This window comes from Thamnophis sirtalis, unplaced genomic scaffold, assembly GCF_051295495.1.
Source record: "Thamnophis sirtalis isolate CommonGarterSnake01/CBP01778 unplaced genomic scaffold, rThaSir2_p1.2 scaffold_6, whole genome shotgun sequence".
NCBI lineage: Eukaryota > Metazoa > Chordata > Lepidosauria > Squamata > Natricidae > Thamnophis > Thamnophis sirtalis.
This window is the reverse complement of record NW_028261386.1, coordinates 49,886,064-49,958,152: the sequence shown is the minus strand read 5'-3', so window position 1 is coordinate 49,958,152 and position 72,089 is coordinate 49,886,064. Positions and strand designations below refer to the sequence as shown.

At 39.3% G+C, this 72,089-nt stretch overlaps 1 protein-coding gene across 1 annotated transcript; it reads right to left on the bottom strand.

The window, feature by feature from the left end:
- Positions 1 to 28,490: 28,490 nt before the first annotated feature.
- On the bottom strand, positions 28,491 to 67,371 carry DISP1 (dispatched RND transporter family member 1). Its single transcript, XM_014053237.2, has 7 exons — positions 66,854 to 67,371; positions 42,545 to 42,574; positions 40,510 to 40,633; positions 38,686 to 38,813; positions 37,855 to 37,952; positions 37,083 to 37,180; positions 28,491 to 32,098 (listed from the first exon to the last, which is right to left on the bottom strand). Exons 1-7 carry the CDS (start codon positions 67,366 to 67,368, stop codon positions 28,493 to 28,495), a joined length of 4,599 nt encoding a protein of 1,532 aa, XP_013908712.2. The 5' UTR covers positions 67,369 to 67,371; the 3' UTR covers positions 28,491 to 28,492.
- Between the last annotated feature and the right edge of the window lie 4,718 nt (positions 67,372 to 72,089).

The window sequence follows — 72,089 nt, the reverse complement described above, 5'->3', positions numbered from 1 at the left end:
TTTGATTAAGGCTTAGTAATACATAAAAATATTGTCGACTTCTTTAAATGGACAGAAGGCTCTAGTCATATCCTGCATACTTATTTTACAGAGAAAAGATCAGCTATCTATTCATAGCAGAGACTAGACATTTTTTCCCTTCCAGGTAAGCAGTTGTTTGCTTTACTACATCTATTAATAATACACTTTGAAAACCAGAAGCAGGAGGAAATGATGTTACTCTTAAAAAATGTATCATGATGGAAAGGAAGGGATAACTTTTTCCTGTTTAGATAGAGCTTTTCTGGCTGCTAAATTCATGTGTAATTCTTGGAGAAAACACTCTGAAATGTGCTGTTTCTATTGTTGATCCTGCCTTGGTTGCCTCTGTTTCAGGTCTCCAGATTTTATTAATTTATGTTTCTTGGTAGCCCCAGCCAACACAGCCAGTGGGAAGAGATGGTGTGCTGTAAATCTTCTGGAGGAATCCTAATCTCACTCCTAGACATAGAAAGCAAGATTTCGGTCCCAGAAATCTAGAACTTTAAATACTAAACTCTGATTCACAGATCATTTAGTGTGTTAAGTCATTCATTCCCTTCTGTATTCAGCTAGTGTCTTAAGGCAGCGTCTTAACAGCTGAGTAAAATTTACCCACTTTTAAAAAATGTTACCTAATTTGAGGATGCATGGTATTATTGTACAAATAAGAAAAAAAATCCACTATAGATAAATGAAAGTTGGACTCACTGAGAATAAGCTGCCATTTATAATAGAAAAAATAAATAAAACTTAAACATGTTATACTGTGGAAGCTACAGCGATGTGGCTTCTCTTAGTATATGTTACTTCTTTCCTATCAAGACTGTAGTGTTTCTAGAGATGCAAGAATCTTTAGATGCAGCCCTTGCAAATGATCCAGTTGCAAAACCTCATACATACCCCATAACTTATCCTTGCAAAAGAAAAAGTGCAGAGAAAGAAAAACCAAGCATCCTGCCTTTTTGTAAAATGAAAATTTAGGGTTTTTTATTCCAGCAAAACCAGAGTCACTACAATAGACAAAAAGAGAGTTTGAACATTGTCTTCAGCTGGTTCTATTAGGTGCCTGGGGGAATAGATCAGGTAGCAGAAATTAGAAGTGTTTGGCATTCTGATAAGCTATTTAAGCTTGATGGATCACAAGGTATGTAGCCTTGGAGAATGTCAGCTACAGTCTCTTGTTTATGTTTTCACCATATAACTACAAGGTGGGAGGAACTGGATTAAAGGAGGCCATCATTGGTGATTTTGCTGAAGCTGACCTAATTTGTCTGAATAGACTGGAACGCTGCATTCCAAGACACATAATTATCATTCTGAATCTGTGGAGTGGCAGGTAGATGGCTCTAGGGTCAGTCCCAGCCATCTCTGGTTGAAGTAATAAGGCGACAGGAGATGCAAAAGTTTTGTTTCTTAGGGCTACTGTATGTTAAACTAAAACAGGTCAGATTAGTCAAGATTTTCAGACTAGATTAGCTCTAGGTTAGTAAAATGAAATAAAGATTGCCTTGTTCAATTCTTGAGATAAGATCACAAAATTTGAACTGAAATGTACCTCAGAAATTATCCAAACGAAACTCCTGTTCAGTGCAGGATTTACTAGGACATTTCTGACAGATCATCATCTAATCTCTGAAGATACAGACAAAAAATATAAAAATTGAGAGTTGATAAAAGTTAGCAGTAACTACACCACCTACTCTATCGTTAACAAGCTGGCTAATCTATGTGAAATAAAATACTTTGTTAAATCCAGTACTGAAATCAAGATACATTAAGTCCATAGCCTTCCCACGATCTATTAAAAAAAATTAGCCAGTCTGCAAATGGCATAGAACTAATCTGACAAAATTTATTCCTAACAAATTCACCCTGATGGTATGGAATGCTATTTCTGGTAATTTCCACATTGTTTTCAAGGCATTTATAAATCTTTCTATTATCTACTCTGTAATTTCCCTAGGGGTTAATGTCATGCTGACTAGTTTGCTGATTGATTATTGCTTTCCTCTTTTTTTTTTACAGATAGAAACAATTGCACTCTTCTAGTTATCTACATTTCACTGATTCTTCAAGATTTCTCAAAGATAATCTGTAAGATTTCAGCCAGATCATCAGCTAGTTCTTCAGTACCGTGTTTTCCCGAAACTACGACATGTCCTGATAATAAGGTCATGCCATATTTTTCCTGTGGACAAAAATATATGCCATCCCCAATAATAAGCCCCATGGACAACCCCGCCCCTTCAGCCAGGCAGAGCACCACTCACCAACCTAGCAATATCCCGAAGGCACCAAGCCACAGGAGCCAGGGGTGAGGGGGGGCAAAGGCGCCCACATTGCTTGCCGCCTTCGGGATAGCCCTAGGTTGGTGAATGGCGCTGGGCCCAGCTGGAGCAGGGGGTTGCCGGGCGGCTGCTCATGAGTAGCCGCCCAACAATCCCCTTTTCCAGCCGAGCAGAATGCCACTCACTGACCCAGTAATATCCCAAAGGTGCTAAGCCACATGGTACTCTGCCCGGGTGGAAAGGGAGGTTGTGTGAGTGCCTGTTCTGCCCCCAGGTCATGTGCCTCCCAGCTTCACTATGCCCTGGCCCAGCTGTCTCTGCAGGGTTAGGGCGCCACTGCCGCGCTCCAAGTATAACCAGTTTCCAAACTCTGGAGATCCGCTGCCACGTTTTCCGGCAGCGGCTGTTCTGGGACTACACTCTATGGTTGTGGGCCAGCTGCTGGAAAACTCTCTGTTCATGGAAGACTTGGTAGCGGGTCTCCGGAGTTTAGAAGCTGGGTATGCTCGGCGGAGCCCTGGTCCTGCAGAGTGAACTTGGCCAGGGCATGGTGAGGCTGGGAGGCACGCGAGCTGGGGGCAGAACAGGCGCTTGTGCAACCTCTCTTTCCAGCCGGGCAGAGCACCACGCGGCATAGCGCCTTTGGGATATTACTGGGTCAGTGAGTGGTGCTCTGCCCGGCTAGAAAGGGGGATTGCTGGGCAGCTGCTCGTGAGGATAGTCACCTCATGGCTGCTGTGTAGTGCTGCTGCGACAGCGCAACACAGCCGTTTGTCCCTGAGGCTGTGCCTGGATCTTCGGGCACCCGCTCCCAAGAGAGCAGCCACCCAGCAACCCCAAACCAATAACTCCCCCAAGGGAGTTAAGGCCCAAGCAACATTGGGGGGGGAGAAAATAAGACACTGTCTTATTTTCAGGAAAACACAGTAGTTTAGAATGTCTTTTAACTGGTCCCTAGAAATTTAAATTCATTCAAAATAAAGATAACCCAACGATATTACTAACAATCCCAAGCTTCAGTCTTGCCCCTCCTGCTATGAGAAACAGAAAAATTACAAAAAGGGCATGAACAAAATACAATCTGATCATATGAGTCCTGTGCTAGAGAAAAGGTCGCGACTTTTTATGAATGCTCGTCTGGATGTATTGTAGAAATTCAGTCTAATTGACTTATTTCCACAGTAACCCTCACCAGTTGATGATACTTACAGAATTTTACATCTGACTGCTAGAACAGATTGTCTCTACAACTCTATCAATGTTCATCAGAATCGCTAGCTTATTTTGCAAGTAGACAAAGCTTTCTACATCGTCTTCTGTCATTTTGAAGACTTGTCTCCAGAAATAAATTCAGTTAAAAATTGTTAGGCTTCATATCCTTGCAGTGCTGTTAATTAAATTAGCTCCTCCATCAACATTTTGAAATTAGATGAAACTATCTGAAAATGGGCAAGTGCAAACATTACTTTGTCAGCACGAGACATGCATGGCATTTTAATAGTATACTTAACTATAATGAAGCAGTAATTTATCCTAATTGGTAAGACGCTGATTATACAGGAAATGTGATTCACTCATTGGTACAGATGGCAATGAGAGAGAGAAAAGGAATGGAAGAAAAAAAATCAGACTGATAAGTAGGTATAGCATCATCGTCCCAGTGTACATGTGCTACCAAGAACCTGTACTAAAATCCAATTTTTGGAAATTAATCTATTAAAATAGTTTATTAATTTAATAAGAGATTAGTTTTTAGCTATTTAAAGCTCAAAATCTATAACTACACAACGTCTTTAAACTAAATCCCATTAAAATCCACAGTTTCAAAGTTTACAACAAATTAGGCTGCAAGAGATTTAAATAATAGTGAAAAAGAGTCAGGACTTAGTTTTTAGCTCATCTTTTTCCAGTCAATTCCCTTCCAGAGACTAGAGATTCGTGGATCATGGACATTCAACCGAAGTTGTGGATGGATTTCCAAAGCAGAATGTTGATACAACATTGCTCAAGTTAAGCCTTTTTCAAGTATAACTTTTCTACAGTTAGTTACTATTTTTATGGCTAATGGGGAAAGTCATGGAACAGGTATTCTACATACTAGTCACCAGTATTAGAATAGAACCTTGACACCTATTGGGGAAAAAAATACTAAATAAAATTCAAGGGTGGTGAATCAATAAGTTCACATTCACTGAAAGGGCATCTTAAAAATGTGCTTTGAAGAACATACAGTATTAGGGTCTGAAAAACATTCTACAGTCATATTGGTCAGAGCCTTAAAATATTATCCAAACCGGCTGTGGGGAAGCCATGCAAACAGAGTTGTGTGTTTTTCTTAATGTACCGAGGAAATGCCTTGTAAATAGAGTTCTTCCACTATTCAAACAGACACAGCACTGAAATCTTTTCTTCTTCTTCTTCTAAAATAGAATATGTGGAGTTACAGAATTAGATGTTCAGTTTGTTCATAGAAAAGTGTCTGGAAGGAATCTGAAGACCACCCAGTCCACACTGATGCTTGAAGACTTACTCCAGATCCATCAATGTCCTTTTCATATATACTCAAAATAACTAAAGGAGGAAATTGCTAGATCTTCAAATACAAGGGGAGTTTTATCATTAGATGGAAGGAGAAAGGTGATTTCAGATATTAGGAAAAGATGAAAAACATGGTTAGGAATGTGAACCAGCTCTGGTGTTATTTGATTATTTATTGTTGTTTTTATCCTGGTTATTTTTTGTAACCTAACCAGAGTTGCATTGTTTGAGTGGTGTAACTGCATAGATTATTTAAATATATATCCCATGGGTTATTATTCTGTGAAATTTGCTATTCTAGGAAGTCAAAATAAATGGATCATTTTGGCACTTATACTTGATGAAGTTGAGATATGAAAATATTTTGGGCCAGACCTTCACATATGTAAATTCATAGTTTGACAGTTGAGATATAAAAAACGTAAGTACCATAAGAAATTGCTATTATATATTGCATTGGACCACTCATTCCACTTGAACTGCCTTGCTAACTATGGCAAGCAGCAACTTTTCATATTCCAGGTGGAGTTTTCACAATCCTATCTAGAAATCCCAGAGTTTGAACCTGAGATCTGGTATATAAAGAACATGTGGCTCAATTACTGAGCAATAGCTTTATTAACAATTTCTAAATAAGATGTTAAATGCGTATTGCATAATGATCCATATCAGTTGTGTCTGCAGACTCTTTCGGTGGTCTGAGGCGATGGTCTAAATCTTGCCATGTGTTTTGGTCCAGTTTCAACCCTTTCTACTTGGACCATGAGGAGAGAGCTGTATCGTGCACACCCCGAATGAACTGTGTGCTTTTTTAGAATATTTGTTCTGATTGTATCAGAATTCTAAAAAAAAACCAAAACTGCAACTAATGCAGATTATTGAGCCAAAAAAAATGGCCTTTGGGGCTGTTTAAAAAAACAAAACAAAATCTCCTGTCATTTAGTGAAATATTATCCCCTGAGACTATTGCATCATAGAATCGGGTTGGAAGCCTCTTCTAAAACTTGTTCAGATTTATTAGCACTTCATATTTGAAAGAAGAAAAAGTGACACAATTTTATTTCTTTGGGATTCTAAGTATGGCATTTTTTTCTTACTTTTAGAGCTAAACCCCCAAATATTCTATTTCTTCCTAATAGGTCATTTTTACATGTAAGTTCAGTTTTCCAGATAAAAATATGCCTGTAAATCTGTTGAGTTGGGGACATTAACTACCATTAGTGCTCAGTTTAGGTCATGTAGACTGTATTTGGTTTGGCTGTGGCTTTTGAATTTCAGTCCCCACTCCCATGCAAGATCAAATTAATGTGGCTGAAAGTCAGAAAAATGGAAATGTTCTTAAGTAGGACTTAAGCAAACACATTCTAAGTGTGAAACTGAGCAGGAACTAAATACTGCTACATCTTCACTGCAGGCCTTGTGATTTCTGAAGAAAAATATTAACTGTGTTAAGTTAAGGAGCCAGGGATCCAACAGAGATAGTATTGGCTAAGTTATCTGTTAAAAAAATGAATGTTTACTTGATGGACACAGTGTTCATAGGTCCTTTCTTGATGGGCATAGTGGCAAAAAGACCTAAGTAGACCAGTGTTTTAACAGTAATGAATATCTGGTGATGTGATAAGATCTCAGTCTTTGATTTTGATTTTGATTTGAAAGCTTATTTATAGGCCGCTCTTTTCCCTGGGGGGACTCAGGGCGGCTTACAACTCATGCGGAAGGGGATACAAACAATGACACATTAAAACAATACATAATTAAAGAGAACACAACATTCATACCATTTGGGTGGGGGTGGGTTAAATCTTTAGCCCCAGGCCTGATGGGATAGCCAGATTTTAAGGGCTGTGCGGAAGGTCTGGAGGGTGGTGAGGGTACGAATCTCCACGGGGAGATCGTTCCAAAGGGTCGGAGCTACTACCGAGAAGGCTCTCCTCCGCGTAGTTGCCAGTCGACACTGACTGGCAGATGGGATTCGGAGGAGGCCTAATCTGTGTGATCTAATTGGTCGCGAGGAGGTAATTGCGAGGAGGTAATTGGCAGTCTCATTTGTCTATCAACTATCTCAGGGTGTCAAACTTGTGGCCCATGGGCCAGTTGCATCACGTTCTGGCCCTGGCACAGCCGGTTTAACAAAGAAGAAAAAAGCCCCGATACCTCACGTGACGCCACTGTGACGACGCGAGTTTGACACCCCTGAATTATCTTTAAAGTTGCTAATATTCTAAAATGGCAACATGCATTAACAAAAGAGTTGCAGTTCCAGCATTTCTGAAGGGAAGTAAGTCTTTCAATGACAGAGGATAGTTCATGGACTTCTTTTGTGCGACACTTCTTCAGATATGTAATGAATGATAAATTTCCTCCCTTAGTCTTTTCTCAAAACATGTACTTCTTACAGTGAATAAAATTGGTTTCCAGAGATCTGATCTCCCTAATTTCTTTGTTGAATAGCACAGATAAAATAAACCTGAATCTCATTCCAATTGATCTGAATGGCTTAAAATGCAGTCTCCAAATCTGGATGTGTACCCAAAATGATCCAAATGCATCAAAAACAGTTCTTATAAGATTGCAATAATATAGGAAAGAAAGAAATAATCTTTTTTTTCTATAAAAGTAGCAAATATGTAATATTTGTTTTTAAGAAAGACAAAAGCAAAAGTTCTATTCTTATAAAGGGACAACAACAGTGCACCCTGGCAACATCCTCTTTGTTATGTCCATAAATAAATGGGCAGATTGTTCAACATGTATTTTGCATATTTGGAGGGAGTTTTTTTGAGGGAAATTGTAGATTGTAGAAGTTTATTTATATGCCGCCCTTTTCCCTGGGGGGACTCAGGGCGGCTCACAACCCAAAGGGGAGGTGGAGACAAACTTTTAACATATAAGACAATACATAATTAAAAAACACAACATTCATACCATTCGGGCAGGTTACAGTCTTAGCCCAGGCCTGACGGGATAGCCAGATTCTGAGGGCTGTGCGGAAGGTCTGGAGGGTGGTGAAGGTACGAATCTCCACGGGGAGATCATTCCATAGGGTAAATTAAGGGCAAAATGTGTATCTTAAGCTCTACAGACACTTAAACCCTTTAAAATCCCTGAATTTCTGAAAGGAAGGACTAGCCCTACTTGTTTGGGAAAGCAAAGCATATACATCTTCCTTATCAGTTCTCACTTGTGGGTTTTTGTTTCCAGCAATACTGGGATTTAATTGAAAGCTCAACTGACCAATCTTTCAATGTTTCTTCCCAACCTACTTTATTCTAATGATCCTCCATCCAGAAAACACAGATTTTGGTTCCAGAAACCAAAGCCCTCATGGGTGATGTTTTTGCAGCCAGTTGTTTCTTGCCAACATTCTGCTTTCCTTTGCCAATATACTTTCATTGACTAGAAAAAAATAGAGCAAAACATACAGCAAACTGCCTTTTTATGATTTGGAGTACAGTCAGGATGACTGGATGAAGCAGAGCATTTACTGGCCATATGCCCTTCCTCACATTTATCTGGAGTCACAGTAAAGATTTTTTTTCTTTGCGCCTAGAAATAAAACATCTGCTACTATCTAGGATTGAACTCTCAACCTTTCAAATAATGGAATCCAAATAGAATAAGCATACAATAGGCTACTTACATATGCACCTATCAAAAAAAACCATAGGTAGCCATTAATGCAGATCATGGAGGAAGAAGACATGACAACAGCATCAGTTAAGAAATAGTGAAATGATAATCAATGAAAGAGTTTTTTTAGGACCATTGAAGATATTAGAAATGAAATTATCATATATTTCAGATTATAAGACGCACTCCCCTCCAAAAAGTGAGCGGAAATGTCTATGCGCCTTATAGAGCGAATATTGCAGTGGAGGAGGGGGGTGCAGCACCGATCAGCTGTTCTAGGCAGTGGGTAACCTGCTGCCACTACTGCCCATTCACTGCCGATTGCTGGTGAATAGGCTACAGCAAATGGGCTGCAGCAGTTGTGAACAGGCTGTGGCGAATGGGTGGCAGCAGCGAATAGGCACAGTGAACTGGCCCTGGCAGGAGTGAACGAGCGGTGGCAAACAGGTGGTGGTGAATGGGCTGCATTGGCAGCGAACAGGCGGCAGCAAATAGGCATCGCAGTGGCGGCAAACAGGCTGTGGCAAACGGGCGGCAGTGATGGCGAATGGGTGATGGCAATCCCCATCACCTAGAACAGCTGATTGGAGGTATTTGGAGAGGCAATACCAATCACAAATCCGGTGTTTGGCAGCGAAGGCTCCAGTGTCCCCTAGTGGAGGCGGCAGTTCAGCTCAATTGACCAGTGGCGAATGCAACGGATCAGAGCCCTGACGAGCCACGTGCTGGGGCTGCGATAATTTGCTGAAGCTGTTTGCTGCAAGGATGCTAGCCAGATGAATGCAAGATGGATGCTGGGAGGCAGAGGCAGATTTTTTTTCTTGTTTTCCTTCCCAAAAGCTAATGTGCATATTATAGTCCGGAACATCTTATAGTCCGAAAATTTCGGTAGATTAGTTCTGATTTTGCTTTTATTTCAGAAAGCCCTTAAACCTACCTCACCCCCCCCCAAAAAAAAGCATTGGAATCGGAAACTTAGTGAGATATTATGAGAGGTTTTTCCTTGACTACCATGCTTTTTCATTTTCTTGTTATGTTTATATTTCTATTTCTTAAAATTATTATACTGATGTTTTTAAACATGTTTGACACCCAGAACTGCCTCTGTGATATGGGCAGCCATATAAACTGAATTAAATAAATAAGAAACTGATGCTACTATTGCCTATCAAACTGTTAAAATCATGGCGGCTGTAGAAAAGGTATGCAGACACATTTTTATAAGTATACATTACTTTTTGCAAAAAAGAGATAAATAGCCCCAAGGGCTTCTCGAAGTTTAATATAAAGCTTCTGGAATGATTTCAGTGACAGCAATTAGAGAATGGTAGAGTTGAAAGATATTATGGACAATCTCCTTCAATCATCTGGATGTTAACAGCTGGATTTTCTTCAGTGAAAGTACTCAGCATGTGCTCATCTATTCTTTTTTTTTAGCCCTTCAGGAAATGAAATTCCAGAACATATTATTCACCCACCTATCCATTTTTACTCTAGGAAGGGTTGTCTGATAACATACATAAATCTGTTGTACTTGGTGAACCTGTTTCTTCTTGTTCTTTCTTTAAGGGCCCCCAAGTAATTTTTGTTACCTCCCAAATAATTGCTGTAGTTCAGATATTGATGAATTGCTTTACAATGCTTTTCCTTAAATTTGTCTACATGTGCATGTTCAGAATAGTGAATGTAAAATGCACTATACATTATATGTTTTAATAGTATGAGAACTAACCTATTTCTCATAATTCACAAAGGCTCTCTTACCATATACTCTACCCAAATTTTTTAAAAAAATCATTTAAATTGGACTATGTTCTTCACATTCAACCATGAGGAATGTTTGTAATGCTTCTGGAATCAAAAGGTGGTCTAGTTGGTTTGTTTGTTTGTCTTTTTTGAAGTAATGTTACACTATATTTTCTGCCTGATTTCTTCACGCAGTTACAGCATTTTCTTTCCACCTGAAATAGGGTGGCATCTATAATCCAACTCTACCACTATCATTCTAAAGATTTAATAACATTTTCATGGTGCTTCCAATGTTCCAAAGATTGTATATGTATTTATATTTAGTTTTTATTATTACATTTCTTTGCTGTAAATCTCACACAAGGTGACTCTTTATATCCTTTGAATGAAGATTTCCCAAGATCATTCCACCTTGGAAAAGTATTGGGATAAAGATTTTTTGCTATATTACCATGAAAACATTTTATTAAGCAACATTTTATTACATCAAAATTTTCTTTTTCTACTACCACTTCCCATCCTCGAAGAAGTGATATTATCACTACATTATTATTATTATATACTTTATTCATTAAACATGAAACTCAGCCAACTGAACATTAAAAATGAATTACAAATACCAGTGACTGGTGCTAATGGTTGATACGGTTTGCTGCCAGAGTCCTAGTATCAGCCAAGTACCTTCTTAAAATATAAGATGTTCCGAGTAGCACAGTTTTTTGCAGTTCCACTGGCATTATTGCAAGAAGCTGCAATTTGTTGATGTATCTTGTAAAATTCTTGGACATGGTGCCAAGTGCCCCAATGACAATGGATATCACTGTTACATGCTTCATCCATAGCCGTGTAGTTTCGATGGCCAGGTTGTTGTTGTTGTTGTTGTTGTTGTTGTTGTTGTTGTTGTTGTTAGCAACAACAAAATTGTATCACAGCGGCCAGTTATTTCGCCGGATTTGGCATTGATTACTAGTCGGGCCCCAACCAGGGGCATAGGACGTCGTAACGTGTTTTCATAATATGCGTGCAGATCCAAGCAGTGCGGCTTTTTGCATTTGACTGATGGTGATTTTGTCGATTTTTAACTGTTTTAAATGTAATTCCAGTGCTTTTGGAATAACACCCAGTGTGCCAATTACCACTGGAATTACCACTGCTGGTTTGTGCCATAATCGTTGAATTTCTATTTTTAAGTCATGGTATTTCACGATTTTTTCATATTCCTTCTCATCGACCCTGCTGTCACCTGGTATTGCGATGTCTATGTTTGTAACCTTATTTTTCTCAACCAGTGTGATGTGTGGTGTATTATGCACCAGTACTTTGTCTGTTTGTATGTGAAAATCCCACAAGAACTTGACCATCTGATTTTTGGTTATTTTTTCAGGCTTATGTTCCCACCAGTTTGTTGCTGTTTTAATATTATAATTTTTGCATAAATTCCAATGGATCATTTGTGCTACTGAATTGTGCCGCAATTTATAATCAGTCTGTGCAATTTTTTTACATTAGCTGAGTATGTGATCAACAGTTTCATCAGCTTCTTTGCAAAGTCTGCATTTGGCATCATCAGAGGATTTTTCGATTTTGGCCTTAATGTTGTGGGCCAAGTGCCTGTCAATCTGGATTCTGAAATCCCACAAGATCTTGACTTTTTCATTCTCTAGAATCTTCTCAACCTGATGATCCCAGTGGTTTTTGCTGTACTCAAATCCAAACGTTTGGCACAATTTCCAGTGAATGATCTTAGCAACGCAGTCATGGCTTTGTCGGTAGTCAGTTTGTGAAATTTTGCTGCACCCGCTGATCAAGTGGTCGACTGTCTCATCTTTCTCATTACAGAGGAGACATTTGCTGTTAGTGGTAACATGTTGAATTTTTGCCTTCATGTAGTTTGTGGCTAAGGCTTGTTCTTGAGCTGCCAAAATAAAGCCTTCTGTTTCTTTTTTCAGTACTCGTGATCTTAACAAGTTCCAAGTTAGCTTTTGCTCAGCTTTACCTTCAATACTTTTCAAGTATTGGCTATGCATGCTTTGTTTTTCCAATTTTCAGCTCACTTCTCAATTACTTCTTTCTTATATTCAGCTTTTGACAGTTGTCTTTAAAAGACTTCCTTTATTTACTTCCTTAATCATTGGTTCTTCACTTTTCTGGATGTAATCATTCAAGCTGTGTTTTTCTTTTTCCACAGTCTGTTTTACTTGTAGGAGTCCTTGATCATCCTCTGCTCTTGGTAGATATAATTGGTCAACATCACTTTTAGGGTGCAAAGCATGATTCATTGTCATAAGCTTCCTTGTTTTTCTGTCCAAATTGTCCAACTCCATCTGGGTCCAGTTAATTATTCCTGCAGTGTATCGAATTACAGATATAGCCCAGGTATTTATGGCTTTTATGATGTTTCCTCCATTCAATTTGGACTTTAATATCTTCTGAATTCATTGAATGTACTTGGCTGAAGTTAATTCCTTGATTTTATTATGCATTAAGTCAGAGCCTCTGAAATACCCCAATACTTGTAGCCTTCTTCTGGTTTTACTGCCTTTATCATTTCTTCTTCTTCTTCTTCTTCTTCTTCTTCTTCTTCTTCTTCTTCTTCTTCTTCTTCTTCTTCTTCTTCTTCTTCTTCTTCAACATCATCATCATCATTATTACCATCACAATTGCAAATCTCTACATAAATGCAGACAAATGTAGCTTTGGGGAGTGGGGTGGAATTCAAACCAGTTAGGTTAGTTTATTTTTGTGAACAAGGATTTCTGTTCATTCCTGATACAGGGATCCTATCAGACTGAAAAGTCACAGTTTGGAAGTAGTTGGCAAACATGGGCTGATGTTCCTTGTAAGCTTGGATTCTCTAAAAAAACATGCCCTTGATTATAGTGTTTTGAATATCAATATGGTTCTGGAAACTATAAAGACATCTTAGAAGTATTTTAAATTACTTTAAACATGCATTGTAAAGGTTTAAGGAATGTCTAGTAGATAATGAGGGAAGCCTCATAAATTACACCACCAATCTTCTGCTCGTTCACCATTCATGACTCTTGATGGAGGGTTATGCCTGAATAAGTAATGCTAATCACACCATCAATTTATTCTTAAGCTCAAGTCAAAGCTTTGTTTTTACACTTAGAACTACATGACTCAGAAATGACCTTTCTCAGAAACATTCCTTAAATTTTGACTCATTTCTCCTTATTGTCACAAGCGAAGCAGGACAGAAATAGCTTCTGCTATAGCCTCAGGATCATAAAATAGTTCCTCCATTTCCCGTAACCAAATGACTATCTGTATATTTGAAGCCATTTGGGTGGTGGTAGAGCCGAAACAGTCTGCACTTTTATGAAAACACACTATTCCTTGCCCAAATTTCAAAAACCATCTATTAAGTCCAGATACAGTTTCTTCTAAATTTACAAGCAGAATATAAATGAAATACAGTTAACATCATATAAGATCCTGTTTAAGCTTCATTTGAACTGAGTTTAAGTTAGCATACCAGCTATGTTAAACCCTGGGAAGTGCAATTTTAAAATGTCAGGTCCCGTTGTTCTTGATGAAGCAGCTCTATTTACTAGTGATATGATAATAACAAAACATTGTAAAATAATTAGCTATTACAGGTTGTAAGAATAGGCGTAACCCTCAGGAATGTGTATGCCAAGATACAGAAATGAGAGAAAAGGATGGGGGGGGAGTCAAAAAGTGCCAGATGGCAGGCACAGTGTTACACCTGAAGCCATACCTCTTTAGTAGGTCCTTGTCCTGTATCAGTTTAGAGGATTCCAAAGGACAGATAATGAACAAAACAAGATTCTGCTTGATTTATAAGTCATTCCTTCAACTGATGTCTAAAATGCTAGAAGCAAGCTTTGTTAAATATGCACAATTAATCTCTAGGCAGAGAGTGAGAGTGGCACCACGCTGAGACATAATGTTGTTTGATTAGCTTGGCAACTTGTGTATTTATATTTTATATTTTTATTCATAGAAAAAAAATCCTCACAGATACACCAGATTTAAAAAGGCAAAGTAATCCAAAAAGAGGATAAAACATAATTAAATTAAAATTAGTCAGGCAATAAGATATTAAAAATGACTCCAAAATCCAGCAGCAGATGTGCTAACTGATTAATGATTCAAAGCTAGACTACAAGCCTTCTTCCAGTGACTGCAATCAAACAGAATTTGGCAAAGTCCCCTGAAATTTCAGTCACCTGATCTGCTAGTAGAAAGACTGCATTCACCTTGTCCAACCTAGTAAGTGATTAAATAGCAAAACATTAGTAGGTCAAGGCGCCAGCCATGGTCTACTTCGCATTATAGTCCGATGTAGAAGACCGATTTACTTCCCTGCTTTGAACTGGGGCAAAGATGATCTTGTAAGACAATCTTGTGTCTCCCTCCTAATACCATGGGCAACGGTGTACTCAATCCATCTAGGGGCAACGCTCCTTGCACAGGACAGATAAAATATCTCTGGGATTAAACGTGTTTTTTTAAATAAGCAAACATTATAATAATGAAGACTGAAGGGAAAATCCTTGCTTACTTTTAAACCAGATCTCTGAAGCCCAGTTAAATAAAGAGCCTAAAGTCCATAATGTTTAACCAATCCTTACTGTTCAAGAATCTATGCAATGGCTTTCAAATTTAAGGAGGCTAGTGATCCTTTAAGGTCGCTGGAAGGGCTCAATAGGGTTTGCAGGAGCACCTTATTAAGAAAAAAATGATTAAAAAAATTAATATCGCAACTATGAAGGTAGTGAGACAGTGCAAAGTGAAGCACTGAAAAAAAATCTACTCACAATGGTTTGGTCACTTTTGCTGAGGCCAAATTGAAGGCAGATGCTACAAGAGCTATAGCTCAATCTTGCCTAAGAAATATCAAGTTAGATGGTTCATGAGAAAGACCAGAGAAAGGGAAAGATCACACATGATTAATCACACCTATTTCTCTTCATTAACTTTATTCTGGAAGGCAGAAAGACTATAGTCAAAAGTACATTGACTTGCTAACAATAAATAACCTAGAAATCTTTGACACATGAGATCCTGAAACAATGAACCAAATGTAGGAGAGCTTGGAATTCCATAGAAAGTAGTCAGTAAAAATGAAGAAGTTGACCACAAAAGGAGACTTGAAAGAATTTCTGTAAGTTTTCCAGGAAAGATTTACAAACCTATTAGGAAGTATGAAACTAGGATAAGATTGACACTGGGAATGTTGAAGTCATGTCAAGAAGCCTTAAAGAATGAAGCACAAGACATACCACAATTTTGGCATCAAAGCTCAATAGGTAGTTCAATTTTGCATTGACCTTAGGCAACGCAGCCAAATTATTTTTGACAGGTTACAACACCCCAAAATTGTCATCTCCTTAAGGCACATACCTATTGCCCTTAGATTTGGTTAAAGGAGATTGACAAACTGCACTGGAAAAAAGAGTCAAAAGAAAATACTGCATTCCTTCAAGGACTTTTCCAGTTAATTAAAACACTTTTTGTATTACATGGCGCTCCCATCACCTTTTAAAGATTAATGTACTATACAAATTGCTGCACAAGAAGTAAATGGTGTGAGGCATTGTTTAATTATATTACCCTATATAGAATCAATGGGAAAGATCATTTAAGTATTAGGAAAAGTAGCACCTACACTTTAGGAAGCAAAAAGCACTATAAACTCTAACAATGCCATCTGAGGTTAAAGAGATTAAATGTCTTGTATTTATAGTTAGAAATGGGGAAGTAAATCTGGAAAGTAAAAACAGCTGTCCACCCAAAGCTAGGCTCAAAATTTAAAAAGAAACAATACTTTGATTTGACAAATTATTACAGCCATTTTTAACCCATTACTATACCAGGTCCCAAGTCTTCAAGTTCCTACCCCGCAAAAGAAATCTCCGGCCAACTGAAGTTTTTTTGTAGCCTTTTTCAAAACTCTTGTTAAATTCTGGGATTTAAGGTGGAGATTTTTTTCCTCAATCTATTATTAGTCACTGTTCTTTTAATTGGCAAGACAAAGAATTGCCATGTGAAGACCAGGTAGCCAAACTGAGACAAAGTGGTAGGACTTCAAAAGGGTTTTCAAAAAAAGGAGAGGAGAAGAAAGGTGAGACTCCATTTACCACACTCCTTAGAGGGAAAGGTACTCAACAAATGCTGAGACCTCAAACAGCACTGTCCCGTTTTGGGGAAGAAGCAACATCAGTTACTGACAGGCAAGGGAGAGGGTCATCCCCCTCTCCTTTCCCCCAAATGCTCTAAAAGTCAAAATGAAGAAGAGGCGAGCATATCTCTGCATGATAAATGTAGTTTATATTCTTCAGCAGGCCTGTGCCTGCCAGATTCACTAGTATGGAATTCGCTGTTTCTCTGGGAGGTTCTGGTCTTTCCTTAAAAAGGTTGACACCCTTAATTATCCTCAACTGGCCAAGGCATAAATACCCTGGCAACCTCCCAGCTAATTACTAGCCAAATCAAACCCTGCTTTATTTATTTTAAGATCAGCCAAATCAATCAAACACTGTTTCCTTCTTATGACAAATAAAGTCTTGTCAGTCTAGACTCCTGGATGCATTCCTAGAGATTTCTTGCTTACAAAAATGAAAGTAGCCTCCCATTGGCTATTTTTATGTTTTGTTTCAAACTTCCCAGGCTAGTCTACAGCCCAGGTATCACCTCTAATTCAAGATGATGATGTTCCAGAGGGTAGATGCTGCAACAGAATGGGCCCATGACCCGACAAATGCACGGCCGACAAAAGTCTGCCGATGAAACCGCGGCGAGAAAACCGCAACATCATCAACGTGCCCACAACAGGGCGCTGACAACAGCGCACCAACAGAAGCGCGATTTAAGTTAAGGTAAGGGAAGCACAATTTAAGTTAAGGTAAGGGAAGCACGATTTAAGTTAAGGTAAGGGTTAGGTTCAGGGTTAGGTTCAGGGTTAGGTTCAGGGTTAGGTTTAGGGTTAGGTTCAGGGTTAGGTTTAGGGTTAGGTTTAGAGTTAGGTTTAGAGTTAGGTTTAGAACTCGCGGTTATTACTTGTTCGTTGAAGGTGCGCTTTTGTCGGCACGCTGTTGTCAGCGCGCTTCTGCGCTCATTCGTCAGCGCGATTTTGAACTCGCGGTTTTCTCGCCACGGTTTCATCGGCGCGCTTTTGTCGAGCGCACATTTGTTGGTGAACCGAATGGGCCTGCTTCAATGGTCTTGCCAGGTTTGATAAACTGAACCCAAACATCTCCCAAGGGAGAGATGCAACATAGCAATAGCAAGCAGTTAGACTTATATACTGCTTCATAGGGCTTTCAGCCCTCTCTAAGCGGTTTACAGAGTCAGCATATTGCCCCCAACAATCCGGGTCCTCATTTTACCCACCTCGGAAGGATGGAAGGCTGAGTCAACCTTGAGCTGGTGAGATTTGAACAACCGAACTGCAGAACTGCAGTCAGCTGAAGTAGCCTGCAGTGCTGCACTCTAACCACTGTGCCACCTTGGCTTGGGTGTACCAAGATATACCTATAAATTGTAGCTTCCAGATGTTCTTCATAAGCAGTCCAGGGGGTTGTTATTTACTTACTTTCCCTATGGTTCGCAAATGTGACAGTGCGCATCCATGCATGCGCTCGGCCTTCCACGCATGTGCTTTGGCTTGAAAATGTGCCTGAATAGGATGGCATAGAGCTGGGGTGGGTGGGCAGGCCCAGTGGTGGGTTGCCAATTTTTTTACTACTGGTTTGGGTGTGCTTGTGCATGCACTTGCGCTTGTGTGCATACTTGTGCACGTGCAACACTTCTGCGCATGCGCAGAAGCATCCAGGTAGGTGGGCAGAGACTCCCGCCACCACTACTACCAGTTCACCCGATCCAGGTCAAACTGGGAGCAACTCATCTCTGGCTGGGCCACTAGTCCAAATCGGCTGAATACCACCTCTGAAGCACTCCCATATAAGCAGCTCATTTCTTACGTATTGAACCTATCTGTGATAGTGGCAGGACTAAGCATTACCCTGTCCCAAATAACTCTGTGATTGATTTATGAGGGAGGAGAAAATATGGACTTTCAAACAGTATTGTTCCTGAGCTCTGCCAGTGAAGGAATGAAGAAGCTTGCTGCTCCCTCTAATAATCCCTAGTCAAGCATTGTGGATCAGTTGAAGTTTTCTGCCAAATATCTATAAGGCCAATAACAAGGCCAGATCCTTTTCTTAGACCAGAATAAACCTCCTTGAATTTTCAAAGAAGAGTAGTTCACAAACAACAAATGCAAATTGCACAAAGGAGCTGAGAAGAGCATGGGTAACATGAGTCTGCGGTAGACCTCTTAATCCTAAATTATAATTATGAAACCAGAAGAAGTGTGAGAACTGCAGGATCCAGCTGGTGCGCACATCAGTTCTCTTTCTTAACCTTGGGAGAAAAAGAATCTTGTTCATTAGAAGCAAGGACTAATGAAAGCTACATATTTCTCTGAGATGGCACAGGCTCCCCAGAGGTATTATGTGAGCCAACTGATGTCCACAAAGATGTGTGCAAGATCGCTAAAGTTTGCAGCAGAGGACAAAGAACTGCTTTCAACAGAAAGGCTGTCAGAAACGCAGCCCTTGCAAGGCCTCCCCCCATTTGCCAAACACTTTAGGGCCAGTGCGGTACGTGAGCATTTTGGAATGCAAACCAGGAAGGTGCCATGATGGACAAGAACAACTGCCAGCAGTGAGCGGAAAGGAAGGTGCCAAAACTGCCTCATGGGGTTCAGTGATGGAAAAAAGCACCCTTAAGAGATTTGGAGTACAGACACCTCTTGCTGGCGCGAGGGAACTAGCAATCCCAGTGACAAAGAATTAGAGCAATGTCAGGGACAGAAACTCCTGCAAGATCCCTTAGACTGAAGTTTGAAATTCCCCTGAAGGAAATGAGGAGGGAAAGATCACTGCTTTGTGATTAGAGCTGCATTCTTTGTCATTTTCTAACATGTAGGGTGATGCACACGATCTGCTGCTCTGAAAGAGAATATCGAAATGAATCTTTATACATGTCTCAAAAAACAACAGCTGATATTTCACGGGTAATTAATATTGCATAGACTTGAAAGAATTTCACAGAAATTGCAAACGCCTCTGGGGGGAAAATATATCACTGTTTGCAAATGCTAGCCTGGGATGTGTGAATCACTGCCTCCCCTTTATGAGAAAAGTTAATTGGTCTCATTTGAGAAAACAAACTTCAAGGGACAGAGAGACTTGTGGTGTTGTGATTGTAACTAGACAATCAGGCAGACCATTATCAGATGGACTCTGGAGATACAGTGTAGTTCCACTTGCACTGTAAAAATAATTTAGTAAAAGCAAGAGTATCTTCCACCTATATCTTCCATCAAACCAAAAGCGATTTAAGAGTTGGAACTGGCCTTCAGATATTGTGGGTGCTTTATCACTGGAGGTTTTTAAGGAAGAAACTGGACAGTCACTGGTTTGAAATGGTATAGGGTCTCCTGCTTGATCAAGGGCTTGGACTAGAAGACCTCCAAGGTCCCTTCCAGCTCTATTCTGATTGATTGATTGATTGATTGATTCTTTTAGGTCAATGAAATAATATATCTTCCTCTTAAAAAGTACAGGAAATGGTGATTAGTTTGTTAATCAAAATCTTAATGAGAGTAAAACAAGTACTTCAGATAGTCTAGATAAAATATACTGAAATTGTGGAATGTCCATTCGGATGGAAAAGCGGTGGAGTACCTTATGAGAAAGAGCAATTCCTTCTTTGGCAATCACTATTAAATTCAGGCTCCAGATCAGATCCAACTACTTTTTAAAATGAATTAGAGTCAGTCAGGCAACTTCCAGAGCTCTAAATCGGACCCTTCAAATGTTTTGCCTGGTCTCTACTCATTCCTGAGTATGATAAGATTGTAGTTTAAAATATTCTATCTAAAGGGTAGAAGTCTTTTGATACAGAGAAATGGAGCTTTTCTGTAAACTATTTCTCACTCAAGGAAGTAAGAGTGCTGTAGAAATGCATGGGAGATGGCATGGGGGCTGAATTAAATGCAAAATCCAAACCATTGTTGCATAACGAAAGAATTAATAAATGGGGACACATAGGCAAATGGGGGACTTTCCAAATGCTAGTGCCAAGTGCTAATAGTAATGACCAGTGCAACAAACTTGCTTAGAAAATACATGCACTGGGAGAAAAATGACATAAGAACACATATGATCTTTACAGATATTTTTATTAGCCTGACTTAACAGTATACGCAAAGGAATGGAGGTCAGTTCAAATATAGCTCACTGTACTCCTGACCTGAATACTGACTTCCTTACTAGCCTCTGAAGGGCCTTTCACCTTCAAGTGACTCAAAAGTGACTGAGAGTTCAGGATATCCTGTCTCTCAATTGGTACAAATCCTGGACCTCACTTTGCGTCACCATCCCTTGCAGAAGACTTCTATGAATTTAAAACGCCAGTGAACCTACCCTTTACTTCTAAAGATGACCAAAAAGAAGAGGGTTTTGATTGAAATGTAGAAGGCGGGAATGTAAGAATACAAGGTAGTTAAGTACATAAATTCAGGGACAAATTTAAAACAAAACAAGATTAGCTTCAAAGTGGGGGGAGAAGGATAAAAGGAAGCACAGATAAGGTTTCAAGCCTTGTTTATGAAACTGATTTTTTACAAGATTGTGTATTTTCTGTGATAGACATTACCTCCACAATCTGCTCTACTGTAGTTACTCTGACAGAATGAAGGTTCAACATCACAGCTTGAAAGATTCATCTGCAGTGTATCTACCGTGTTTTCCCAAAAATAAGACAGGGTCTTATTTTCTTTTGGCCCCCAAAATAAGCACTTGGCTTCATTTTTGGGGAGGTCTTATTTTTGAGGTACAGGAGACGGCAAGCGTGGTCACCTCATGGCTGCTGCTGTGCTGCAATATTTTTGATAAGGGCTTATTTTGGGGGGAGGGCTTATATTAGCACATGCACTCAAAAGCCCAATTGGGCTTATTATTTGGGGAGGTCTTATTTTCAGGGAAACAGGATACTATACATTAAGAATTTTAAACAGATTTTCTATGAATGATTTTCTCGGAGAGGCTTATCAAGATCACACTTCTTAGGAAGCATGACATATTATCTCAAACTTTTAAAATATACTTTTCAACTTGTTGGGGGGGGGTAGAGAGATATCTTTTGCAGGCAACAATTTGCTCCACTATCCATCTGCCACATTTAATTCATGAAATTATAATCAATCAATCAACCTGGCATTAGTTTCTACTATCCTGTTTATTTGTGACAATATATTGAGAATCTCAAAAAGATCCTAATGTTATGGTCAAAATTCTTATGGATTGTTTTATGTCTTTTTGCCTAAGGATATTTTGTGATTGATCATGCTCACAATGGAAGCTATTCACTCAAATGTCCAAAATTCTATTATGTCCCATCTGAAAACAGATTACCTACCTTTTTAGCATGTTATATTTTTATTCGCATTATATGTAAGAGTTGGCCCCTCCTGCAGCTCCTCTACCCCATCCCATCCCTTGCAAAGAATGGACTGAAACTAAGGTAGCTCCTCTTATCTAGGCTGCCTGGAATTCATAATCTTTCAACAGCCTTCGAAATATGGGGCCAGTCAATGTATCTGGAGGGCACCAGGTTGAGAAAAGCTGCATTGGATGCATTTAATCAACTATAAAGAGAGAATTTAGCTTTTAAATATGTATTATACTTCATTAGCATTTTTGACTAGTGCTTGACTCTGGGGCAAAGCTCTTTTTGCTCATGATTACCTAAAAATGGAAGGCTGTAGAAACAAGCTCTTTGGGTCCCGCATGAAGCTGTCTCTGATTCTTGCTTAAGGGCCCAACCCACTCATATTTCACTTTTCCTTGGCAAATAAGAGCAGCAGAGGGAAACTAGAGAGTTATCTTAATTAGGATACTTTACCTTCTGGGAAGATACACTTGAATGACTGAACTTTCTCAAATCTTGGCTGCTAATTTTCAGAAGTTCCAATATTCAGTTTATTTTTCCCCTCCAAGCTTTCATAGCAGATTTTGTGTGCTTACATAGCTATTTCTGGAACATAGTTGTTTATAGTATAAGCAATTATGTATAAGTAATTATTTGCCCCTCTCCCCTGTATTTTTAATGCAAGATTATTTCATTTTGTTCAGAGGAGACAAAGAAAAAGAACAACAACAACAAACAATTTAGTGGAGAAGAAATCTACCTATTTTACCATCCATATTTAATAAAGTACCAAGTGATTGCAAAAGTATGAACAATCTATGTGGGAAAGGAATGGAAAGGGTTCAAGGATTCAGATACAAAACTACACAAGAAGATATTGAGAATAAAACCCTACATGACCTATCTCTTTAGTAGGGTTTTCATCTTACATATAGTAAATGTGAATACAATTTCCTTTTAAAGAGGCTAGAAATGAGAGACTGGAAGTTTAAATTGCAGAGATTCAAGTTCCATTCAAAGTTTTTGTTGCTAAGTGAAACATTTGTTAAATGACATCTGCTCCATTTTATGATTTTTGTTGCCACAGTTGTTATGTGAATCACTGCAGTTGTCAAGTTAGTAACATGTTTATTAAATTAATCTGGCTTCCCCATTGACTTTGCTTGTTAGAAGGTCACAAAAGATGATCACATGACCCTGGAACACTGCAACCGTCATAAATATGAGTCAGTTGCCAAGCATCTGAATTTTGCTCACATGACCATGGGGATGCTGCAATGGACATAAGTGTAAAAATGGTCATAAATCACTTTTTTCAGTGCCGTTATAACTTTGAACAGTCACTAAATGAACTGTTGTATGTTGAGGACTATATGTATCTCACATGATCATGTGAGAACAGGTGGGATATAAATACAATTAAATGATTAACCAATTAATATCTAAAAGTTATAAGAAGACATTCCAATTAAATGATTGAAAAAAATATTGAAAAAGTTCAAGTATTGTGTGGCCTCCATATACAGACTGGCTCAGGGGGATTTCCCCCTTCACTAGTAGGAAGAGCAGTTGCTCAGTGGAATTAATTACCCAGAGAGACAATGGGCTCACCTTCACTAGATGTATGCAAGTGGAGGCTAAACAGCCATCTGAGATGCTTTAATTTGGATTTCTATTCTAAGCAGGGTGACAAAATGTCTGTTCCATCCTTATGATTTATATAACTCAAAGAATCAGCAGTTATGATCCTTGACCCTTAATCTACAGTATATTTGTATATGTTGAAGCATTAAGCTGTTTAAATAACATTTGTCAAGACTGGCTGTTCAATCTCCCCTCCCACCCCCAATCCAATCTGCTGTACAGATGGAAGCTGCTCATTGCAGAATTTCAAAGCTTCTTGTTATTAAAAATGTATATGGCAAATTTATTCATGTCTATTGTTTCTATAAGGGTGGATTTAGAAAAAGCAACATATGACTGTGTCCTCTTCCTTTCAATTTTAAACAAAAACACCCTTCTTTGAACTTTAGAATTCTAAAAGCTACCTCTACTTTTATTATTTATGAGAACTACATTTAAGATTCAAAAGCAAGGGACGCAGAAGCAAGGGACGCATTCAATCCTGTAATATATTTTTCTTATTTATCAGCAAGCAAATTAGTAAGTAAATGTTTCCTACAGTAAAACATTTTAGATATTTAAAAAAATTCTTAAAGGAAAGATCTACCAAGTGTAGATGTACCATATATGAAATTACAGAGATATTTTTCTTGGACAGGCTGCTCCATTTTCATCTGGCAAAATATGCTGCACTCCAAATATTCTTCAAGGAAACATCCTCATTCTAATTTAATCAAGGGCAAGCTGGAGTTCATGCCAGATGTTCAATCATGAGTTAATCCCTCTGTTAGGGATGGAGAACACAGGAAAGACAAGAAAGTAAGCAAACATTTGGCTATATCCCCCTTGATTTTAACTTCAACAGTCTTAAATGGAATAACAGCTAATTTTAGAATGAGTTTATTTGTGGCTCATCAGGATGATAAAGAGACTTCTGTGAGATGGAGACTTGATCTCCAAATTTTCCAGATTAGCCTTATTTGACCTGGTGTCTTCCCAATCTGGTATGGTTGACGGCCTTTGCTTTCTTGGAATTATGGAACTGATATCCAACTATCAGGAAGCAATCAGATTAGAAAAGAATGTTACATCACTTGCATAAAATATATATTAAAATAAGAAGAGCCCAACCAAACAGACCAAAAGCCCATCATTTGATTTCCACAATGACCAAACACAAATCCAATCATAATTATAATATTATTCTATCCATATTATCCTGCCTTTGCTAACATCTGCACTTCCCAGGATTCTTAGCCAGCCAACAGATCAGGATATATTACATATGGCAAGGCTGTAATACAACTAGATAACCAATCATTTGGAACCAATGTACCATTCTTCCTCTTCTTAAAAATTTGATCTCAGAAATAACAATACAGATGCTGTTGCCATGCTATGGTTTATCTGAGAATTATAAGAGAAAACAGTCATACCAGGCATCTCTAGTCTGTTCCAAAATACTTAGAGGAACAGAGCCTTATGGGAGCCAATAAGCCTTTGTACATATTCTCTGTATTTCTCTTTCTCTTTACTCTATGTGTCTTTGATATATTTAGATTCATATAATTAAATATTAATAAATTAGAATCTGGCATGCTATAAAACAAAGCACGCAGCATTATGATCATCATCTCAAGGCAGTTTAAATGGAAATTTCTCTTAATATTATCTCCCCAATCACCCATCCTTCCTTGAAATAGGTTCGTTCTTAGAACAGACATTACAAAGACAGTCAAATGTACATTTCATTAGTCATGAAGAATTTGCATCCAGTTTGTTTTAATATCTTCCTTATTTTCTTTTGCTTGCAGGACATTTTGAAAGGAGACCTATTAATAATAAAAAAATAGAGTACTCAAAGAGAATGTGCTCTGCTCCGTTTTTTGTTCCTGTGTTTAGTCAGAATTCATTTCAGGATATTAAATTGCTGACAGAATATTAAAGTCCTATTTATTTATGCAAACCCTGATTATAACATTTCTGATTTCAAAGGTTATAAAAGAAAGTGCAAAGCACTAGAGAAGGTGTGTCCAATTCACAGCTCATGGGCTGCACACAGCCCTGGACAGCTAGCAATGCAGCTCCAAAAGATTGTAAAAACTATTTAAAAATAAAAGATATACATATACATGAACTGTATTATACATTTTATATGCAGCCCAATTCAATTCCTTTTCACTTAATGTGGCCCAGGCAAGCCAAAAGATTGGACAACTACTAGAGCAAAGGGAAGCCCAGCTTGAAATACTAGAGAACTGACCTTGTTTATGAATAATTTGGCAGAACATTCACCTTCTTTCTATTCCAAATAACATTGGTAGGTACTATTACCTGTCTACTTTATTTTGGAATGGAAAAACAAAATAAAAAAGGGTTTATTTCTGCAGTATTGTTTTTAGGATAAGCTGTATATTTACTTTTGAGTAAACAGTTTGTGTTTCTGGCGTGTTGATTTATGGGACTAAATATATTTTAGTTTTGCAATGCATTTCAGAAGACATTAAAGAAACATTTTGGCAGAGATTCTTAAGATTTCAACTGCAATGTTAATTCCTAAGTTTGAAAGAAAGGAATATGTTCCTGTCTGTTTGGTAGCCAAGGAACAGGGAAATTTAATTTTTATAAATATACATTACATCACAGTTTTGTATCCAAGATCACTGAGAGGGATCCGTTCCTTTCCCACATTCAGAATCACAAGCCAGAAAAAGTACTCAAAAGTATTTTCAATGAATGTAGAAATAAAAGGAAAAATATGAGAATCTCCCCAAAACTGACCATATAGTGATGTATGCTCTAGTGCTTTTTCCACTCTTCTGCACTATTTGGGTGGGTGGGATGTCTTGTCTCTGCTATAGAGAATTGACCTTCCAAGCCCAATGTACCATCTTCCTAAGTGGTGCCAGCATATTCTACAGTGAGAAAAATGAATGCTGTCTTTTAGAATGAGTTCTTACATCCAGAGAGCCCTTGTCATTGCTGGGCACTAATTTTGGACATCCTTCTTGCTAAAAGATGAGGATAAGAATTTCAATAATGGATTAAAAAAAGAGAACTATGTGACAACTGTACCAAAGTCTCCCAGGGAGATGAAGGTATAAAAAGGAGCCAAGCTGGCTGAGCTTCCAATGGGATGGGTCACTACCACTTACATTGTTTTGGTATAGGCCTTAATAGGCCTATAGATCAAACCGATGAGACTTTGCAGCTTAAGTGGAGTTGTCAGAAAATAAATTAGGACTGGAGAAACTCAAGAGTTCCTCTGTTCTTGGATAGATTTTTTGGGGAACTGATCTTTCTCTACTTGGGTTTTGGCGCTGAAGCAGAAGGAAAGAAAGATCACCTTCTGGACTTATTGAAAAACTGGATTCACCTTTGGCAGGGGTGTCAAACTCAAGGCCCGGAGTCTGGATTTGGCCCATAGTGTGCTTAGATCTGGCCCATGGGCCTGTCCTGGAAACAGTGAAGGACCGGCCCATGGTGTCTCTGCCAGTGAAAAGGGAGCTCTGGAGGGCTGTGTGCAGTCCTCCTAGGCTCTGTTTTGGGCCGCAAAGGCCTCCTGCAAGCCTCTGCCAGCGAAAACGGAGCTCGGGGAGCCCACGTGTGGCCCTCCCGAGCTCAATTTTTGCTGGCAGAGGAGGCCATCGCAGTCCAAAACAGAGCCTCGATAAGTGACATCAAGCTGGCCCTCACTCCACCAGGTCAAACACAACCCTGATACGGCCCTCAATGGAGTCGAGTTTGACACCCTTGACCTTTGTCATAAATATTAAGTCTAGGTGTAAAATGATGAAGTTGGGGGCTAAATGAATGATTCATTCAAAGTCTAGAAAGGGATATGTGTTAGGACTGGAGTAGTGAACTAGCTGGAGGTCGCATAATGGATACCAGTAAAGTGGAGATAGACTTTGTAGAGAAGCTTTTCTTAGGACTCTCATAGTAAGCTGAGCCAAGTTTTTTGCTTCCCAGTGTTAGGTCCAAGCAAAGCTAAAAACCCTGCATGCATAGAATTGTATCCTTATAAACTCACCTATAGGGTGTATGTGTGTGTTTGTCTGTCTTAGATGAAGGTTGACCACATTAGCTTATAATGGTATAAGCAAATAATACTCTGCAACATGCTTGAACTATGGAATTGCTTTCATGTCCTAGTTATACTCAGTGACGAACATCTCCATCACAAGCTTCCCATCATCCAAAATTCTCCAATGAGCATGGAATTCAGGAGGTGGTTAAATGTTTCTGAAGGTAGTGTAAAGTCCCTGGTGGCAGCCCTGGCCTTAGAAATTTCCTGTGGCATTGGAGACTGGAGCATAGGACTTTTACAGTGATGGGTTCACGAGGCTTTATAACTAACCAATAATGGCTTCTTTGCCACCTCTGCATGTGGCAAAGCTACTAGTCACAGAGAACTTGTCTGCTGACAATGGTTCTTAACTCCAAATTCATGGGGGATGGATTAGATTCATTTAGGCCTTGCAGGTATTCCTGGGCAGTTGTGGAAAATCTGTTATCTGGAAAAACTTGATGGATTCAGAATCTGGCTATTAGTCTTTTCCCTTATTTAAAGGCAATTTCCCCCTTCTTACCCCAGCCAAAATTGATTTGATTCTGAGAGGAATATCTAAATTATATGCCACATATGCCACACTCGGTAACAAGACTTTTTGCCTTAGAATGATGAGCAAATCGCCATTCCATACATTTAATAAGTGGATGAGAATTGGTAAGATATGGAATGGCATTGCTTCCCCTTTCTCATTCCCCTCATGAACTGCCCTGGCTAGAGAATTTCCCAGGTATTTCCTGCCTTTTGCCTCTCTTGTGGGCATGAACAATCAGAGGAGCATGCTGCTGAATCTAGTATCTTCTTCTGTATCTTCTATTGCTAGAAGTTCCAGAAAAGGGCGTTTGAAAGGCTATCCCATGCTCACATGCTGTTTCTACACTATCTACACAATCTGAATTAAACATGAGCTGCCTTTCCCAAAAGAAAAGCCTAATTTTCCCCTCAGGGAAAAGGGCGGCCTATAAATCCTAATAAAATACTAAAAAATACTAAAAAAAAATACTAATCTACTTAAAACTTTGGAATAATGTTTAATATTTTTAAACAGAAACAAAAAAAAATTCAAAGCTGAGATTTATTAAAGTGTTTTTATTAGCAAGTTTTCACTGGAAAGTTCAGGATGTGCTAATAGAGTAGGCACATGGGCTTCAGTGTTTGGCACATGACATTCAACAGAATTGCACTTTCTTGTTATGGTTCGGTTACAATACTCTAAATTTTCAGAGCAAGACTCAGGGCCAGCCTTTAGTGTATCATTTTCTAAATGCTCATTTTGATTCTTTGCTTCTGTCCCTGGAGTAGTTTGGGGCAAACCCTGGACACCCTCCATTTGAGCTTGCTTGTTTGGCTTAGATGCCGAAGTTTTACTTCTATTCCCATTCACTTCAGTGATAATTTTATCTCCTTTGCATCTGTAGTTACTACACAGCCCTATCTGATTGTTGGACAATCTTTGTTCTGTGTCAGGGAGAGGTTTTGTAAGCAATCCAGAATTTTTGCAGAAAGAGGAGGATGAACCCATTTCGTTTGGAAGAATTGCTGAGCTCTCTTCAGTGTCTGGAGGACTGTGGGACTGAAAATGAGGCACCGAGTGGAGAAAAATATTTGGGGGAAGAGAATTTTGAAGCAAAGGTCTTTGGAATCTGCCCTGTACACAACTACAGTGGAGAACATGCTGGACAGTATTCACATACCCATCAGAAGAATGAAGCAAGGCACTGATGGGAACTAGGGACTTCTGGACTTGTATGTTCCCAGATGAATGAGAGCAGCAATAGCATAATGTTTCATTTCTATGTTGATGCAAACTGGAGCATTTCATGTCTGTATGCTGCTGTGGCTCTAAACAATGACATTGTTCATTTTGATTCAACAAATGGCAAGTGGGATCCTGCTCGCTCAAAGATGACATTGCGGAACCTGATTCATGGTTAGTGTTTACATTCAGTTCTGTGTTGTATGTTGAATGATGAGTGTGTGGGTTTGACAGCCTGCCATTAAAGAGCTCAGGGCAATTGTGCATTTCTTCACAAGTTCTCTTCTCCACTGCAGTATCACTGCTGGGGCAACCTGCTAATGGCTGTAACTCATAGAGTTCATGTTCTTCTTCTACATCTGCTTTCTGAGATCTTGAATCAAGCTGGTATTTATTGGCAGAGGTTTTTTTATTTTGTTCTCCATCTCCTTGGCCTCCTGACAATGCCTGAGAGAAAGCCCCACACTGTAGTCTTTTGGGCAGAGGAATCTGCCCAAATGTTCCTTGGGGTCCCAGACAGCGGCACATACACTGGAAAAAAAAGGTTGCAAATGCCCAGCTAATGCACATTATGAGCATCATAAAGGTGCCAAGTTGTGTATAGGCTAAAACTGTAGAAGGCATCATCATTGCTCCAGCTACAAATGTAGTTAATGCAGCCATAGCAATTGCTGAGCCCATGCGGCTTAGAGAAAATATGACTTTCCCTTCTCGGTCGGGATCTGGAGCCAAGCGGTAAGCAACACCATAATGGACAGCAAAGTCCACAGATAAGCCAACTGCCACAGAAATAGTAACAGACTCCAAGACGTTTAGCTCCCAACCCAGCAGAACCAGGGATCCAACTGTGACAAAAATAGTTCCTGCTATTGAGACTATTGCATAGAGGCTTATTATTATATTCCATGTGGTAAGCAGCATTACACTGAATGCCACGGTGACAGAAAGACCCATGGCGATTAAAGTACCATCAGAGAGGCTATCTTGGAGATCATAAAACTCTAGGTTACTCACAAACCAGCCACCATTTAAACCTTCTGGAGCAGAAACAAGCTCCTCTGAAATCCAGGTGTCCACCTCTTGATAGAACGTATGCATCTTCTCATATGCTAAGGTGAAAAGGTAGGTGCTTTGGAACTCTAGTACCACTGCTCTGATGGTATCATTTATATCAAAGCGAGGGCCAGGAGTTTTGCTATCTAAATGGTAGCCTGTGCTTCTTTCAAGTTCCATGATGGCCCTCTTGATGCATAACTCAAAGACCTCCTGCTTGTAGGGAAAGCTCCAGTGGCTACAGCAGGGATAAAGAGCTGGCTCATCACAGTCCTGATTTTCCATCCACTGCTTAAATGTCTCAATAAAGCAGCTCGTGAAGTCTTGCTCTTCTGTTTGGTAATAAAATGTCTGATTCCTCAGTTTCTGACAAAACTTTAAAATCCAGAGCTGTGAATCTGGGCTTGCAATATTGAAAGTACTGTCCAGCTTCAGCTTGCCCTTGCTTTTAGGATTTAAAGGATCTCCGTTATCCTCAGGAGAGACCCCCCAGATAATAGTGATGGGCATGTGAAGCTCCTCTCCATGATGGACCCGTTCAAACATGAAAAGCTTCTTGAATTCAGCATCATAGCGCTCAAAAGGGTGGGAAGACCGGAATACTTGAAACTCAGCTAGTTCCAAAGAGGGTAGCTTCATCTTTGGATTTATACACACAATATATGCTCCCCCAACTGTTAAGGCTAGGAACCAGACCAACCAAATATATCGAAATTTTATCACAATGCATGGCAACACTTTTTCAAAAAATATCCTAGAAGCTTCTGAGATTGCAAAAAATACTTTACGGACCACTTGGCCCAGCACTGTCCAGCAGCTTTTGCTATTGTAAACTCTTGCCTGTGGCTTTACAAAGCAACTAAAAATATTGAGGAGATACCGTTCATGTAAGACCACAACTGCGGGCAACCATGTCACCATTAGTATATAATTCACTAAAATGGCAGTGCCAGCATAAACACCGAAACACCTGATGGCTGTAATATTGCTGACATAATTAGCATAGAAGGCAGCAGCAGTAGTAAAACTAGTAACAAACATGGAAAGAGCCGCATGTTGCAAAGTGATGCTCATGGTTTCCGAAGTGGCAGCGTGTGCCTTGTCAAATTTTGTGTAGCTCCACACATCACACAAGACAAAAGCATCATCGGCTCCAATACCCACAAGAATAATCAGTGCAGTAAGGTTCATAAAGGGGAAAAACTCAAAATTAAATACAACCCGATAGAGAAAGTAAGAAACAATTAAGGAGCTAATGATTGCAAACATGGTCATCAGTGTGATAAACAAGGACTTGGTATAGAAGCACATCACTAACAGAACAATCACTATGGCTATAGCAGGATACACAGTATCCATTAATAGATAGTCCTGGAATAAGCTGTGCTTTATTCCAAATTCAATCCCTGTGATGATGGTGATTCCATCAGAGGAGTTCCAGTTCTCAAAATTATCTAAATATATATTCATCATACTGTCTCCCTTTTCAGTAGGTAGAAAAAGCATACTATATTTTAAAGCTGGTAAGCCGTGGTCCAAGGTCTTTGGGCTTAGAAAATCTTTGTCCAGTATATAGTGAAGTATCTGGTAAACAGCATTGTACTTGGTACATTTGCGTGGCACATTTGTACACTTGAGCTGGTCTTTCCTTCTAGCTGCCGTATCCCAGCAATCTGGCCCCAGGGTCCCATTATAATAATATTTGGCACATGTGCGGAGAAGCTTCAAAGTATGAGAAACATCTCTCTCCACTATTTTTTGACATGATGATCTGTTATTTAAAATGGCAATATAATTGCCTAATGTCCAGCTGGGACAGCATGAAGCAGCAGTGGTCCTCTGGCAGAGATCCCCAAACTGAGCATGAGATCGTATCTGTGGGAAGGAGAAAATGGACAGTTATAATTGAATATCAATGTTAAATGACCAGTAGTGGTGCTACATAGATACCACCATCTGCTTATAAATACCTGTGGTGGTGGTAATAGCAATAGCAATAGCAATAGCAGTAGACTTATATACCGCTTCATAGGCCTATCAGGCCTCTCTAAGCGGTTTACAGAGAGTCAGCATATTGCCCCCAACAATCTGGGTCCTCATTTTACCCACCTCGGAAGGATGGAAGGCTGAGTCAACCCTGAGCCGGTGAGATTTGAACCACTGACCTGCTGATCTAGCAGTAGCCTGCAGTGCTGCTTTTAACCACTGCGCCACCTTGGTGGTGGTGTTGCTGCTTCTTCCCTAGACTAATTATTCCCTAGACCAACTGTAGTTTCTGAATGATCTTTAAGGCAGCCTCATGTAGAGTATGTTGCAATATTCCAAACAGGAGATAATCAATTTATGAGCTATCAGCAGCACGGCCCCCAGTCCAGGAATTGGCACAATTGGCACACAAGATGAAGTTGTGCCATGGCTTCTCCATCCTCAAGTAAGAGCTGCACACTAGTTTTGTCTGGGGGAGAGAAACCCCATCCAGTGTGGAAGGGTGGAAGTCACTGGATCTAAACACTTCAGCCACCTGTTCTTGCTTGGATTAAGTCTGTTCACTCCCACAATCTCTAGTCACTGGGAGAGATCTTTGATGTACCCTGCAATCGTGTGATTGCCTTTTGCAATCTTCCCTGCTGGTTCTCTAGAAAGTCAGTGGGGAAGCCATTAGGGAAGGCTGCATGCTGCTACTGGCTGCCAAGAAGATTCCCTCTGGTTGCTGGTGGATGGCTGAAAAAAGTCTGTCCTGAAATCCAAGCAGGATTTTAGCATAGACCATATGCAGCAAGTCTCTAGTAAGCAGAGCAAGTCCTCTGTCTCTGGCTGCAAATGCTCCATGCTGCAAATGCTCCATGCCAAAGTCCTTGGATTTTAGGATGGACATATTTCAGCCAACCCCCCGAGACAAGACAACAAGATGTTTAGATCAGTTGATACAGATTTGTCCTTCAGGTATAATGAAGAACTATAGTGACTAATTATGCTTATCCAAGAGCAAACTTCATTTGGGGGTTGAACCAACTCTTCATTTTATTTTATGAAGAAAAATCCGATTGATATGAACATAGCAGATAAAACTGATTATAATTATTGCACAAAATCAAGAACAGCCTATAATGCTTTCAAGATGCCTGGAGGCTGGGTTCACAGCTCATTAAAATTTGTAGCTGTCAAACTCCAGAGAGAATTCTGACAAATTTGCCCAAATTGTAGCCAATATGCAGAAACACTCAGCCTTTGAAATTGGCATTTGTGCCATTTTCTATTCTCAATCTTGCAGGGAAAAGCTCTAGAGAGGTTCTTCTGCCTAGTTAACTAACTCCTACATTTGTTTCAAGGGTCAGTACTGTCTGTATTGTTTGTACCCAGTTCAATAGGCGGAAGGTCAACTTGATCAAATGGGACTCTTCTACTAAATTGCATATCTTCAAACATGGCAAGAAGTAGGCTATGCACCATTCCCTACTTTACTAAGATAAACATCATAGGACATTCTGGGGCCACCTCATGAGCACTGAAACGTGAACAAAAATGGGAGAAACAACTTGAACAGACCTAAGAATATTCCTATATAAATCTTCCCACATAAATCATTTAGAAGGCTTTGGCATTCCATTAATTGGGCTGACAATATATTATATAATGGACTTTTAATATATTTCTTTCATGGTGTTTATTAACCAATTTTCCCTTCTTGATTGGAATGTATAACAAAAAGCCAACATTGATATAGTCTGCGTACTTCTCAAAACTACTAGCAGTTTTATTTAAACTGAATTATACATCTGCTTAAACATTTCTAAGTCAAGTGTATTTCAATTTGTTCATTGCAAAACTCGCTTCTCAATTGCAACTCTTTTACAGCATGTGCATACATACATGAATAGGATTTTGACTAATACTGCCTGGATATTATATCAGATTTAGTATGGCCTTATTATTGTTAAACAAATTTAGAAGAAGAAATCACCTCACATTCCAAGAAGAAAAGGTTAAGTTACTGTTGACTGTTTCTAGATAAAAAATATCAATCAAGCTTAGCAGAAAAAAATGAACAACCTAATAAAAAGTACTATAATACTAGATTGTTTTTCATGACAGAGCTTAGAGTTATAAGGAATATGCAGCATGTAAGCCCTGTAGGGTCACCCAGACAACAGAGGAAAAGAAGATTATGTGCTTCAATTATTCAAATTCAGGCTGAGAGGATGCTCTATCTGCTATTCTTCAGCACATTAGAGGCTGTCCATCTTTGCTGCTAAAGTCACCTTCACTGAAGATAAAGATGGATTAACTGCTCATACTTGGAAGATCAGACTTAGCCTGGAACTTATCAAATGCCTTCTAAAAACAGCCTTTAGAAAAGATGGCAAGGGTCTATTTTATTGCTTGATCAAATGGCATTTGCACCAGCTGGGTTTGAAGTATCAGCAGGATGTTTTCCACTTGTCTGGGAACTTCTAAAGAAAACACAGCACTTATATTATTTGGAAATGTTTTTCAGATTTCTTATTCATTCCACATGGATTTGCTTAGCAAAGAAAACTTGTGTACTGCAGAGAGCTTTGAGGGTACTGTAAATCTAGAGCACATATTCCTCTCATATGTGAATTATGCATCCATGTTTCCCAAAATCCTCTCAATATTTTCTTGTTAGTGAATCAGAAGAGAAGATTCATAATGGCAGGCCGCCCATCTTTCTAGAAGACTTTGGTCTACCATTTATTCTGTTGCCCTTCGGACTAACCCTGTTATCCTTAACCTGAAGAAATATTTCTAACTGGTTAGGGTGTTTTAAAATAGGTAATATTCAATTCCTAATTAGAGATGCTATATATGGTACTACCATTAAGTTTTTGTGGGTACCATATGTGAATCAGTTGCAGGCTACAAGCCTCAGAACAAGAAAACCAGATGGCTGGAGTTGATACAGCATGGCCAAGACAATCTGTGCTTAAATATTGATTAGTTAATAAATTGCTTAACAATTTAGTCTTTTTCTTGTCTCTTATGGTCATGTTGAGAATGCATAATCAAAATTCCCTTTAATAGAGGAAAGAGAAAAATCTTTAAAGTAAACGTAAAATTGAAACCAGTCAAACCATTACAGCAATTCAACTTGCTTTGACTGGAACAGACAGCAGTGACTTCAGTACAAAAAACCTCAAACTTATGAGCACTAAGAGTATGCATTGGAAAGAGATATGGACTCCAGCCAAGAAGACCTTCTTCTAATAAAGATCAAAGATTAATGAAGATGTACATTTCTCATTATTATACAAATGGAAGCAGCTAAAAAAGCCAGAAGTTTGCAATTTAGCACAGCAGTTTTTCAAAATATAACATCCAGTGAAAGAGACCATAACACTTCAATATGATTTAAACACTATAGAAAAGATAATAAACAAAAAGAAGTGAGCCTTTTAGAACCATACATTTTTCTAAAAGGAAGTCATGTATCTTCATATGTGGGCAATAATAATACTCTACATAGAAATAAATTATCTTAACAGCTGTCACCTTGCATAAAAATATTCCATGTAATTACTTTGGAAATATTAAAAAATGTTGGTTGAGACCTTTCTGGAAACTTTATTAAAACCACAATAACAACCAATATTTTTTAATATTTCCAAAGTAATTATCTATAGTATAATTGATATTAATATAATATAAAATGTAATCTGAAACATCTTATTTCAAAAGTAGAAAATTAAGAAGGAGCTGAGAACATTTTAATAACATTTTAATTAATGTACACTGTAATCAATGACTGTGATAAAGAACTGACTGAACATAGCAACCAATCTGTGAACTCATGGATGATTATGCAAAATCTGGGACAAATAAAAATTATATCTCTTACCCACTGATTCCTTCATCTAGAACTATGAAACTAAATATTAATTACCTCTCCAACATCTTAATTAGCTTCTTTTCTAGGCCTGTCAAAATATTACCATAATCATCTTTTTTTCTCTTCCCCACAAATTCTGCCAACATCCTTATATTCTAAATTGCTTGCTGAGAATTAGCAAACAGGGGCTCCTTGTAGAAGCATATTAGTCGCTGTGCTCCCAAGGAGTGTCAGACTTAGACATCATTCCAAATACATACACATGAACGCTGGTCTTTCATTTTGACACAGATCCTGCATCAGTTAAGGCCATTAGTTAAAACCAGACCTCAGTCTCAGCTATGGGCAAAGTTAACATCTACCACATGGCAAAAGAACTCATGACGTCCCTGAAGCAGCCTGTTACTTTTTACGTTCTGGTTTCTTTGGGGAATTCTTAAAAAGCTACAACTATTTGGATGATGGAAAACATTTTCTCCTGCTCAGAACCAATCAATCAAGACCAGACTGTCTTTTTTCATCTCTGGGTGCAAAGAAAACTTTCCTTTCTCAGAGCTTAGATTCATATTTGTATATGCACATCAATTGCTATACATATGTTTGAGTTCTTATTACCAACCATTTAGATGTAGCCAATCAACAGGAGAATCACGCTGAATTATGCAGATGAGCTATTTTAAAAGGCAAAGTGTTTTTCTGGCTGAGTTCTGGAGAAGAGATGACAAGGTGGAGAGGAATGAAATCCTGCTTTGAAAATCTGAACTAATTCTTGTTCCTACATCAGCATTGCCCCAAACAAATCTATCTAACAAATCTGGGGAATCAATCCCAAAAGGAACGGATGGCATTGTTGGGACTGAAAGGGGGTCTGCAAAGAAATATCAGGCAGTAGTATTACATGCTTGCCAGCAGCTTACTCTGCAGCATGTCAGCAGCTGAGTAATGATTAAGACAAGAGATCAACATTTCAAATGTACATTCCACCACACTGAAGTTAATACTTTTACCTACCCGCATATTTTCCACACTGCACATTGACTTTATGGCTGGTAAATTCCACAAGTCATCTCCACTTGCTGATGCAAACACCACTCGGGAGTAACGATCACCTGAAATTGTGGTTAATATATTGTGAAGATCACAGACATGACAGAACTCTGGAATTAATGGAACTCAATACAACGGGGCAGATAGAAGAGTAGGCCACAGGACTGCTATGTAGCAACCAATTTTTAGCCTAATGTAGCTTGTAGGATTATAGGAATCTAAAATTGAGAGAGAGCATCATGTGTTCATTCGTCCCTTAAAAATATTTTTCTAAAACATTCTCTATACTTTTTGACAAGAGAATGAATGCATATAAATGCAACAAATCTCTTGTTTATTTCTAACAATCGTGAGCAACATTGTTTCTCCCAGGAGTCTAAATGTTATAAACAAGCGGAAACCTATCATTTTTGTCCCACTTATGATTAAAAAAAGGAAAGGCAAAAGATCTTAGTGGTGGCAAAGGCCATTTAGACCAATCCCCTGCTAGATGCAGGGATCCAAATTAAAGTGTCCTTAGCAGATGGTTGCCACTACACAAATGGTATTATTACAATCTTAATACTGAAATGCATTTAGCTTAGGCCATAGAGGCCAGCATTCAGTTTCTCAGGCATAAAAGGCCAATTCCTGGGAAATGAAAAATTGCAAATAAAGAGATTTATTCAGTCAAATTTGTCATGCTTGCAAATATAAAGGTAATTTTATTTTACAGCTGAAATATTAATCAACTCACTTGGAATGTCACAGAAAAAGCTGTCCTTCTGGAAATTCCAGTCAGCCTCCCTCTTCTCCCTTTCATAGTGATCGTCAGACCATCTGCCATCTCGATGACTATCGAGAACAATTTTTAAAAGAGATGATAAATTTCAAGTAGTAATTCTTATTCCAACAATACACAGATTTTAGAAGTACTAAATCAGAGAAAAGCAAGCAGACAAAATGCAGACTGAGGAGTTCTGGAAAGCTGTCTCACTGGAGAAGGTTATCCTAAATCAAAAGATAAAGCACTAATTCAGGTTGCATTCAAATTTATTATAAAATGGAACGAGTAGTCATTCAATTATTATAAAATTTCAAAGAAAAAGTTGACATTACAAAATGGCAAAAACAAAGTACAGGAGGATTAATAGCAATGCCAATGACAGCCACACTTAAAAATTATAACACGTAAATCACCCAATCACAGACAAAAAATCACAAAGTCTGTAGACTTTCTCGATCTATGGTAATTGTTTACTAAGGTTGTGCAAAGTTTCAGACTTGAATATTAACACAGAATTCCCTGCTATGTAACCTTGCCTGTTTTCAGGATCAGATAGTTTAAGTAATCAGAAACAGATGCTGCACTTTTGCTTCTGCATGTTCCAAAACATCTCTTCTGCAACATCCCATTATTAACTTACAAATAAAAGAGGCAGATGTAAAATGCAAATTCTGTTTATTTTGGGGGCAGGCAGAAAAAATATTTATTAAACATTTGTTATTCAAACACTTGGGAGGACTGGTTATTTCAATAAGTGGCACTGAGCACCAATAACTGATAATTTGATTGAAAAGCCTTTACCTCTTAGCCTGCTCATCTGCATATTTAAAGGGGTAGTTTGCTAAAGTTGCTTTGTAGCCTGTGTTTTTCACCATGTTATTCCAAGTGACCAGTCTCTGCCCAATAGCAGTTCCTCTTGGTTCAAAACCCTGCAGCAGAATATTTATGATTTTTTAAAAATACATGCCATTCTTTCACTGAACAGACGGACAGAAATTAAAATGGAAGCATTTTATTAAAAATTTCTTTTCTACAGATAACACTTAAATTGGTTCATATTCTGATGACAGAATGTCACAAGTTGAAACATAGCCTTCTACGGCTTGAATTAGACAGCATTCCCAGGTTACTATGCATCCCAATTCTCAAGAGTCAGTGAATGAAGAGAGGAGACATAATTGAACACAAGTAAAAAAACATTAAGACAGTAATATCAGGACAGCAATTTATACTATGTATTAACTGCTTACAGATAAATATGACAAACTATCTTCTTGGAAAGTGGAAAATATATGGCTAACTACATCTTCCAAATAACATGGCTTGCAAACAAGCAACTTGTTTCTTGTTTATGGAGTCCCCCAACACAATATATAGAAGATTTCTGAACAATATAATCATCACCGGCTTCTGAACTGCAGGGGAGCCATCATGCATACAGTATATGCATGAAGCCTACTCTATGTGCTAAGACATGGGTCCTCAATCTACGGCCCACAGGCCACATGCAGCCTGCCGAAGCCATTAATCTGGCCCCACAGAACTACAAGGCTGCCCCACCCACATTGCCCTGCCCACGTTTCAGCCGAGCACTGGCCTTACCTTCATGAGCCCCGTGAGCTGGAACTGAAAGGTAAGGGCAACAATTGTGGCCTGCAGAGACATTCTGGAGGTGAGGGAGGTGAAAAATGGGACACAGAGATGCCCCAAGAGGCCAAAAACCGGGCAAAAATAGCCCATTTTTGGCCAAAAAATGGGTCAATTTTGGCATGCAGAGATGTTCTGGAGGCAAAAAATGGGGCGCACAGATGCCGCATGAGGCCAAAGAATGGGCCGTTTTCACCAGTTTTTGGCCTGCAGACGTTTTGGAGGCAGGGGAGGTGAAAAATGAGGTGCACAGAAAACTCAGGAGGCTAATGTTTAATGAACTGTTAAATTGACTATGGCCACGTAGTCACACGACCTAGCCATGCCCACCCAGTCACATAACCACCTAGCCATGCCCACCTAGTGGTCCAGCTCCCAACAGTCTGAGGGACCGTGAATTGACCCCCTGTTTAAAAAGTTTGAGGGCTTCTGTGCTAAGACCTTACTAGAGATGGATTCCAGCTATAGGAAAGCCTCTGCTGAACTAGGAAAACCCCTCCTTGGTAAACTCTTGTAATAGCATCCATTAATGTTTGGGTGAAAAGACAAATCAGACACATTGTAGGCAGAACTGTTCACCACTCAATAATGCCTAAATAGAACAATGATTATTTAAAGTAATATTCTATTTATTGAGTTACTATTTAAGCTATCTGGTGCTGCTGTACTGTACTGCACTGATGTACAGTAATTCTATTGTAAATAAGCTGAAATCACTCTGACAGATATTGTTGGAAGAGGATTCTTCTAAGGTTTGCTCTTTAAGCAGCTACACCCATATAGCTGAAGACATCTGGCCTCAAGTACCTTATAAATATTCAGATGTGGGGGTCTAGATTTGGACACATCTGCATTTGAAAGCAATACAATATGTTCACCCATAATTTACTACAGCTTTATCGTTTATTTCAGGGGGTGGGGATTGGAGGATGTGCCAACACAATGCTTTGACAGCAGAAGATATTAAAGTTTACTCACCAATAAAGGATCAGAGAAGTCTGGAAGATCTGGGACTAGAATTCCAACCAATGCACACACCACAATTAACACAGTACACATGCCTAAAACCACCACAGGCCAGTCTGCTATCAGAGCTGCATAGCTAGAACAAAATGGAAAACAAACGTGAATAGGAGAAAGGTGCTAGCAGAGAAAAAGAAATCAGAACACAGGGGGTTAATTTATACTCTTTCTTTTAATGACTAAGATGGTTTTAAAAATATCATAATCATCATCTTTGTTTAAAGAGGATTGAATTGCGCTACTCTTCAAACTAGAAAGTACCCAACTTTGTGGAGAGCAGTATTTCCAATATTACTTTCCAATCATCTGCCACCCATTTCTTCCTTCTTCAGCATTTCTTCATGCAAGAATGTTTAAACAGTTGATACAGATTTCAGTCCTTCAGGTATAATGAAAAAGAAGAGATTGATTTTTCTCTCTTTTCTTTTCTACTGCAATCTATTCACTATTTGTTTGACTAGAAGGACACTAATGGTAATTGCTATATAATTAACTTAAATCATTTGGCACCTGTGATTCAGAAAAGCCATGACATTTCACATGAAATCACTCTAAAGACCCACTACTGATTTTTTTTTCATTTTTACCATTAGTCCATATATTAGGTCTGGTCAGAATGTTTCCAAATTCATCTCTTTAAACACTATGCAATATTAAAGCAAGAATTTATTGTTTCTGCAAAAGTTATAAATTAAGGTGCACAAGGGTTCAGTGAAAAGAAACACTGTGGATCCATTCTAAAACAAAACAGCATGCCACCCTTCTGCATTGGTTGTATTATGTTTAGCGTTCAATCGACAAATTGAAGAAGACCAGCAAACCGAAGATCATCAGTAGCTTAACTGATAATGTGTTTGGTATCTCAAAAGGTTTTAAAGTATCTACTGGAAATTAGAGAATAGAAAGGATTGTATCCAGTTAGTTTTTTTCCAGAAAAGTGAGTATAAAAATCCTTTCTTGTTTTGGAAGAAAAGAAGAGTCCCTGAAGAGTCCATCTCAGATCATTCTAGGACAGTGATGACGAACCTTTTGGACACCGAGTGCCCAAACTCTGTGTGTACGCATGCCCAAACTGAAAGGTATGCGCATGTGTGTATATGCTCACATGCAGGCACAGGCGTGTGTCAATGTGCGCAGGTGCAGACATGCACATACATGCATGGACCTGCACGGATGTGCACATGCAGTCATGTGCACTCACATGTGCAAACATGTACGCTCACATGTGCAGATATGTGCGCATGCGCAGCAGAGACCCGAAGACCAGCTGGCTGATGGGAGGCGGGGCTTCCCATAAGCAGCGCAGCAAGAGGTAAGATCTTTTTCTTTTGTGAGCTTCTGTTTCATCATTTACAGGGAAACAGAAGCTCACAAAAGAAACGCCAGAGAGATCTGACCTGGGGCGATGGCATATACCATAGGTTCACCATCACAGTTATACAACTTTATGGTCCATTGCCCTAGAGGCCTATTTCCTGTTTCTCTTGGGATATGAAATCAAGAGAAGGATGAAGGGACACTACTTCCCACCTGAATCTGGATGATTTTGGATAACTGGGGGGAGGAGCCAGAAGGTCCACGCCAGATTGTTAAACTCCATGTTATAAAAAAGGATACTTGTTTAACTGAATTGAATCCAAGAAAATTTGAGCTACTGATCAAAATATGTTTCCCAATTGTGGTGGGGAAGCATTTCAACTCAAGTAGGAAGGGGATGCTTCTGAGGTTTCATACATGAACCTTAACATGGGAATTGGCTCCAACGCACACCAGCTGCCTGGCAGCAAACGGGTATCCCAGCTGCCTCTGGATTTGCAGAGGCCTGGCAGCACAAAGAAAGCATACAGCTCGTTCACAGGGGCCACCTGTTCTAAATAAAATGAAACTTTCTTTATCCCTTCCGTTCAGATGACATCACCAATAATTTTTAATGCTGATAAGTGCATGAAAAAAACCAAAAGAAATACATTAGCTGGAAATGGGCTCTTACCTTTTTGGCAACGTTACTGCTCTGGCTGGCCTGAAAATTAAATACAAACTTATTTTAGACGGAAAAGTTCTGCCAGCATTCAAATTTTCTTTTCCTGCCTACTTATTTAGATCAGCATTTCCTAATTTTCAAATGTTTGGAATAACTTCCATCATCTCCAGCCAGAATACTCACATTTTCCCTTTTTTTCTGAGAGAAGAAAATCACACAGAATTCTTGATCAGTTGTTCTGTGAAGCACAACTATCCAACTCTTAATTGATCGCCTTGTTCTTAATTGCCTTCCTTTCATCTTATTTATTAACATATTTTGGAAACACATAGGCACATTTAACTCAGTGATTAAGTGCATAATTATTATTTTTTGTGGAAGATCTGAGGATGTGTTCTGACCAATTTGCTGCAAATAAAGGAGGGAGGGATCTTACTCTTTTTTTTTTAAAGGGTCTTGCTTTCCAAAATCTGATCAGATCACAGACCCTTTAAAGAAAAGCTGTGAACCCTTTAACAATATCAAATAAATGGAAACATCAAATATAGTAAATTAAGTCATTGCTTCAGAAAGAACACAATCTTTTAAAGAGATGACTGGCTTTTAACATCACTTCTCTACACTCCTATTCTTTTCAGAAAAAAAGATCTTCTAGACTAGAGAGTTCTCAGAAAATGGTGCGCTGAAAAAGAAATAGAATAACAGAGTTGGAAGGGACCTTAGAGGTCTTCTAGTCCAACCCTCTGCTTAGGCAGGAAACCCTATGCCACTTCAGACAAATGGTTATCCAATGGTGGAGCATTTTTTTCTCCCTGCCAACAAACTGCTCATTTTGCTGCCAAGGTTGGTTTTTGGGCAGCAAGTTCTCCAGATTTTAATGGGAGTAACGTTAATGACCCTCAACAACCCCAGACTACCATGTACTTGCCTGGAGAGAGAAATCTGGAGGATTTCAATTCTCGGTAAGAGCAAGAATAGTTGAGTGTCCATCTTTTCCTGCAACTGCTTGTATTTTAAGTGCACCTTCTGTTTTTAACACCACTTTTGATTTCTACCTTGGCTGGGTGCTAACTTATATCCGTTTACTTGCCTACAATCAACTTTTATTGTTTTATTTTGGTGCTTCAAAATACTTCTTCTTTCACTGCAGTGGGCATGTGATTGTGATATCGTAATGTTATATAGCAATGTTGCGAATATAGATGTAGACATTTATAGATTGTGGACTTGTTTTAGGAGGGACAGGACAATTCTTGCTGCTGAAACTATATTTATCAGTGTTCAACCAGGGAAGACATTTGTCTATATTTTATGTACTTTTTTCTTTATGTACATTTTATGTACTTTTTTCCTTGTTTCTGTTTCTGTATTTGTATTGTATTTTTTTTCTTGATCCTATATTTTAACCTTGTATACCAAAAAAAGAAAAAGATCATCTAAATATTCTTTATTTCTAATTTAGAAATATAATAATTAGTTCATTGTACTAGTTGGGACAAAGTGGTAAACTATTATTTGTTGCAGTATTGATTTACCTGCTTTTGAAATGTTAAGAGATCAAACATTTTCCTTCTGATTTCATATTGCATTCAAAATATAAAATAGAGAAAATATCTCATATCATTTGTTAAAACAATAATGAAAAACTATAATTTGAAATTGGTTTGTTTCAACTAAGGATAATTCAAAATAATCAACATCGACATGGCCACTTTTCCTATTTTTGCATATCACATTGAACATGATGTACACAAATATATTTTCCCCTCCACAGTTTCAACTTCCTTTATATTCAACTTAACACCTTGAATGTACTGGGAGGTGATGATTACCTTGAACTAAAATATTTGAAGTAATTTATTGCAACTTATTACACTGCACTTCATTATTATATTGAAGTTACTTATTACATTTATAGACAAAGTGCAGTGGACTCATGGACTCTATTCAGTTAGGTGCTTTCTTGGATTTGTTTTGCATTAGTCCATTTCCTGGTCTGCATGATATAAGGACAAACTATGAAGATTTGCTATTCCTTCATGTGAACAGGAGAGCATTTCCATTGAAAAGAGCAAAACAGCACCTCATCCCGGTTAAATTAAAGGGATAACTCTATTTTGCTATGCATTCTAAAGCAGTGCTTCTCAAACCTTTTCATTACCTAAAACTGCTTATCAGAAGTTCTTTCCACCCAATGTAGGTAAAACCCTTCAAGTGAATTTAAATGTCCTTGTTGTCAGTAGGTAATGCCTATGTGTGTTGTTACTCAAAGAAAAACAACTATTAATACTATTTTGGGTAATTTACCCTGGTTTGGAAAGAATAACTGTTTTTTTGTTGTTGAAATTAAGAGTTTTTAAATTCTAAATCACAGAATAAAATTGTCATAATCAGCTGCAATGAACTAATGACAGTGCTGGGACTCATTTTGACGCAAGTTTTTTTTTTTTTTTTGAAGCATGCATTTGGAAATGAAACAATTTGATAGCTGGTATGTACTTTAACATTTCAAATATGAAGGATTCTATCATTCTTTTGTGCAGGATAAACTTTACTTAAAAGAACTAAATCAGAAAATAGAACAAAGATGGCCTGGAATCATAAAACTATTTTAGACCACAGCCAAAGGCTGACATGCACCCAGGAAGTTTAAACATTTAAGCACACCCTAATTAAACATATGCACACCCAAATTTTATATCTTAACAGGTCACATCAAATAAAAACATCCTTTTCTCCAAACCATTCCTTAGAAAGATTATTTTTGTTGTATGTTAAAGTTTGCATTAAGGTTGTTTTCAGAGCAAAAACAAACTCTAGCATTCATATTCTCTGAATTCTGCCATTTATATTCTGAACTCAGTCATTCTCTTTCTCTCCCTCAAGCTAATTTACACATTACTATAGAATGAAATAAAAGTTCACTGTTAGTTTTGCCTTTGACGCACTACTTCAATTTATTAACGTAATTTTCCTTCTTAACGAATTCATGTTTGTCCTATCAGATCCCATACATACAATGGAGAAAGTTGAAACACAAATTGCCAAACTAATCTATATTCTAGAGGGAGAAGGCTACCAGCATAATTATTTGTATAAGGAAATGGTAAAGATTTAGGCCTTATTAACCTCGATATTGGTATATTTTCTTAATGGGAGATCGGGGGTAGTATTTTAATACTGTCCTTCAAACGCCAGCATTTTCTGCCATACAAAAGATCTCCTTACACAAATCACCTGAAAAGATATTTGGTGGATGGAAAGTTATATACATTGAGGCATCATGAGAAAGCTCCAAAAAGAAATCCATGTGAGAATAAGGGGGACCATTTTGTGGCCTACTGATCCCCATTCAACTGTGTTGCCAAACATCTTACTCTGTAATTGTAAAAATCAGTGTTACATTGGAAATCATATGAAATATAGTGCTATCTCTAAAGTGGGGTAATGTTTTTGGAATTTTGGGGCGATAATATGGAAGTGATTGGCTGTTACCTTCTGAGATGTTTTATGGATCTTGCAGTTTAATTTACAATCCTCAGATTTTTTGATGGTCTTCCAAATACTAAGTACAACCCAAGTACTAGGGTGGTCTGATATTTAGTTCTTTGGAGATCAGCCAAGTTTTACAAGATATTACTTCACTTAAAAAACACAGATTACTGTTTGCTCTAAGAAAAGCAAGCTTCCTCCCTCCCTTAAGAAAAATGAAAAAGGACCAACAAAGTTGACCTAGGCACAAGGCATGGCCCTGCCCATTTTTTTCATCACTCCAGCCTCTAGTGGGAAGTCATATTTGTTAGCAATTAAAGCCTGCTCTAGGATAAAAGAGGAGGTTATAGCAAGTGCCAGTGATACATGGATGATGTATGAATACTGAATTATAAAAAATTATCAATGAAAAGATATAAACTGTTATGATCCAGGTTGTCATGGTTAGTCAGGCCTCCAGAAAGTTCTCTATTACTCTTGGGAATGGTTAAACAAATGCCCCTCCATCAAACAATAAGGCTCAGTTCCCAAAACAACAGCCCATAGATTATCCGGCAAGTGCACAAGACAAAAATCCAGGTATAAGACAAAGGCAGTTTCTAAGGCAAAATCTTCAGGGCTAGGCAAGACAAACAACAGGCCATAAAACAAGGGGATGTCCAACGCAAAAGCAGTCCCAAGGGCAAAGTTTTCAAGGCTAGGGCAACACAAGAATAGTCCTCCAAGCAAGGCAAAAGCAATCCTCAAAGCCAGGGGAGTGTATCTGAAACAAACACTTGTTCCTGGCAGAAGGTCCTCTTCAACAGTCTCCTTAAATTCTACTCTTCAGGTGAACCTCATGAAGAGGGATGGGGTGCCCTCCTCCCGAGTGGTCAGTTCGTCCTGCACTGACTCTGCCTCCTCTCAATTCTCCACCCTCAACGATCTAGAGGGGGAGGCATTTGCTTGTCTCTGGAGCACCATCTCTTCCGCCCTGCACTCTGTCTTCCTCCCTGCCTACTTTTCTGAGGACCTAGGACTGCCTCGTTCCCATCCCCAGGTTGTTCCTCATGGGCCATAGGGACTGCGCCATCCCCTTCTGTCAGCCCAGGCTTCCACTCCTCCTCCGCCTCGACAGGGCCATGACATAAACAGTCTGGATATTATTTTCAATCTCCTTCCATAGAAGTATTTCAAAAACAAAGGCCTCATCTAATTATTGCATCGTAACTGTCCTCATTTTAAAAAAAACATATCCAAGAAGGTCCTTCGATTAGCACCAACCTTTCACCATATTTTGATTGTGAAATGTCACATCCAAAGTTTTGGTCCATACAATTCATTCCGCAATGTAAGTGCATATACTATCTTATTCATTACAATTTAATTTGATATATATAGCTTTCAATGATTATGCTAAGCCAGGTATCACACCAATAGAACAACAGAATAAAACCTCTTGTACTTTCCCCACTTAACACCTCTTCTCATAGCCTTTCAAAAACTATTTTTCTCATATGCTTCTGTTGTCCTACATCAGCCACTGCCTAAATAAAACACAGCATGCTAAATTAAGTTAACGGCAAGTTTAGAGCTGTTTAGATTCTCAAAAATGTACTCCAACTATGGAATATGCATCTTGGGCCAGCTGCTATTTCTTCCATTCTTATCCAAGGTTTTATTAGTTCTTCTTCCCCATATGGTATCTCGCTTAAAGCCTGCATTCCTTATGCAAGTGCCTATATACCAGAGGTCTTCAAATTTTAGAGAATTCTGGGAGTTGAAGTCCACAAGTCTTAAAGTTGCCAGGTTTGGGGACCGCTGCTATAGACTGATGATTAAACAATTTGTTTTCACTCCTATTATTGGACGCAACCTCAGAGGTGCTATTCTTAAATTTCTCTATACACAACTGCAAGGTATAAAATTGTTTTCCTCTGGCAGCCTTGAAATATTAGGACCATTAACCTCTGGCATAAGGAATTAATAATAAATGGATGAAACCTTGCTGAGATTGAAAGCATTCATTGAGTGCTTAGATTTTATACCAAATAGAGTTTATTAGAAATCTTTCAGAAGATGGAGTTAATCTTACCTTTCAATGACTAGTTATAAAAAGATCAGTAGATAATAGTGATTAACAACACTATTTCTATTTATGGGTCCCCCTGTCCACAGGACACTTATATTGTTTGTCTGACAATACTTCTTGCTCTTAAACTCTAAAATTGTATTTCTCGGGGGGCGGGGGGAGTGAAACACCCATGGAAATTGATTATCTGGGAGTTAAAACATTCCTGTCAATTATCAAGTTACAAAGGTGACTTTGTTTAAAGTGAACTCAAGTCCAATGGAGTCTTCTCACAGGTGACATCATCCTGATCACATACAGCATGAATAAGGGGGGGGGGGAATCTCACAGCACATAACAACAACAAAATGAGAATCCAGAGTTTCTGTTTGGATCTGTGCATACAACTTATTTTCCTGCAGATCTTCCATGTTGTGTGTAAAGATATGGCAGGGACTGTGACACAGCAATCAGGAGAGAAGAGTTATACTCAATAAGTTTGAACGGTTTCTGTATAAATAGTTGAAATCATAGGCTCAATTTGAGCATTATGATATTATCGAGTTTTGCTGAAGTAAGAAATGCAATGCTGAGAAAAAAACATGTTTACTGCAGTGATCTTTGAGCGCCTGTTTTATAACAATGATTGAATAATGGAAAAGCAAGACTTTTAGATTATTTCATTATATGATTAATGTGGTGAGATTATTATATGCACAGAGATGTAAAGATTCAACACAACCCATTATGGAAGAGTGGTTGGTGAAACTGACTTGTTTGATTAGAGGCAAGATACTATCTATATTTATTACTAACTGAAACGTGTTATCAACATTTTGTGTATAAATGAAAAAAATGAACATGATTTATGGCTTTGCTAATTAGACTACAAAGAAGAGTATTATGATTTAACTTTAGAGAGATGTTAAAATATATAATATAGCTGCCATGAACAATATCATAAGCCACTTTATATCTTTTTTCTTTTCTTATTTTTCTTAAATATTTTTCTTTTTTTTCTTTCTCTTTGCTTTTTTTCTTTTTTCTTCCTCATTTTACAGGTATTAGGTCTTAATCTTTCAAAAGAGTTAATTAAAAAGTATATTCAGTAAAGCAAAGAAGTTTTATAGAAGTTGAGGTCTACAAGTCAGAAAATTTGCTGGACAGTTTGGGGAAACTAGGTAGGTCTTTGTGAGGGTATATGGAGTGAGTTCTATTATTAGCCATAAAGGGCCTTTCAGGAGGGCAGCAGAACTAGGAGGTCCATTGTTAAAGAGATAGAAGGTTGAGGTCCTCAGCTGAGAGAGGATGGAACATTGGGGTATCCCTAGGTTGCAGTTCTCTTGTTTGACCCTACTCCTGTCCAAAAGATGTCGAGGGGGGGGGGGAAGTGCAGTTTCCATTTTGTTTGTTATCACATATAGACCTTCAACATGAACCTTTATGCCAAAATGGCATCAGCACTGTGTTGCCATGTACTCACAGTACCTTCTTCTGGCAGCCAAAACAATTTTATTTCAGTTTATCTGTGACATAGTGTTTGTTTTGTGACTTCAGAACTGCACAAAGCTTGGGGAACTGGCTATTTCCTCATTTGTGGGATTCTTGTTTCACCCATACTCCCACTGTCTTAATCTGGAACTCCTGATTTCACAATCTATTGCAATCTTAATTCTTCCAGGCGATTTTAAAGGCACGCCGCAAATCAGATGAAAAACTGCTTATGCATGTAGTATGCACCAAACTGGTCATTGCCCAATTCCATGTGACTCTGAGTGGTTCACACATAATACAAAAACCAGTACAAATAAAAAACAAGATGTACCTAGGAGCTGACAACACTAAGACAACTGACAATTATTGCATTATACCTTGAAATGTTTACTAATGGAAAAGTGACCATTTGGATTCAATCAACCAAGCCTGGGCAAAATCATAAACCATAAAGCTCTTATACTGTCAATAAATATTATGCTTTGTCCCAAACTGCCATAAGGGAGTGCTTGAAATTGATGTTAGTTAAATGTTCTCAAAGGAGAAGATCTCTTTCGAAAGTACAGGATTTGTCAACTCACCACCCACATCCTTGAGGAATAGCTTGCATACTGAACTTGGTAAATATTCAAGGTGGTTACCCTAAAAAATCAAGTGACTATCCTATACGAGGAGTCATGGGCAAGGAAAGCTGTGGTATCCCAGGAGAAACATGGTGAAGTGAAAAGCTAGAAAGAAAAATGTACTCAACATGAAATGTCTGTGAAGTTTTTACCTGCATGGAATTGCCACGGAATGAAATCTCAAGGAGACTGAAATGAAAGTTATGCATGGAATAGAAGAATCCTGTCATTCTCAGACATTTTCCCCCTGGAATCACTCATCAGTTTCAGTTAAAGAGACATAATATGTAAGGGAAGTCTAAGCAGGTTATCAATATTATGCATCAGGCTCATATTATGCTAAACATTATAATTTTTGTGAAATACATTACTGCTATTGGGTAGCAGTAGCTAAGTTGTATTTTCACAACCTGATTCTCTATTAAACCATGCTACCCATCAACAAGAGTAAGAAAGCAATACCATTTCATGAACTTTGGACCCAAGGTGAACCATTTTAATCACTCTGATCTTGCAACACTCTCACACGTGGCTGTTTTTTTGGTGTGGAACCTCAGCCAGCATAGCTACTAGAGTGGGAGTGGAGAAGCCTCATTTATCAGTCATAAATTTATATTTGGAAGATTAAATTATTGTGTCCAGTGAGGGATGACAGAAATAGCTGGAGCTGGGGGAAGGGGGGGGGGAGCAGAGTTGAGAAAAAGCATCTCATCGCCTTTTTTGTCCAACTGTTTTCATCCAAATCTAATTTGTTCTAAGCTTTTTGTTGTTGTTGAACAAGCTTTTACATACATTATTCCCTTTGCCCTCTTTCCAAGTTATTTATGGGATGATATAGTTTGGTGGCTAGGCTAAACAAAATGTTCTCAAATATTAAGCAGCAATAAAAATCTTAGTATCAGCATGAATCACAATTTGAGAACAGTCCAACGTCTCTATTATACTTATAAATATTTCATTTGCAACATCTTTTGTCTTTCTTTTCCACATCTCTCCAAGGGTTTAGAACATATTCAAGAGGATTTTGGAACGATTCAGCAAAACCACATGGTAGATATTATCAAACTCCTCCAAACCTCCCTAGGCACATTAAAAATTTAGTGCCATTTATTCTACACATAGACGAACGAAATGATAACTTTGATAGCTAAAGGTGAACTGAATGTTTTATGGCATAGTCTAAAATTGTTATTTTAAAAAATAAAGAGAACTGTTGGTGAAAATATGCTAAACATTATCAATCTCAGCATAATATCTGAGATTACAAACAGCCACATACCTAAGATCAATCAAGCATTATCTTAGCTACCCACATCTGACCTCAGTTAAACCAGGTCTAGATTTCTGCCTTAGCACAAGTAAGGGCACAGTGGTGCATTGCTGATTAATCAATCCAAGATTGTCTACCTAATAACCCTCCAGACAGGGTTATTAAACAAACTATGGAATTTCAAAAGTTTGCTTTGTTGATGACTAAATCAGGACCCCTGGCTTCTTATCAAGAACACACTGTGGCTTCCAACTCTGACTTGTCAAGGCAAGAACTAAAAGGAATCCCAGTTATTCTAACAGGTCTGCTCTGTGACTTTGTTCTCTTTTGGCATATAAAGATTTAAGACATGACATTTAAAATGAGTCTCAAGCTCTGGGCTACATATGGTCCATTTAAGAAGAAATTCAATGCACCACAAATAATAAGTATGCAAAATGTAACTGACATCCACTGTCCATTAGAATTTTACTTAAAAACCAGCTTGCAGTGCTAATTATAAGTGTGTTATTCTTTTGGTCTAAATCAATAAATCACAGTAAATACTATTTTTCTTTGTTCAAATATAGTTAAAAATTCCACATTGGTCATTTGGAAAGTAAGGTTTGTGTAATATTGCTCATAAAATTATATGCTTTCCTCTCTTCTTTTCCTGTTTTTGTTATTGTTTCTCTCTAAACATGACCTATACTGACAATAGAGATTATTGCCAAGCATAAAAAATGCACTTCATCAGAAAGCAGTACTGAAAAGCGAGTTTTTTTATAAACCCAGTAATAGGTTTGACTCATCGCTGACACACCTTGTTATAAAATATCTTTAGCTTGTTTAGACATCTTCTTTTCTTCCAGAGAAGAGGAAAATTCTCTTTAATTCTATCCAACGTCTTTATTAGAAATAAATTAAATGAATAGCATCCGAAGAAAATGCCAGTTTTCCTTCTCTTGGGGAAAATAATTTAATCAGAAAAAAAATCGGAAGGACTAAGCTAAAATAAATGGAATACAGAATTATTAGAAAGATTTGATTTTTACCTTTAAGTAAATGAAATAAAAAATATTGAAGGAGTTTAATCCAATAAAGCCATCAGCTAAAAACACACGTTTTATTTACATTTCTCTGCTATCCTATCAAGAGTTCAAACACTGATTTATAGTTGGCCTATGTATAAGCTATTCACTCCTTTATATAGGAGCATCAGGTAAGATACTGAGCACATACCTTCCATTTATAGAAACACAGAATTACAGGACTGTGAAACTGGAAGCAAGCATATGGATCTATCACAGTCCTCCCCAATAAGCAAGGAAAACCAATTAAACCATCTTCAAAGTCCAGCTTTTTCTTAAAAATCTACAGAGCTAGAGAAGGTTGGTAGAGTGTTTCATAGATATACTTTATCCTTTCAGTTGCTCACTATAGCAGGAAAGATGAAACAATTTCAGGCTAGAGGTAGTTTTCAAGAATCTCCTCACGCTCAGGGAGAATGGTACTAATTTAATCTTCCCCAGGGTTCTGAGTTTCTATGTACATTAAAGTCAAGGCATCATTAAGTAAAACTGTTTCACAGAGTATAGGAAAGAGGTCCAATATGTCAGACAGATGTTACTACAGGGAACACCACAATGTCTTACATTACGATGTTGTCAAAAACTGTGGTTATTTGACTTGGAACACAATTCTACCTGGTCTATAATATCCAAGTATATATAGCATATATTCCAAATGGAATTTGCTTAAGAAAATGTGCTATAACTCATAATGCAAAATAAGGTCTGCATGCACACACAGCGTGCTTTTGATTTAAGTTTATTTTTTGTCCAACAGTTAAACACTACTGATTACAGTTATTATAATAAGGCCATAACAAGCCTCCCTCACATCCCCAGTGGAAAAATTCATAAACACAAGTCAATTCTGAATCGAACCAGAAGTTGTTTACCAACCAATAAATTAGCAAAATGTCTACAATGCCACAGCACAAACTTTAGGCTAGAAGTTGTCCATGTTTCAAAAATTGCATTCCCTAATTTTTGTTGCTGTTGTTATTCTGTTCCCCTTTTTTTCTAATTTCTCTGCTTTTTTTGTATTTTATATTTTTTTAAAAATTAATAACTTTTTCAAAATAAAAAATGAAAGGGAGGGAAACAACTTTACCAGGAGCTCTATGAATAGTAAGAATAAGCCATTCCTTCCTTACATCCTGATCGTGAAGTTGATTTTAGAAGGAAAGCAAAGCTGATGAAAGTTTAAAACAACCACCATCCAGAGTTAGTGGCCTGACCCATCATTTGTTTCAGCACACCTCCCTTGTAGCCTTGAAGAAATTCACTTACCTACCACACATAGCCTTGAGGGAAAACAGCCTTTGAGAGAAAACGTATTGCTTAAATTGCAGATATTAATCAGGTGGATTCAGCAATCTTCAGCCTAATCTCTTCCAGATATACTGGAACTGCAACAGTAGTCTCAGTATCTCTAGTAGGTACTAAGTTGAGGGAGATGGATCTACAGTTTATTTACAGATCAACATTATTCCTTCAATTCTTGATTTCAAACAATCTCATCTGACTGGATGCTTAATTGAAAAACAAATACGTCAATTTTCAAAAATTACTTGCTTTCATGTCATAATCCTATAAATAGAATAAAGCAAACAAAAGCCAAGTAGCAATGCTAGTAAATGTTGCATGTGGCCATTTTGGTTGATTAGGAAAATATATAAAATATTTATTATAGCAACAACTTTATTAAACTTAAATGGTCCAGATTTATAAGCAATCTTTCAAGTTTAATTGTTTAATATACATCCGTGAACAAGTATTCCAATTCAAACTTCCACATTATTTTTTAAAAAGCATGGAACACTTGTATACATATTCACAAAAGTAGGAACTTGCTGGAGAGGACATTCTTTTATTTATTGTCTAATATTTTCTTGACAGAGGGTTTGGAAAAAAGAACACATTGATTTATGTCACCAAAACCACCAAATTTAGTCTTAAATTATGAAGCTCATTGCTTATGCAGGATACCAGTATTTTGCTGTGACTTACAAAGTGTGAGTCACAGAGCATGGGAAATAACTTTCAAACAATTCATTGCCATCATCTGAAAATGCCTAATTATAAAATTTAAGAGAGATCAATGCACCAGAATGTGGAGTAGAGGCCATATTTTTACTACTACATTTACTTATTTATTTATGTGATTTATATAGCTGCCCATTTCACTCAGGTGGATAAGGACTTACAAGCTTAAAACCAAAATAAATTGCATGCCTAGCCTTAAGGAGGCTTATAGAGTACTGCTGGGGGCTTGCCCCCCCCCAAAACGGCCCATTTTTTTGCTCAAGATGCACCCAGATTTTCAGCCTCTTTTTTGAGGGAAAAAGGTGCGTCTTATGCTCCGAAAAGTATGGTAACCCACTCACAATCAGTAATAGCACAACTCATCTACCCTTGACCCAAATGTCTAGGAAAACAGTCACACTTTCAATGCTTTGTGAAAGATTAACATGGTTGGGCCAGTAAGATCTCTGGGTGGACCAAAATGATTGGGTCTAAATAAAAAGACTAGAATGTTTTAGACTCTTAGCTTTGGAGAAAGACATGGAAGAAGAGATAGGACTGAGATGTATGAAATAATGCACAGCATGGAGAAAATGAGTAGGGAGCGAGACTAGGGAGGGAGGGAGGGAGGGAGGGGGAGAGAGAGAGAGAGAGAAAGAGAGAGAGAGAGAGAGAGAGAGAAGATAGGTAGGGAGAGAGAGAGTAGGTAGGTTAGGTAGGTAGAGGGATAGAGAGAGAGAGAGAAATACAGCATGGAGAAAATGAATAGGGATATGTTTTCCTCCATCTCCCAAAATAATAGGACTGAAGACAATCCCTGGAACTGATTGGAAGAACATTTCAAAAAGTCAAAAGAAAAAACTTCTTTGCATAGCACACTTGTGGAATTCATTGTCAAGTGTGGGGAAGGCCATGACCTTGGATCTCTTTAAATGGACAACTACAGTACATGGAGGCCAGGAGTACTGTTTTTCAAGACTCAAGAGTATTATCTCTGGGTTTGTGGCAAAATGTCTTCAAATGTCAACTAGAAGAGAACAATTGCGGGGGGGGGGGGAAATGCCAGCTTTGTCTTCTTTCAGAATAATGCTGCCATCTTCAAGGGCTGCTTTCTACACTTTAGAAAAGATTTATTGAAAAATGTGCACTTGTTTCCATTCCAAAGCACTTCCTGCTGTCAAGTATGAGTTACTCATAGCATTTGGTAGCTACTGAGTACATTAAGTTCTCATGAAACAGTTTTGGATGTAGTAGTTATCAAGCTTTACAATCACGGGTTTCTATACCTATGCATTTCTTCTCATAGTACTTTTTGTGAGGCAATGTGATAGTAGAATGTGTGGATAGATGACCAACAATAATCACTGTAGCTTGCAAGCTGGCCAATAAATGACAATCTTTGCTGCTCCTTCACTGCCCTCCTCCCTCCCTCCCTCTGGCTTGGGCCCTCCTCCCTTTATCACTTTTATCCCCTACCCCCAATAAATTATGACATTTTCCTCCCAATCCCTATGAAATCTGCAGTTCTCTACATTTATGTAGTGATTTGCAATAAAAATATTTGTGCAATGGTAACAAAGATTGCTTCTAACTATGCAGTTAAAACTATGCCACTAGATACAATAGTTGTGCAGCTAATCTTTCCAAAAGTCAAGATATGACGAAATTTGCTGGGAAAAGCACCTCCAAATGGTTACAAATTAGTTGTGTTATACAAGGCCTTTGACTGAAGGAGTCCCAAATGAAAAATAAAATTTGATCCGATGTAAGCATTAGCAATAGCAATAGCAATAGCAATAGCAGTAGACTTATATACCGCTTCATAGGCCTTTCAGGCCTCTCTAAGCGGTTTACAGAGAGTCAGCATATTGCCCCCAACAATCTGGGTCCTCATTTTACCCACCTCGGAAGGATGGAAGGCTGAGTCAACCCTGAGCCGGTGAGATTTGAACCGCTGACCTGCTGATCTAGCAGTAGCCTGCAGTGCTGCATTTAACCACTGCGCCACCTTGGCTCAATTAGGACCTGAAAGCTCCAAGAACGAAGGATTCTAAACCTGGATTCAGGCTCTAGAAAGCATGTCGAAAAAACATTGCCATGGAGAAGAAACCATTTCCCTAGCCTGCAAAAACACACCCGAGATTTCTGATATTGTAAAAATGCTAATAATTTGGATTTCCAAGGAAAAATAAGTTATTCTTCATTAGGGGAAATGAGGAGAGAGGAAGATAAACATGACTGGAACGATCTACCCCCTGAGATCCGGACCCTCCCCACTCTCTCGGCCTTCTGAAAGTCTGTTAAGACCTGGCTGTTCCGGCAGGCCTGGGACTGCTGATCTTTGACTGAGCTTCAGCCCCATTAAGATTGAGTGCATGTTGTGTCCTTTTTTAATTTGCCTTGTTTTGTATTTTAAATTCTTTTAATATTTTTAAAATTGTTTTTATGTAAGCCGCCCGGAGTCCTTCGGGATTGGGCGGCATACAAATCCATTAAAATTGAAAAAAAATTGAAATTGAAATTGACTTCCTGTTCTGAAAACTACAGTGGATGGCGCATTCTAACAGATTTAGCTGATAGACTGATACTTCCATCTTGTTTTCATTAGCAATATGATTACATAGCCAAAATCCTAAACCACAAATATTGATTAGTAATTTTCCAAAACACATCAAGGGGAAAAAAAACAATATAAACATGCATAGTTTTTTCCTGAGAAATTGTAACACAAGCTGTTTTCTAGGTTAGCTGTATGGCTTACATTTACTTTTTTAAAAGAAATTAGCTGTCTTTTAGATATTATCCCAACCTGTCTTGCCCACTGCTCATACTGGTTGGGTTGATGCAGCGGTGGGATTCAAAAATGTTAGCAACCATTTCTCTGCCCTGTTGCTGGGTGGGTGTGGCCATGGCGGGCATGGCCTACTCGACCTCCTGCAGGGTGGGGAGTGTTTTTGCGGTCCGGTGGCTTCCTCGAGCCTCTGGGAGGGCAAAAACAGCTCCCTGGGCTCCGCAGGCCCTCTGGAAGCCGGAAACGAGCCCGTTTCTGGACTTCCCCAACTTCCGGAAGGCCCATTTTTTGCCCTCCCAGACCCTCTGTGCAGGCACTATACTTACCTGGCATGATTAAGGGGCCCCGTGGAAACTGCTGGGAGGTGAGGGGTAGGCGGAGTCATCCAGTTGTTGCAAAATTAGCATCCGATTAGCCCGAACCAGTCTGAAACGGCTGAATCCCACCCCTGGGCTGATGGGAGTTACAATCCCACATGTACTACAGATTCCACGTTTCTGCTTTAGCATCCTTTGAAGGATGTAATTATATTTTTAAAATGAAAAGCAATAAAGTCCAGCTTTTGAAAAAGGCAAAAAAAATTAGTTCCCAAGATTTATTTTACTTACAATTCTGAGGTATTAACTAAATGTATCTGACTACATTCTTGCAAAATGTGAAACTGATTTGAAGTGTATTTTTATTTCAAATTCAACATAATTTCCATAATTCCAACCTAAACAGTGCAAACTTTTGAAACCAAAGGCAAAACGTTGCTTTGCTTTTTAAGAACCAATTTATAACACCAAGTATCAACATTTCATTCTTTTAATGTGAAGTCATTTTATACTCTGCAGGCTTGAGAATCTTGCAGTAACCTGTAATGTTGACCTGGTTACATGCCAAAGCTCAGTTTTTAGTTGGGAAGAGATCCTTCACCTTTCATAGTACTGTTTTTTTCTTGTTCAGTTTTTCATGTAAATTTAACAATATGGACACACATAGTTATGAAAGATGGATTCATTTATACACTAAATATAATTAACAGGCCACACTAGAATGGAAAATGACCATTGGCTTACCTGAAGGATCGTTTTCAGGGCGCTGCGAAGGAGAGTCCAAGCAACGGTTAAATACAGCCAATCTGCCCAGAACTGAATTGAAACTTTAAGCCACGCCTCTGGTGCTGAATATCTTCAGATTTTTTCAATGAAGGCGTGGAACTGTTACGCGCTGAGAAGTCCAACAATAAGTCCAAAAGAGCCGAGGTGGCGCAGTGGTTAAATGCAGCACTGCAGGCTACTTCAGCTGACTGCAGTTCTGCAGTTCGGCTGTTCAAATCTCACTGGCTCAGGGCTGACTCAGCCTTCCATCCTTCCGAGGTGGGTAAAATGAGGACCCGGATTGTTGTTGGGGGCAATATGCTGACTCTGTAAACCGCTTAGAGAGGGCTGAAAGCCCTATGAAGCGGTATATAAGTCTAACTGCTAAACTGCTAAAATCCAAAAAACCATATCCAACAGAGAAACAAATCCAACTGGAACTGTAGGCGTCCGTACTGAAACCAACGGAACTAGACCCCCAGGGTGGGGTGGACTCTCCTTCGCAGCGCCCTGAAAACGACCCTTCAGGTAAGCCAATGGTCATTATCCAGGGCGCTGCTCTGGAGAGTCCAAGCAAGGAATATACCCAAGCTAAATGTCACTAAGGCGGGAAGCAGTCGCATTCAGGGTCTCTCCACTGGTATGAATGCCCTGAAGAACTCGCCTCCCAAAGGCACCTAACGCTGAGGGAAACTTGTCTAACTTGTAATTCCGAACAAACGGAAATAACAAAGTCCAAGTGGCCACCCTGCAAATCTCCTCGATCGGCGCCTGCGTCGCCCAGGCTGCCATGGTGGCAGCACTCCTAGTAGAATGTGCCGTGATATGGCTAGGCACAGGTTTAGACTACAGAACATGAGGGAGGGCAATGCAGGCCCTCAACCACTGACCGATAGTAGAGGAGGAAACTTTCCTGCCCTGGGAGACCAGTTGGAAAGAAATGAATAGTGATTCTGAATGACAAAACACAGTCGTGCGCTTGACATATCTGTGGAGTGTCCTGCGGACATCTAGCATGTGCAAACACTTCTCCCTTGGGTGCCTGGGATGTGGGCAAAAATCTGGGAGAATGATCTCCTGGGCCCGGTGGAAGCCATGGTCCTGGAGGACCTTCATGGTGTACCTCAGGTCTTGGATCGCCTGCTGAGGCAATGATGACTGGATGAGGACGTCATCTAGGTAGCAATGGAGCCGCACCAGACAAGATCTGAGAAAGGCTGCCACTGCAGCAAGGATCTTTGTAAACGTCCTGGGGGCCGATGACAGGCTGAACGGCAAGGCCCGATACTGGTAGTGGTGGCCAGCATAAGCGAATCTCAGGTACTGGCGGTGAGCTTTGCGAATGGGTATGTGGAGTTAGGTCTCTTTGAGATCTATGGATGTCAAGATGCCTCCTGGCCTGATGCAGCCCAGGATGGGCTGTAGGGACTGCATCTTGAATCTCTGGTAAGTTATGTGATAATTTAATCTTTTTAGATCTAGGATTCCCCTCTACCCCCCCCCCCGGAGCTTTTGGGGACCAGGAACAGAATGGAGTAAAATCCTGTTCCTTCCTGACCTGGTGGAACCGGTTCTATGGCCCTGATGTCCCTGAGATGCCTGATCTCCTGTTCCATGAGAGCCTTTTTGACAGGACACGAAGGGGTGGGACAGCGGATGAAGTGTCAGGGGGAAGAGAGAGAAATTCCAAGGTGAGACCCAAGCGGATTGTCTGTAGAACCCACTGGTCCGACGTGATCCGTTCCCAATGGGCATGGAATAACTGAAGATGCCCTCCTATGGGAGCTGACCATTGGTGGTCATTTGTATCTTTTGAAAGGGCGGGAACCAGACACACACACACCTCGAAAGGGACGCCTGGAGAAATTCTGCTGACGACCTCTGTTGCGAAATGACTGACGGACCAGTCAGCCTGCTGTAAGTATGGCCGATGGAAAGAGGCGGAGCTGGAGGAAGGCTCCATGTTCTGAAAGGGCTGCCTCCTGTAGGAGTTGGAGCCCTTCCGGTCAGATTTCTTGGTAACCGATGGCATCACCTTCTTTTTGTCCTTGTTTTCAACAGGAACATAATCCAGGACCTCCCCTAAAAGCTTGTCCCCTTTAAAGGGTGCCGAGACCAGCTTCCACTTGGAGCGCATGTCAACGTTCCAGTGCCTGAGCCACAAGAGACGCCGAGTAGTGAAATTGGACACCAAAGCCCAGGAGGCAAATTTGGCTGCGCTCAGTGTGGCCCCGGCGGTGTACTCAGTGGCCGTCATAACTTGTTGACATCCTGCCTTGATTTGGTATCCCCAGCCGGAATTTTGGTCAGCAACTGTCTCAACCAGAGAAGGGCAGCCCTAGAGAGGAAGGATACCTAGGGGGACGTTTTAATCGGCCAAGTCACCGCCTGGTGCGTTTTGTGGCAGGCGTGCTCTGTTTTCTTGTCCTCTGCTTTGAGTCCCTCCAGCAAATCAGGAGGAAGTACAGAGGATGAGGTAAGGGCTGCCACAGGAGGATCAATGGGAGGTAATTTAAGCAAGTCCTCCAGACTGGCATCTACCATGTACAACCTCTTATCATTGCTACTGGGAGTAGCAAGGGTGGCTGGTTGTGCCCATTGCTTTTGAACCACATTCAGAAACAGCTTGGGGACTGGCACTATCTCCTGGGCCGACACAGGCTCCTCAAAGAGGTCCCAGATAGGTCATCTGGATTGTTAGTCGCCTGATCTGGGGGGGGGGGGTAGACCCCAAGTGGGTCGAGACCTTTGCCTTATTCAAGATGGTTTTGAAGTTGGCAAGTTTAAATAAGCCTGAAAAGACAGGCTTTTCGGATGCAACCCCTTTGTCCCCAGAAAACTCAGGTTCCTGCCTAGGTAGGATGTCCTCTTCTTCCCAGTCAGAATCCTCACTAGCCAGAGAGGAATGTGGAGACTGAGAAGGCTGGGTGAAGGGCACTTCTCTGGGAGTATCTTGGGGCTGGAGATGTTGGGTCCTGCGCGGGCGTTTGCCTCGCTGCAGCATGCCCACCTCTATGCCCTGGGATATAGCCCTGTTAATGACCTCCTGCATTTCTGCTGAAATGTTGGGGCGCTGGTCCTCAATGGGTCAAACTCCTGGAATGGGTCAGGGTCACTGTTCCCTCTAAGGTGCGCGGCCGCGCGGCCGCGCACATGGCAAGAAACCCCCGCGCAGAGGTTTCTAACTCCCGCGCAGAGGTTTCTTTCAAAGCAAACATGGGGGAGTCCTTTGCAGGCGGCTAGAACTGGCCGCCCGCAAAGGACCTTCCCAAACTTGTTTCAGCGGCAGCTCTCAGCCTGGCGGCAGCGTCACACAGACTGTGGAAGGAGGGGGAGGAGGAGGGAACTAAAGAGAGCTTTTACCGAGTCTGCGCCCTACAGCCAGGACTGTCCTTGCGCCCCTCAAGCCGCGTTTCTTCCTGCAAAGCCCTTCGGGCAACCCGAGAGTTCCGCTTGACGCCAGAAGGGCTTTGCAGGAAGAAACGCGGCGTTTCTTCCTGCAAAGCCCTTCTGGCGCCAAAAGGAACTCTCGGGTTGCCCGAAGGGCTTTGCGGGGAAGAAACGCGGCTTGAGGCGCCAGGACGGTCCTGGCTGTGGGGCGCAGACTCGGTAAAAGCCTCTCTTTAGTTCCCTCCTCCTCCCCCTCCTCCTCCTCCTCCTCCTCCTTCTTTCTGGAGCCCCTTCCTCAAAGATTTGGTACCAAAGCAATGGCGGTGAGGAAGTTGTGTCTTTTGGATTTTGCACTGTTGTCTTTTCAATGGTTCTCAGACTGGTTGAACCTTTAGCAGCTGGGGTGATATTCTTTACTGTTAAGGTTACAATTGGATGTGTTGGACAAATCTTAAAAGATGAAACTTTTATTAAAACGTTTGACTTAACTAAAAACGTCTTCCTTTTTCTTCTTCTTCTTAAATATGATTTATTTATTTATTTTTACTTCAGAAGTTTGATGACCATTGTACAAACTAATCCAACCTAAATGTAGAGGAGGAGAAGAAGGGGGGGGATTTAAAAAGAGCAGAGGAAAAAGAAAAGAAAGCATGAAGAAAACATAAAGAAAGGGATGGGAGGGAGGGAAGGAAGGAAGGCACTTTATGTTGAAACAGAAAATATTATATAAGGAAGAAAATGGAAATAACTTAGGAAGGAAGGAAGGAAGGAAGGAATTGCACTTAATATTGAAGGAAAAGAGAATGAAGGAAAAAGTATTGGAAGGATTGAAAGAAGGAAGGAGGAACAAAGAATTACACTTAATATTGAAATGGAAAAGAAAATATAATGAATGAAAGAAGAAGTATAGGAAGGGAAGGAAGGAAGAAAGAAAGAAACAAAGACTGTTGAAACAGAAAAGATAATATAAGGAAGAAAATGGAAAGACGTATAGGAAGGAAGGAAGGAAAAAAGGAAGACAATGTTGAAATGGAAAAGAATATAAGGAAGAAAATGGAAAAAAGTATAGGAAGAAAGGAAGAAATGTACTTAATATTGAAACAGACAAGGGAATGAAGGAAAAAATATTGGAAGGATTGAAAGAAGGAAGAAAGAATGGAAGGAACAAAGACAATGTTGAAATGGAAAAGAATATAAGGGGAAAAATGGAAAAATGTTAGGAAGGAAGAATTACACTTAATATTGAAACAATTGAATATAATGAAGGAAAAGGAAACAGGAATAAGGGAGGGCTGAAGAATTCTGGGAACTGAAGTCCACCCCTCGTAAAGTGACCAAGGCTGGGAAAAGAATCCGCACTAGGGACAATGCAAGCTATGCTTCACCCCGTCAGTCCATCTTAGCGTGCAAGAAAGACATCAGACAACGCCATAGTTGCTATGGTAGCATTTGGCTATGCGCAGCGATGCTCTCCTGGTCTTTATGGGTGGGAGGGGGGCAGTTGAGCTATGATGCTAATCCCCTCGTGGGAACACAGAGGGTGGGAGAAGAGAACCAAAGAACTTCAAACTCCAAGGTTCTGGAGTGGAGAATAAGGGGATCAACTTTGTCTAAATGATATTGACATATAAAGAACGGTTGTAGGAACTGGGTATGTCCAGTTTGATGAAAAGAAGGACTAGGGGAGACATGATAGCAGTCTTCCAATATCTCAGGGCCCAGGGTTGCTCCAAAGAAGAGGGAGTCAAACTATTCTCCAAGGCACCTGAAGGCTGGACAAGAAGCAATGGATGGAAACTAATCAAGGAGAGAAGCAACCTAGAACTAAGGATAAATTTCCTGACAGTGAGAACAATTAACCAATGGACCAACTTGCCTCCAGAAGTTGGTAATGCTCCAACACTGGAAGTTTTAAAGAAGATTTTGGATAACCGTTTGTCTTAAGTAGTGTAGGGTTTCCTGCCTAGGCAGGGGGTTGGACTAGAAGACCTCCAAGGTCCCTTCCAATTCTATTTCTATTGTATTCTCTATATTCTATTCTTTCTCTGTTCTATTCTAATCTCTTCTGAACTAAATGTTTATCTAGAACTCAAATAAATAGCTGCTTTTTGGTTTTATTTTTTTTAATATTTATCAGTCTCTCTTTTATTCCATACTTCTGGTTGAAAGACTATTCTATGTCATGCTAAACAAATGCATATTCTAGTGGCGGCGGGAGCTCGTTGGCATCTTCAGCAGCAGCCCTGCCTCCTGTGAAAAAACCGAAGATGGAGCAGATCCACGCAGATGACGTTGCTGCAACATGACTGGAGGAGGAATTCTGGGAGTTGAAGTCCACAAGGCTTAAAGCTGTCAGGTTTGAAGACCCCTGGGGTTTTTTTCCTAAAGGGTTAGGGGTGCGAGGGTCTTGTAACTTGACAGCTTTAAGACTTGCACGCTTCAATGCCAGAGTTTCTGAGCCAACATTTTGGTTGCTAAGCAGGACCGTTGTTAAGTGATACTGATATTATATAACACTTTTAATTAAGCGGGTACCTTGAATAAACATAACTTTGAGTTTCAAATAATACTGATTTCGTTGTTGTCTTAGGTGACATCTGTGAAAAAAATTCAGGTGCTCAGGCATGAAAATGTGCCGCTCAAACACTATACTTTTCCGCTCACACTGAAAAAAAATTAGAGGGAACATTGGTCAGGGTGCCAGCTGCTGGGGTGCCAAGGGGCCCACGGGAGCGGGCCCTTCCTCCAGGTCTGAAGGACAGGCGAAGAGATTGGCCTGTCAACCATTGAAGGACCTGGGGAAGCCGCCATGGCAAAGGAAGCAGTGGGAGAAAATTCTTGGCCTCGTCATCACTATCAGAGACGGGTTGCCTCTGATCTGGTTGAACCTCCATGGAGGGCTCCACTGGAGACACCGATTGGGAGGTTTGGGCCTGCTGCTGAGCCTTGGAAAAGTTCTTCTCTAAGGCCTTCTGGCGATGTATGGCATCCTTATCCAGGCCTGATCCATGTTTGGTTCTGGGCCTAGAATAGGGTTTGCTGCCCCTGATGGCTTCCCGGGCAGCCTTGCAGGCTTGCCTGGAGAAAGCTCTGGAAGAGGGCCCAATCTGCTCTGAGTTCTTAGGGATCTGATCTGCCATGGCTGAAAGGTTGGGGTCTAATTGAGACAGGCAGGGGCTACCTCCACTCACCACCACAGTTGCCGACTGCAGACCCAAGTGCTCAGAAGAGAGACACAGAAGGTAATTAAGATCAGATCCAGCCAAGCAGGAATGTGGCGTGAGTGTTAACGAGTGTAACTTGCAGCACCTTGCAGGTCAGGTAAGGAGGCGACATGATAAGCCACGATCCTTTGCTGCGCTAATCTGGTGGTCTCGTTAGAGTAGGAGTTAAATCGCCAGTCAGACCGTACAAGGAGCCTCCACGTGGCACCTGCAACGAGTCAGGCGACCAGGCAGCTGCGGCAATGTGCTTAGAAACAAAATTGGCGAAAACAAAATGGCGGACAGAACTTCCTGTCCCAAATCGACCGCCGCGCCAGTAATGCAACTCAAGTTTGCCGTCGGAACTAGATAGGAGCCCTGAAGATCCGTGCCGAATGCCGGCTTCTGCAAAGCACGGACGGCGGCAACAGAGCCTTCAGTGGGGGGTTCCACCGCAGCAGGGGTGCTGCAACAGCGCTGGCATCGGCACTCCGACCCACGCGCCTCCCACGACAGCTGCCTGTGGCCCTACAGCGCCGACGGAACCCAGGACACCGGGAGCACTGAAAGAGTAAGCAAACGGCCAAATTGAAAAGAAAGGAATTTTCCCTCACCAAGCCTGCTCAAGAAGAACACATTAAGGGAATTTTCCCTACTTTTAACGCTAGGAGAGTCCAAGCAATATGTAGAATTGGAGAAAAACTCGAAAGCCCGTCCACTGGGCTAGCTGAATTGAAAAAAACTGAAGATAGTCAGCATCAGAGGCATGGCTTAAAGTTTCAATTCAGTTCTGGGCAGATTGGCTGTACTTAACCCTTGCTTGGACTCTCCAAAGCAGCGCCCTGGAAAACACCTGCATTTAATATTACTCTGTCAAAATCTGTATGCTATAAGACTTCCAACAAGGGCTGTTCTACACACTGTTTTAACAGCTTTCCATGCTCTAACAACAATGAAATGGACACTGTAAAATATTATGTACAAACTATAGAAAATGTCAAACAAAATGATCACATATAAAATATTCTGAATGGTGTGGTTAATGTCCTTCTAACAAGGAATTGTTTAAAAGTATAGTTCAATGAAATTTTCACAGTGTATTTATTTTAAAAATTTACATACTGTTTATAGTGCAGTATATACCCCTGAAAAATCTGTCAAAAAAGTATTTGTAAAATACTGTCTGTGATTTTTCGGGGGGGGGGGGAGGTTATTTTGTTTCATTCCCTTTCCAATAGTCAATGTGAAACTCCTTTCTTATGTAGCAGCCACATCTTTGTAATTCTTTTTCCCCACAGAATTATTCATCGTTACCCCAGACATTACTAGCTCAGTTTTTATTTGCGTAGTTGTGAAAATGGACAGTACTGTATATGCAGGTCATTTATACTAAACTGTGTTTGCCATTTTATTGCCCATTCTTCTATTTCCAGTGTGGGGAGATGACTTTGCATCATTTAAATTATGCTAAACAATTCGGTGTTGCCAGAAAAATTAGCTACCACATTAACCATTCTTAGCTCCACATAATTTATAGAGAAGCTGAAAAAGCACAGATCACAACACAAATCCTTCTATTGTAAACAGATTCACCTTCTGTTTTTGCTAATAATTTTATGTTCTTTATTTAGTTACAGATAGACCTTGATTTAGGATTGGTCACTTAGTGACTATTTTAAGTTACAACACACACACACCCCAAAAAATCTACTTATGACCAGGTTTTGAAGTTATGGCTGCTGCAGCACTATTATGATCATTTGCTCTTATGATTGACACTGCAGTGGCCCTAACTATCCCAACCTCCCCCCACCCCAATCCTGCCCCATCAGGAAATGAAATCTCGACTTACTGCATGTTGGCTATATGCTGTTGCACAGGCTGGTGCTGAAAGTGTTCAGGCCACTGATGATGTAGGCAGAAAGAGGGCAAGGACTGAAGGCAACAAGCAGTCTGATACAAAGGCATATGCTTCTGGCAAGCAGTTGCTGAATATTCAGTTGTGTGTAGGTCTGGGGAACCAGAAGGCAATGGAGATGGTACTGCATTACCAGCCACTGAAAGACATTCTTGTTGACTGCTTTGGTTACTTAGTGCCTGATGAAATGGGCAAGGATGACAACACTGCAACAACACTTGTGGTGTCCTTTGCTCGTCTGCTGCTAGGAAGGGTGCTTTGAGTGTGCCATTCATGTGAAAGCACCCATTTGCAGTCACTTTTCTTTTTACAGTTTCTTTTGATGATGGTAGATTGTAGACTAGGATAGTGCCATCCTTGGTCGCAAGAAGATCTGGATTTGCTGCTCCAAATGGAATGCTGCCATTGCTCAGAACTACAAACTCATTGCTTCCACTGCTTGCAGCCATGTTTTAAAATTCTGATGGCCTGTAAAGTTTTGGGAAGGAAAAAAAACCTGAATTAAAAAAAGGCAGAGTGTTAACATAACAACTCACTTGTTGAAATATTGAGGAATAAAAGAAAGGGGAATAATGACATGAGGTGGATTTTGTTGCTAGGAATAGCTGGGCCTTAGCTCCAGAATTTAGAGCTGGGATGGATCTTGTCATTTTGTTCAGCTACACTCTGGAGCTGAAGACAAGATTACTATTTGGCAGAGCAAAGCTGGAATCAAAAGGGAGCAGGCTCTGGAGGTAAAACTCTGCTACCCAAACATGGATCTTCTTTTCAAGAGCTTTTCAGCACTAGCGTTTTGCTAATGAACAGTTTGAGAACTGCTGCTGTTGAGCCATAAAGCTACTGAATTGACCAATCATGAATACTGAGCACAAGGTGTTTTGTACAATGGAAAGCTGCCCTAGAAACATCAATTGAGCTTCACAAAGCTGGTGTAGTTTGGAGAACTCGGGGCCTAAAGCTAATGGTGGGAAATGGATGTTAAACAATGCTAATGGTTTACCTTATACCTAGTTTATAAACGTAATACAAAACAGCAATTACCAGTAGTCACAACCTCAAAAGTAGGAACATTTTACTCCAGAATCCAGTTCCATTCATACTCTATTTGCCTCTATTTGCCCAAAAATACAACTAAGCACATCATGAAAATGGTGATTTTATAAATGAAATATTTCTTTAAAAGACTTTACCACATGTTTCTAATGGACTGAGCAAGCTTCAGAACAGCTAATAAGAGAGATGTTAAGTGGGGCTTCATTTCATAAATAAGGTTCCCTTTTAAGAAACATACTCTTACAGACTTTTTAATATATTAAACTTAAGAGAATATTGATAATATTGATATTCATACTGATAAAACTGCAAAACCACAGAATTATAGAGTTGAGATGAGCCGTTTAGGTTATCAAATCAATCCCTTTCTTAAAGCACAGATGCAAATTAAAGCTACCCCTAGGGAGGGTTGTGTACCTTCAGTTGGGCTGTGGACAAGGAAGGGGAGCCCACCAATTCTTTGCTAAGTGTTTCCATTGGCTGATTGTTTTCTAAACAAGGCATCCATATTAAATCATCTGATATCGGAAGAACATATTTACACAAGACAGTGACTGTAAGCATTTGTTCATTTTGGCATCAAGTTTCCAAAACGGCTTAATCAAAGAAAAGACACTTAATGTCTATTTCTTAATTGTATTTATTGCTGTTTTGATATGTTGATAGCAATCTGGGGAGACTACTTGTAGTACAATAACATTAACTTAATAGGTATATAAATGAATTGTGAACCACTACAAACTTGTTAACACAAATCACATCCAGCAACCTCATTCCAGTATCAAATTTTGGACTATTTTGTTCATTCTTGGGTAGGGTGTGGAAGACATAGATTGTCTGGTTCCTACTGAGTAACTGGATTGATGATATCTGGCCTTTTCCCCAGCTTCTCCTCAATTTATATGGCTAGAGATATTTGTATACAGTAAGGTTAATAAACTGGTCCAGCTAATGACTTCTAAAAGTATATCAATAGTATACTCAGACTTTATTCAAAACCTAGCAATATAGTGGTACTCTCCCTCTCTTTTCTTCTCTCTCCCTCTTTCTCCAATTTCCATAAAATACTGTAGATAGATAGATAGATAGATAGATAGATAGATAGATAGATAGATAGATAAGATAGATAGATAGATAACTCTTGTTTTGAGCACAGAAATACCCTGTAAGTTTAAGAAAACCTGTAATCATGTTTACATTTAAACATAGTGTTACATATTGCATCCACTCGAGTAAATATGACTTTCTGATATGGGCAAACATCTCTCAGTGACTTTTTCTCTGGTCTAAGGTTTTTATTTGTTACGAAAAAATAAAAGTGAAAAGGAATCAAGAATATTAAAACAAAACGATTTGGGGAAAAAATGCCACACTAAAGTCACCTATGTTTCAAAATAACATACAAAATAAGATGAAAATGCTGCATTAAAAATGTGGTTGAAAGAAATAAAACCCAATTTCTAACTATTTAAACAACTTGAAACCACTGCAGATTTTTTGGTACATTTGATTCCAATAATTATTTTTTTAAAATAAAATTGTATTTCAAAAAAAGTAAGCATCACAACTTTTACATTTAAAACTACCGACAATGTAAGTGGTGTGTGTGTGTATGTGTGTGGAAGAGAGAGAGAGAGAGAGAGGGAGGGAGGGAGGGAGGGAGGGAGGGAGAATAGATGAATGAATTAGTTAGAATTATTTGAACCTATAGTTCTGTTAAATAAAGAGAAGCCATGATAAAGAGAAGGTAATGCTTCTCATGCTTTTTATACTTCACAAAAAAGATTGCCAGAAAATTAAATTGAGCAAAATGCAACAACCTGTTTCATTTCATTAGTGTCACTCAACAGGATTCTGCTAAGAAAGCATCCTGTTTTTCAGTCACAACAATTCAAATCCAATCCAACAAAGAGAAAGGCAAGTTGCAAAGTTAGTTTTCCTCTGCCATAAAACTGCAGATTGAAAGAAAGAAATTCAAACAGACATAACAGGTGGTGCCTGATCTTTTTATCAGTAACATTTATTTACCTCTCAAGCTACTATTCCTTGGGCAGTTAGAGTTCTAAAAATGCATAATGTCATTGATCTTAGCTTCTGGCTCTTAACTAGACATTTTTGGAATTCCCTAAGCTCTTTGCTATTCATAATATGTGGGAGTTTTTCTGACTTTCCTGGCACTAGCCTATTTTGTTTATAGGCTTCTAGCTATTTCTTGAAACCTCTATCTTATTAAACTATGCCCTTTTTTTCAGAAAGGCAGCACTGGGTCATCTAAGATTGCTCTCCTAAGTTTGAGTTTACCTCAAGATGAATCAAGAAAATTTGTGCATTAACAATTTAGGAAGTTTGCTCTAATTAGTGGTGTATTAAAGTTCACCTTATTAAAATTAAACTATTTTAACCCTCTTTCTTGTCACTGTTCCTGAAGTTGTGCAGAACTGAAACCTACAAAACATCTCTACTCGTGGAGATCTATAGTTGCACCGAAGAAGGTGTGGACTTGCTTTAGTTGTTAATAATGTACAAATTTGATCAGCTTCTTCTTTTGGAACTGAATGTGCCTCCTGCAAGCTTTAGGATCCAATCTGAAATAACTGAATTGCTTTAATGCAAAATTGCTTTCACTTGAATAGAACACCTGGACATCTCTTTCCAAAGGGATAGATATGTACCTTTTCTGCAACTAGGGAAGAATGAAGTTTAAGAAATCCACAGCTGTTTAACTACATTTTAATTCATCTCTAAGTGAAAATTCAATGTTATTATCAACGAGTTGGATCTAAACTCAATTATGTTTTAGCTCCACTGAAATCAAGGAGGACACATTAGTCAATATTTTGACAATACTTAACTCAATTTCATCATCAGAGTCAAATTATATATCTATGCAGGTGCTAAATTAGTATTTGTAGTCAGTAATGGGCTGAAGGCCAATAATATGAAATTAAAACAACAAGGAAACTTTTAACATTTTACAGGGTACCATTTAGTATGGCATCAGTTTTAGTATTGTGCATTTATTGCCATCTTTAGGGTGACATAAAATTTAAATTCAAATTGATAAAGCCTTTTTAATTTTCCATGCATAGTATAAATTTGGACCAGGCCTTAAAAGTTTATTCTGGAGACAAAATGCATAGTTACATGCTCTAATTTAACTTGTGTAATTTAGGGCATTTGAGTGAATTCATCAAGTTATGACTGTTCCTTGAAGAGAGCTGAACAAGCTACCTAATTGTTTCTGACCCCACCTGATGCACTTTCCTTTAAAATTCAATATGGATTAAGACTTGAAAGAGTTTAGAATTGCTTCTCCCTATACCAGCTCCCTTGTGACTTTATTTATAAAGTGTATCAGCCTTGGAAGCCATCTTTTACATTGGGCCTTCAGGTCTGCCACATTTTCTGCTGTGGGAAAATGGGAGGGGGGATTATATGGAGTATGGGAAACATATAGTCAAAATAACATTCTTTTCTCAGAGAGTCAAGGACATCTTGCCCTGCATATGGAGTGGTGTGACTGGGAGGCATCTCCAGTTGGGACGGTGACTGATTGGATCATGTGATGGACATGTGGGTGCTGGGGAGGAACTTGAATTTTCACTTGGGTGGGGAAAAACCTGGAAACTTTCAGATTTGGGTTTTCCCAAAACTTTCAGATTTGGGTTTTCCCAGATATGCCAATATGACATCTCTAAAAATAAAAATGTTTTAAAAATAAAATAGAACTTTGAGGAATCTCAAGCCTCGGAGTCCTCTTTGGTTGGGGGTGTTACGTGGAATCCTGACATTGTGCTCTATTGTACAATTTTGGGCAAATCAGTGTTTTCTCTGCTGCAAAATCCAAATTGCAATATCCATTCCATAGAAGTGTAACTTAGGCCACTGTTTCTAAACCTCAGCAACTTTAGGTTATGTGGACTTCAATCCCCAGAATTCCTCAGTCGCTATAGTGGGAGTTGAAGTCCATAGTTTAAAGTTGCTGAGCACCAAGTGTCATGAGCCTATTTAATGCTACTTGATTTCCCCAGATATTTGACTGCTTTTGTTAGCTGTTTTAATCATAACAACATGGCGTTCACATTTTTATTTGTGTGTGTGTGTGTGTGTGTGTGTG

Excerpts from the sequence above, each read along its gene's own strand:
- DISP1 (XM_014053237.2), bottom strand. The coding sequence starts at position 67,368 with ATGGCTGCAAGCAGTGGAAGCAATGAGTTTGTAGTTCTGAGCAATGGC. Across the intron at positions 40,634-42,544 it reads GCAGTAACGTTGCCAAAAAG|CTATGCAGCTCTGATAGCAG; the intron begins GTAAGAGCCCAT and ends ATTTTGTTCTAG. Across the intron at positions 37,181-37,854 it reads CTTTTTCTGTGACATTCCAA|GTGATCGTTACTCCCGAGTG; the intron begins GTGAGTTGATTA and ends CCACAATTTCAG.